The sequence below is a fragment of the Nyctibius grandis genome, chromosome 5 (genome assembly GCF_013368605.1).
Source record: "Nyctibius grandis isolate bNycGra1 chromosome 5, bNycGra1.pri, whole genome shotgun sequence".
NCBI lineage: Eukaryota > Metazoa > Chordata > Aves > Nyctibiiformes > Nyctibiidae > Nyctibius > Nyctibius grandis.
The window spans coordinates 38946368-39018456 of NC_090662.1; positions in this window are offsets into that span (position 1 = coordinate 38946368).

The following is a 72089-nucleotide window of genomic DNA, read 5'->3' on the forward strand; positions in this document are numbered from 1 at the left end:
CTCTTCCCCAAGCCTGTAGCATTGCATGGGGTTGTTGTGCCCCAAGTGCAGGACCCAACACTTAGCCTTGTTGAATTTCATACTGTTGGCCTCAGCCCATTGATCCAGCCTGTCAAGATCCCTCTGCAGAGCCTTCCTACCCTCAAGCAGATCAACACTCCCACCCAACTTAGTGTCATCCGCAAACTTACTGTGGGTGCTCTCGATCCCCTCATCCAGATCATTCATAAATATATTAAAGAGAATTGGCCCCATGGCCCATGTGGCACTGCTTTCAGCTTTTCATGAGTGTTTTGTAAAAGTCAATTGGTGGACAAGTGAAGATTGCTCTTAAGCAGTAGCCTTTCGTTCCAGGCCTATCGCTGAACTAGTTCAGGAAAGTAGTTTAGGATTCACTAACAAAACCAAACACAGAGCAGAGGAGAACATGTCAGGATCAGAACAATGTCCAGCTGCCATTCAAGTGGAACATACACTGCCCAGGACTCTGAGCTGCCCCAGTTTGTGCACTGTGGTGCATTCATAGACATCACCTGTAGAAAGCACATTTGCTTTTCCAAACAGAAATCATAGGCATATAGCAAAACAGTGCTGAGAATACATACAAAAAATATACAAAAACTTGATAAGGATGGCTAGAGCTCCACTACAAAAAAGCTTCTTCTTACCAGCCATAGCTCTTACTAATTACTGTGGTAAAAGATGGCAGACCTATATGCATGTTTTGTCTAGATTTTCTTAGTGATTACTACCATTTTCTCTTGCACATCCCGTAAGTCCATTATTGCCAAATTTTAGCAAGTCACACATATTTCATTTAAAATTCTACAGGTATATGGATTGGGAGGGTTGAGTTTTTACTGCACTACAGTAAGTAACCAGTGACTTCTAAGTTGTAGACCAAAAAAAAAACATAACCTCTAAGAACCTGTAAATAAGACCTCTTGAAACTCAGTAACATAACCCTCTTCTCATTTATACATGGAGCTGAGGCTGTATCTCCACTTAGCACACACCCAGGGCTAAACAATAAGCAGTTGCTCTATCACCCAAGACCCTTCCCCAGCTGAGAAAGGGAATTGGGAAAAGGAGGGAGACTCATGGGTTGAAACTTAAACACATTTAATAAACTAAAAAACCCAATACTAATACAAAAGACAAAGTTATACTTAGGCCATAGAGTGGTGGCAAGTTCCTACAGGTATTACAAGCATTGAGAACGGGGGAGGAAAAGAGGCCCTGCCTCCCCACCAAGCTTTCCCATTTATAGTGAAACTGACATTAATGTTATAGAATACTCCTGTGGGCCAGCCTGGGTCAGCTGCCTTGGCTTACTGCTAATGGCCTTGATCACTATACCACGGCTGGCCAAAAACTGAAACAAAATGTAACAGAAAATTGATTCTATAATTTTATCCCCATGAAACCAGGACAGGCTGCCAACTCTACAGTTTTCCAGTAAGCTCTAGGAAAGGTGGTATCATGTAGGAGTTCCTGCAAACCCCACTGCTGGTGCTTACCTGCATGGTACATTTCAAATGGCAGACAGATGAACTTGCAGCAAATTAACCTTACAAAAACATGAATGAAAGGAGAAAAAGGCTGGAGAAGGGGAGGTGGCAGCTGGTTTGGCTTTTTCTTGAAACCACAGCCTTAAGAAGCAGCAGATTTTGAAATCTGGGGTCAAAAGAGGGAGGACATGGGTTTTGTATTAAATCATTTAAACATGAGCACCTAAGGACTGAAACTCTGGATACTGACCCCAGAGTTGCAACACAATATAATGTATTTATATCCACCTTTCTCCCTCATAAGTTCAGTAGCAAGTGTGTGCCTTAGTTAAGTATAATAGCACCAGTTTCGAGTGGTAACTTTCCTCCCTTGCTAGATAAGGTGTTCCCCTCCCTCTGTAAGGCATTGTTTGAAAGTGGTTTCTAGTAGAACTGAGAGTGTATGTAAGTGACAGAAGGGGAATTGGTTGAAATTACAATTTCACAGAAAAGGTTTAAAAAGACTTTTGAAATGAATCCTGTGCTCTAGGACACCACATTGCTTACATTATTTACATAAAATGTCAGGATGTTTGTAATAGAATCTAATGCTACTGAGCTGAGCGTAGCCAGTGACTTTTGCAGACTGCAACAGGCAAAGACGAGCAAAGCTGACATTAAGATAAAGCGAGTGAAAAGTCCACTGCTGGGAAGAACAAAGGAAAAATGTGAAGAGACAGGGAGACAGAGAACATAGATTACAATTGTTATGAAGACAGTGTTCAGAGTCCTAAAGAACATAAAGGTGAGTTTTTCACATAAAACCTGTAGAATAAGCAAATGACTCTATAGATGCATAACCTTAAATAGACTGAGCTTGAATATACCTATTGAACAAGCAGGAAAAGGACTAAAAGGTCAGGACTGGGTCCTGAGAGAGTGGCAGAAAGGATGAGAGCAGTTTAGAAACAGATTAAGGCCACATGTTTGTCTGAAAGGGCCTGGAGAGGCAGCAGGAGGGAAGGCAGGAGGGACTGCAAGTTTCCCACGAAGAAGAGAGCCACAAGGCATTCTGCAGCAGAGCAAGGAAGCTTGCTCTGGGCACCCTTTAGGAGTGGACTGTGGGTTGTGGAAGCTGGTGACAACAGAGACCTTAAATTTGCACTTTGGTCCCAGAAGCAGCATAGGCACGGGATGACGGGGAAAGAAACAAATTCCAAAACCTATTGAAGGGACTAGTAGATACAGACGCAGGACCACACCAGGACTTTGGGAAGAGCAGTGGCATTATAATGAACAGCTGAATGTGTTAATGAGGGAAGTCAAGTACAGGTAGCTGGAAACAGAACTTTATATTCTACCTTCCTCTCCCAGTGCTTTCCAACTTCTATTCATAACTGGACAAAAAAAAAAAAAAAAAGAAAATATGATTTTTGGGTGCCCACTGAATGGGCAAATTTCCAGTTTATTTCTTTTTGATTATGATGGTTTTATGCCAACATTTATCCTCAGTTTGCTTTACATAAAATGAATAATCAATACTCCAAAAGCCTCAGAGGATTTACTATTATAAACCACTGTGATCCTTATTAGAAAAAATAATATATGAACATTTTGATAGAGCCAAAACTCATAACTGAACAGTTTAATATTTTTAAAAGTAGAAAAATTATTATCTGGATAAAGTGGAAAAATAACGAGAAAGCTACACAATAATTCTGATATTAACTGGCAATGAAAAACTGAAGAGTAAGGAAATTTCCACAGTATGTCAGCAAGTGGACATAAAGTTGCATGATTTGACAAATTAAAAAATGACTGTGCTTATTTTGACTGACAGTGGGTTCATTATTCAAGATATCAAGGAACTCAACCACTTCAAAGACAAAAACAAGCTGGCGCACAATGAAAGCTGACAACTAAACATGAAAATAGAAATGCCTTCACACACAGGAAAGAAAAACAAACCTATTTTTCTTGCCAATTTGAGACTGGAAAAAATATGTTGTTTTGTGTTTTCTAAGCTTAATATTATTTTATTCAATCCCTTGGCCTTGAGTCTCTTAAAGGACTCATTTGGGTGAAGCTTTGAAAGATGTGGGAGAGAGAGAACTCTGGAGAAATTCTCAAGAGTAAATATAAACCTGAAAAGCTGGCAGTTTTGAAAGTTCTTGCTTTAGGCGAACAAGCAGCTCAGAAGGCCAACCATAGCCTGGGCTGCATCAAAAGCAGCGTGGCCAGCAGGTCAAGGGACGTGATTCTGCCCCTTTACTCCACTCTCATGAGACACCACCTGGAGTACTGCGTCTAGCTCTGGGGCCCCCAACATAAGAAGGACATGGAGCTGTCGGAGAGAGTCCAGAGGAGGGCCACGAAGACGGTCAGAGGGATGGAGCACCTCTCCTATGAAGACAAGCTGAGAGAGCTGGGGCTCTTCAGCCTGGAGAAGAGAAGGCTCCAGGGAGACCTTATAGCAGCCTTCCAGTACCTGAAGGGGGCCTACAAGAAAGCTGTAGAGGGACTTTTTACAAAGGCATATAGTGACAGGAAAAGGGGTAATGGTTTTAAACTGAAAGAGGGGAGATTTAGATTAGATATTAGGAAGAAATTCTTTACTGTGAGGGTAGTGAGACACTGAAACAGGTTGCCCAGAGAGGTTGTGGATGCCCCCTGCATGGCAGTGTTCAAGGCCAGGTTGGATGGGGCTTTGAGAAACCTGATCTAGTGGAAGGTGTCCCCGACTGTGTCAAGGCAGTTGGAACTAGATGATCTTTAAGGTCTCTTCCAATCCAAACCATTCTGCGATTCTATGATTCTAAGCCTTGCAAAACATACTGGACATTAACTTCCAGAGCAAATCATCTCATATCAATATGAAGTGGATCTGAATTCTTCTAATATTCCGAAGGGAAAAAAGTTCAGAAACACAGAAGGATGGAGATTAGGTCAGTTAAAAGAACAGAGCATACTGTACAAGAAATTAATTGTCTAAACTCCCAGTTTTACATTCCTTAATGCACTAAGAATTTAAAAGCTATTTTTCAAAATCATTTGTATGTTTAAAAGTGAAACTACAGGTTGCTGAAAAAATGGCAAGACAAATTGGAAGGGAATATTATCATAGTGTTAACCTGATGAAGATATAATACTATCCCCCTAGCCTATAAAATTACACTGGCAGCAAATATTACTAGAACAGAGTCATTTTGACAGAATTTTCACTTTTCTCCAAAAGTTCATGTAAACAATTTCTTTAATCTAAAGGTTGTTACAATATATGATCTGCGCCTGAAAATCTAATTTTGCCAATGATTTTTTCATTCTTATAACAAAATAATAAAAAATTTACCAAAACTGAAATAAAGCAAACAATATTCAAGTATATATTTTTTATTGCTTTTAAGTATGTCTGCCCATTGAGTTCTATTTAGAAGCAACAAAAAAAAAGTGGTATGTTTTTCTATTTTTGACATCTCTGTGAATGAACCAGTTATGCAATATGCAAAGAAAAAGAGAAGACAGAAAAATGTCAGTAAATTAACTAGTCCTATATTAAAAATATTGCAATGTTTTCTTGACATGGAAGATTGGCTTCTATCTTTATTCTTGGGAATTCTGTCCACTTGAAGAACAAACACAGAAAGTTATTTACAAACAAACAAAAAAGAAAATTAGGATATCTAAGCCCTTCTCCTTTACCGGATCGTATCCTTGAAAGAGGAGTAGAATGGCAGAGAAATGTCTTGTTAAGAAAATGTTGCAATTTATACATATTAAATAAACTTTCAGTTTTCATCACCTAGACAGTATACAGGCAGTGAAATAGAAAGTGTTGCATTTTATTTCCTCAGTATTTCCCAGTATAACAAAACCTAGGAAAATCTTGATTTTATTAGGTCTTAGGTTATACAGTTTTTAGAATAATATTTTACAGTCATCCAGCCCTAAGGTTCCTTACCCTTTATTCAGAAGTCTGCCTCGGCTAGCACAGTAACCAACATTATTGTGCTCAGGAATCTCTTCCTGATACACGTGAACTAGTTGCTTTTACCATTTTCCAACTAGAATTTAATCTGTATTTTATGAAATTAGCATCAAAAACAGTAATTACAGGGCTACCAGCACTTTTCTTTCTTTTATGGTTAAGCTTTACTTTTCAATTACTATGTGAGGTAAATTAACTCAATCATCTTTTCAAATGAGTGAAGAAACTTTGCCCTACTTCTCATTCCTCTGTCTAAGGGAGAAGGGAAGGTAGAAGGGAATGGAAGATGAGAAACTTTCTCATGTTCTCAGAGAGTCTAGTGGCTCTTCCAGGACTGGGACATGTCCCTCCTGCTACCTGCATCTTCAACCCCAGGTGCCAGCAGAGAAGCTGGAAGCTAGAAAATAATTTCTCAACAAGACAGTCAGACCCTGGTGAACTTCAAGAATATTCAGTTCAGAGTCAGATTATGTCTGGAAATGATCCACAGTCTCTTATTTCAACTACTTTATTTAGTACTCTTCATGCAGTGCTTTCTTTGTCTTCACCAGATATGTTTTGAAATCTGTACTGCCTCCATGCATGCAGAAGTTCCTAAGGTAAATACTTGCTCAGACAGTCTCTCTTAGCCTAAATGTAAATAAACTGTCTACTGATTTCATGAGTAGGAGTTATACTTACAACATAAAAAAAAAAAAAGCTATTTAAAATAGAAGAATGATGTACGTCATAAAAAAAAATATTGATACCTAATATAATCAGTCATTTTTAATTAGGAAGGAGGACAATGATATTTTTAAGTTTTAGTGCAGGCTACATAGTATATTTTAAAAGAAAAACTATCAGGTTTTAACTAAGTGAAAGTATTAGTAGTATTTCCCACCAAATACATTTACTATTTATAAGATTATCTACATCACTGCAGTTAGTGCAACTCTCTTTCCCTAATAAAATATAAACCTAAACATAAAAGAGGTTTGTGAGATTGATTGTGGAGATTGACTATTTTGCATTTAGTGCTTTTTTTAGATCTATATCAGTCACATGGCCAAACATGACTGAGCCTGGCGTATCTGTATTAACATCATGGAAGACAACAGCCCTTCATTTTTTGCGGAACAAAACATTCGGTGATAGAAAATAAGTTTTTTCAACTGGTGAAGCCTTTATTGGCACTTAAGGTATCTTCTCTAAGCAACACAGAAGTCCAGAGGCTAAATGTCAGTCTCTGGCATGGTAACCGAGCGTGTATCCAGTAAAGCAAGACCCATCACAAAAAAAAAGAAAAGATAAAGGGATCCTACTCCAACCTCAAACCTACAGACCCTATTCAAAGTGTCCCAACAAGATTCAGGATCCTTTTTAGTGGATGCCTGATCCATGACATTGGATTGAAATGGAAGCAAGTGATAGACACTGTAACCACATTCTTATTTTAGGAGCCTGACCTTATCCCTTTCTTCAAGGCTAAATCCGTAGCATGTGCAAACATCTTTTATTTCTTATTTTTTCTTGCAATAGAATAATTTGTGTAGAATAGCTGATCTTCAAACAGTTACTATGTTTCCTATTCACTAAACAGATGTCTCAGATGGACAACTTGGGATTTTCGCATGCACCTATCCCCTTTGATTGAGTACTGAAAACATAGATCCTTGATCTAAGAAGAATAAGATCGTCTTTCCTTCCCTTTGAGAGTTGGATGATTAAAATGCAGGTACAATAAAGCCTACATCAGGGGCATGAGATCCCAAACATCTTTGTATTCTAATTGTTCAGAAGGTAGAGAGGATGCAGACTTCAAAGCTCCACAAGGTTGCCTTTGGAGTATGGACAAATAATCTGTCCCTTCAGTTGTTTAAGAATTACTAGGAAATTCTTCCGAAAACACTGAAGAATGAACACAGAACCTTGTCTTGAAACCTTTCTCACATGAGCAACCCCAGTTGAAAGCAATGAGATCATTCACCTGAGCAATGAAAGAGACCACCTGATGCTGAATTGGACAGCACAAATTAAATGCTGTGTTTAAGGCAGATGTTCTCTTCAATACATTTTCACTAACAGGGCAACATTGTTCCCCTTACCTAAGAGATATGTGAAAATAAATCAATGTGTTTCATCAAATGCTCTTCATATAATAACAAGTTTTTTGTTTGTTTGCATGTTTTTAGTTTTGTTAGACTTGCAAATCTCACTCCAGTGTTTTGGACCATAAGCAGCTTTTGTCAAAGTAAACTGGTCTTAACATCTATTCTCTTACTCATGGGTTGATGTTCAAAAGAAATTTACAAAGCTGAAAAAGAGCAAGACTTTTTGGCTGCTTATTGATAGCTGTAATGAGATGACGACTGTCAGAAGTTGGGCTTTATGTACTTGTGATTTGTAATATGTAAAGTGTGTTTTAAAGGATGTCTCAGCATGAATAATGCATATTTTAATAGACAAAAAGTAGTCTCAGTTGGTTTTGATAGGGAGTTTTGAGAATATTGTAAGATAGATTTTCTTAAAACAGATTTGGTAGCAGTAGTTAGGAAGGTTTTTTGGTTTTGGTTTTGTTTTTGTTTTTTTTTACTAGAGTTCTCTGTCCTTAGGGAGAAAAACATGCACAGACAAAGACTTATTACAGCAGACATTATCATTTCCAAATCTAACAGAAACTGTTTGCTCAGACACAGAATTCAGAGTAAAAATGTTTCATTCTCAAAAGCACTGACATTCTGTTGATAGGGATTTCAATAAACAAACATTGCTTTTTGATAACCCTCTTTCTATACAGTAGTATTTTATTGCAGAGGCAGAGCTCTTTACAAGCTCACTGCTGTGAATGAAAAGAGATGACAGTCAGATCAAAGGCTTCCAAGGAAAACTTGCATTTTATGTCAAGATAAAAGATGGTGAGTTTTTATTTTATTTACAGTTACATGTCCTCATTCATGGCATTCATATTAATCTGGACATATGATTAGAAATGCCAAAGAATTGAAATAGTTGCTGCTTTTCAGACCTCAACATAACTCTAAATTATATGTGTCTTTGAAGATATTCTTAATGTTACAGAACACCACAGAATTAAGTCTACTGAAATAAATTTTTTTCCTTGAAGCAGTGTTCAAGGTTTCAGCTGTTAAAAAAGCCCTAAAACCTTAACTCTGTACACTGTCTCTCCTTTTGCTTTAATTTATAAATGCTTTCACAAATCCAGCTTGTCCACAAGAAACATCAATTCTAAATGAATCACATTTTGAACAAACACATCCAATTTTCACCAGAGCATTCTTGGAAGTTTGACGTGCCTTCCTTGTCCACAATTTTTTCCATATATTCCTAATCTTTTTGTTCTATTTATTCACAGGTAGCCTCAGATTCATACCATCCTTTATGGTATGAGCAGAAATGGACCAATATGCCTTGCTGGTAATTCTCCGAGCACAACAGGTATATATCATCACTTTTTCTCCTAAGGAGACAACAGCTAATGGGTTGCAGGAGGGGTTCTCTGCCAAGACCTCTCAATTTCCATTTCAAACACTGCTTAGAAGCTCTTTTATAATGTGTGGTACCAAAGACCCCAGCAGGATCAACACCCCATTATTATAGTTAAATAGGGGTAAATCACTACTGCAGTATAAGGCTGTAAAAAATTCCACAGTTAAACAAACATAAAAATAGTTGGGTGAGAGAAAAGAAAAGTAAATATATAGCATCACAGAAAGCTTGCAGTCCCTTATAACTTGTTGCTGTTGCTACTACAGGACCATGTAGAAATATGCATATATGCTATAAATGTATGTGAGAGATCCAGTAATGGGAAAATACTTTCAGTTATGTAAGAAGTGAAATAATTTTTTAAAAGAGATAATTGAAACATCTGCTTAAATAATTACTCCTCCTGTACTTGTTATTATGACTTTTATATGCCCCAGAAGCCAAAAAACCCTTGTCAATATTTAGGGAAATGCTGCTAAGTACTGTATAACACTTAAGTGGCATGAGAAGACTGGAGCTAGTACTGTGTATTAATCATATTTTGTCAACCATTGGTAACATATGGTATTATAATTATATCAAATATGTTTACAAAAGATGTGAACAGGTGCTAATGCTTGTGTTCCAAATGTTGACAGGCCTTAACAAGATATTCTCTTTTTACCAAACTGTGTCCCACAGACAAGGCAAGAAAAAGCCTGTAAACTAGGGTAAAGTTTTCCGTGTAAATTAAAATTATTCTCAAACTTTTCCGAAACTTCTCATTTTAAATCTAGTTTGATATAGATAGCAGTCAGGGTTCCACATTATGCATGAAATATCAAAGAAATTTGCAGAGTGTGTTGTCCTTTCCAGTTCATAAAGTGAATGTAGTATATATTTACTGCTAACACTGTTATCACTAATACTAATCATTACTGACATTGTGCTAGATTCTAGAGGCCCTGCCAGAGGTGACAGTCACGAGGCACCTATCATATGTTCACAGACATAAAAGACAGTCTGTCTGCAAAGTTTAAAATCTCAGAAAGAAGCATAACAAAGGAATATAATGAACTGGGCAGATAAGGAAATGATGAGACATCATTTGAAGAAGAAGAGCCATTTGGAACAAATTTATCCAAGAACAATGATTACTTCCTTTTATACTTTCCTTTATCTTTAATAGTGTAGATGCATAAAATACCCATTGAACCAAAACAGACATGACTTTCCAGTAAGACTGGAAATATTACTGTACAAAAACATATGGACAGTTATTACAGAATGAGTGTGCTCTTATTTGCACCTGGGACATGGCAACCCTACATGTACATACAGACTGGGGAATGAGAGGCTGGAGAGCAGCCCTGCAGAAAGGGATCTGGGAGTTCTGGTCGACAGCAAGTTGAACATGAGCCAATAGTGTGCCCTGGCAGCCAAGAGGGCCATCTGTGTCCTGGGGTGCATCAAGCATGGCATTGCTAGTCAGTCGAGGGAGGTGATTGTCCCGCCCTACTCTGCACTGGTGAATACTCACCTTGAGTACTGTGTGCAGTTTTGGGTGTCACAGTATAAAAAGGATATGAAGATACTAGAGAGAGTCCAGAGGAGAGCCACAAAGATGGTGAAGGGTTTAGAGGGGAAGCTGTACGAGGAGCTGCTGAAGTCACTAGGTCTGTTCAGCTTGGAGAAGAGAGGACTGAGGGGAGACCTCATTGCGGTCTACAACTTCCTCACAAGGGGAAGTAGAGGAGTAGGCGCTGACCTCTTCACCCTGGTGATCAGTGACAGAACTCGAGAGAATGGCAGGAAGATATGCCAGGGGAGGTTTAGGTTGGATATCAGGAAAGGTTCTTCACCCAGAGGGTGGTGGAGCACTGGAACAGGCTCCCCAGGGAAGCAGTCATGGCACCAAGCCTGACAGCATTCAAGAAGCATTTGGACAATGCCCTCAGACACAGGGTGTGAATTCTGAAGCTGTCCTATGCTGGGACAGGAGTTGGACTCGATGATCCTTGTGGGTCCCTTCCAACTCAGGACATTCTATGATTCTATGATTGTATGATTCTATTTGATCTAGAACAGTATCAGATACGGCTCAGTAACAAATAACTTTTAGTTGTAAGTAACAAAATGTATAACTATTCTTAAGAAGAGGATAGAGTGTGCAACACTATTTCAGGCTGTTGGGTGTTTTAATTGTAAGCCATTTAAATACTGTGTTGATAAATACAATGACAAAGGCAAAGTAATGGAATAGCTTCAATCCCTTTAAATAATGGCTTTAAGTAAACTGCCATTGACTTTAAATCATTTCCGTTATTTCCTTCTGCAGCCACTGCATTGCTTAGGATCATTACCTCTTAGAAATTGTATGTGATTTTCCTGTATTAAAGGTTGCAGGACAGTTAACAGGAAGTGTAAGATCTTAATTTACATCCACATAGGTCAAAATAAGAATTTTCTAATATGCTGTTCATTTCAAGGGGCACTTTCCACTGCTTTAAAAAATATTTTGAAATGTAGTTAACAGAAACAGCTCCTCTCTGTGAAAACCTCTCCAGTGTGACATTAAAACATATCTTCTGCTCAATATTTACATGAAGTTGCTGTAAGACTTTGTGAGACGGGACTGACACCAGGCTATGGATATCTGGTTTTGCATGATTTAGGTGACGTAATTCATTATTTCCACTAGTGTCTAGTGATGTTTGGGGTATGGAGAAAATCTGCAGCTCAGTTCAAACATGGCCTGAGGTAAAACAGACAGAGAATACCTGTAGAACATACAGGTAGTGCCAAGACGTCTGGCTGAGGAAGATCATTTGTCATTGTTTCATGGTGTACATAACTTACAGCTGATTTTAGTCCCTTGCTGAGAAAGGTGATGTAGTATTCTTTGTTATATCACTCTGGCTATGACATTGTCACATTTCTTTTTAAATTTGGATAGTAGCATAAATTTCTATAGTCTGCAAATTGGTCTTCTCAGATTTAAGCTACTACAAAATACTCAGAACAAAGCATCTTAAAACTACTCACTAATTGAAGCTTGTGTAATTTACTCATCTAGCACTGAATTCACAGCACCAGGAACACATGAAACTATATTTTAAATCAACAAATGCAGTCAGTGCTTACCAGCCCAAACAGCTGGACTGATTTACCACATTTTTACGCAATTTCTTTCATTGTAATAAAAAATCTTTAGCTTATATACCATTCTCTATGAATATGTCTTCACTGCAGTGCTAATCTAAACTTTTCCCTAGGTGTTCTCCAGCTGTCCATATCCATGAGATCTGACTCATATTTCATGGTGATTTAAACTGCAATAGCAAATATAACTTTCAACCTTAATTATAACTTAAGTAAACTGGCTAAAAGCTGTGCAATATTTGACAATCTGTATCCTGCTTCTCCTGATCCAAAATGCATTTATTAACATCAAGGCAATGGACTTTCTGTCAAGACAGCAGAAGGCACAAACTTTAATTCAATTCCACTTTCCCCACCTATAACTATATTACGTAAAAATAGCCACAGCAAAGGTGCATCTCTTCCAGTAACCTGTCTCATAGGTCTTGCCTACTGCTGCCATCTTCGTGAGGTCAAGCAGCCACCTCATCTGTCTCCGTTTGGCACCAGCACTGACCCTGCTTGTGGGGACCAAGCAGAGTCCAACACCAATGGTCTGAGCTAAGTTCTGCCCTTCCTTTATCTGTGGTGACTTCGCAGCACTGCCTACAGCAACAGTCAAAAGTAGTATAATGCATAGAGCAACACTTTCATCCTGCCAATAAGAACCCAGAAAAGGCTGCTTAAGCTTCTACCCAGTGTTAAATTTGAAATTGGGAACTGGTTTTATCCAAATCTGGGGAACTAAAAATGAAGCATGTTGTAATATTCTATGACATGAAAGATTTCAAATACTTTGCTAAGTACAAAATGCTTCATCATGACTATATCCATTCTTAAGCTGCAAGGAAATTTTAATATCATGTATACATGGGAGATCATTCAGACATCATCAAAATGCATTTATTTTCTTCTGAATTTGGAAAAACTTTTCTGTTTTTTGAATGCAGTCATGCAGTCAAGAATATGGGAAACAATCTACTGTCAACTAGAAGTCACAAAGGAAATAAAAAAATAGAATGGAGCATGAAAAATTTACTTGTCTATATAAATATATTTCCATATTTTTTCCCTTTAAGCTCTTCTCCTTTTAAACCAGTATATTTAATATTGGGATCAAACTAGAGACCAAACTCTGAAATTATTTTGCAGTAAGTTTAATATATGTATTTAAAATATTGTTCATTACGAAAAACTCATATGATGCAAAATATCATTCCAGTCTTCCTACTAAGGTTCCTTCTTTAAGACCTGAGTAGATTACAGATATATTCGCAGATCAGTTCCTAACAATTAGTTAAATATTACCTAAATTACTTTAAAAAACATTTAATTAAAAAAAAAATCCTAAAAGATTTGGAGGAAATGAGGAAGAAAAAAACTGCCCAACATTAAGAAGATAGAACATTACCTGTCTTTCTCTCAACAGCATTAAACATTTTTAACAGGTGACAGTATTGTAAAGGGGAAACTAAGAGTGTGAAAAAAGAAAATAGGGAAAACTGAAGAGATGAAATTGTAGGGTAGATGGAGGAGCAGATAATAACTCTTTGGAATACTAGAGTGGAGTTATGAATGCATATAAACAACTAGTCAATAATATTTTGTGGGCAGACATGGCTCGTTATTTTTAGCTTGAGTAACTTTTTGGTCAGAGTCTTGGGGATTCTGATAAACAACAAAATGCAAATATTGCGTGCTGCATTACCATATGCTATAGAAGTTCTCTCTACAGCAGAAGATTACAGCTGAGGTGTACAGAGCTTTATGTAAACCCTAGATGTATTCAGAACTAGTCCTGGTTCAAGCCTGAGTTTTATCCAAGAAGTAGCATAAGTGTTTCTCTCTGATTTTTTTTTCTCATAGAAATTGCCTTTAGCTTTTTACACCTCAGCCTTCACACAGACAAGTGCTCTTCCTCTCTTTCTCTCTCTCTCTGTCTCTCCCTCCCTCTCTTTTTCATTCTACGTGCGTTGCAAAACAACTTTTTCAGGCTGATGTTCTTAGCATATTCTTCCTCTGAGACTGGTACATTAGTAGATGTGAAATGAGCCAAGTCACAAAGCATTTCTCATATTCTTAATTGTCTGAGTCTAACCTAAACGATCAGCCCACCTCTGCAGAAGTCATTTTTAGAGATGATTTCTCAGACAAGCAGCCTGCATTTAAACTGATCCCTCTGGTCAACTAGGGGAAAAAAAAACAGGGAAAAATAAACACTGTGACTGGCTCTGGCAGGCTAGTTGCCTACCACACTTATTACTTTCTATAATTCCTTTGAGAACTGTCTTATTTTATTTTCCATTTAGCTCAAGATCAGAATTTCCCATTTTTAGAGATTTTTTTTTCCACTGATATCAAAGCTTCCCTGTGCCAACAGACTATTTTTACACCATATTATTCCTGTAAAGAAGCTTGCACATACTCTTCCCATATGTCTCCAATAATAAGTTATTATTGTGATTTAATACCTGACATTATGTAATTGTAGCCTGCTTTTCAAGAGAAAAAGGTGTTGTTTCACTGCTGTCTGAAACCTGTTGTACTCTCAGACCATAACATGAGTTGCTGATCTTAAATGCTATGCACATAGTACATTAGCAGTCTACTAGCACATAGTACATTAGCAGTCTACTATTCCCGCCTCCCCACCAGCTGGCAGAAGGTTGCTGTAATATTAGGAATTAGCACCTTGCAACAAATAATTGTCTCCTGCTTTCACAGAGGAAATTTCTCTTATTAGATCAATTCAATTCCACCATCAGACTAAGACATATGAAAATGAGCAAAAAAGGAGTAGAGGACAATCAGGGCATGGTGGTAAATACAAGCAGCTTTGCCAATTAGTTTTATTTATATGCCCCTTTCAGTCTTTTGGGAATGGCCAAATATTCCATGATTCCTTGCTTGCATATGGAGAAATAATGACTATTTTCCTCTGCTTTCTCTTACATAGAAATAATTTTCAGGTTGAGTTGGTGGAAGTCAAAGGGTGACAGCAAATGTAGAAACTGTACTTGTGCAAACACAGAGTTTTTCATCTGCATGAACATAAGCCATTTATACATTTACAGCTCACAAACCAAATGAGAACCAGGCAGATGGGAAACTTTCCAAAATCAAGAGTGAGCCAAATTTGGGAGGATAGCACTTCTGCAGAATATAGATATTAACAATGCATCTGGCGTCTTCCTTCTTCAGGCACTAAGTTTCGACGAAATGTCCCCAGAAAAAGTTCAGTAATAGTGGTTCGAAACCAAGAAAATGTCTTGTTTTCCTGAACTACTGGACATACATTGAATAAAAATTTTTAAAAAGTGCTTTTTTCTGATTATTAAAAAAAAAGAAAACACATTTTAAATTATAAGTAAATTATACTTAGACCTATTGACATAATTTTATGGTCAAATAAAAATGCTCTTAATACAAATTAAAATATTTAGTATTTATGGCTGTATGGATTTAAAATTTGTAATCACTTTATTAGTCCAATAAAAAAAAAATTTAAAGTTCTATTCAGAAAATTTTGAAGTGAAATATTTAGACTTCTCCAACTATTTTCCTTTCTTTATTTGATACAGTTTTCTGGATCTATTTTCATGTGTGTTTTCATAAAAATGTAAGAACAATCCTAATCCTGTCAGATCAAAATTCTCTCTGGTTCATCCTGTTTCCACTCATAGACAATGCTGCAACTTAAAGGAAGTTTATTAAAAATGTGGACAATAGTAGAGTAACTCTACTTTGCAGGTTCTGGCAATTAGAAGTTTGGGATTCTGAACTGGAGGTTTAATCTGAGCTATCAAACTTAGGAGCCACTGATTGACCCACCCTCCATGAAATTTTTCATTGCTCTTGTAGTCCCTTTGTAGTTTTGGCCTGTAGATAATGCCATGAAAAGGAGTTCCACAATGTAAATGAAAAATATTTCCTTTTACTTATATTAAATCAGATAACTGATAATTTAGTTGTGTGCGGGCACCCCTTCCTTTCTGCCAATATTCCCTATTCACTTTCTGCATATCACTTATGGTTTCAATCATAGTTCTTTTCACTATTTTTCCAGTTCTAGAGTATGTGAACTCTTTTTGCATAAAAGCCATTTTCTCTAACTTTTCTACTTCTACTGGATCAATTTTGAGATGGATTGACCAACACATCTCTCAATATTCTACGTTTGAGTGCATCATTGTCTTATAAATCTACTTTCAGAACTATGTTTTCCTCTTAATTCTTTTCCTAATGATTCCTGACACTGTATTAAATTTTTGGGGCACAGCTGAGTCTTGACCTCATGTTTTCAGAGAAGAATCTACAATAATTCTGTTAAGGCTGATTTAAACAGTAGGATGTACATAACATTAGTAGTTCAGCACTTTCATAATTGGTTCTCTTTAGCTTGCCTGTCATCCACTCTTAGTGATTTCCTACCAATCATTGTATTGATTTTTTCTAAAATCTCTTATATGAGCTTAATTTGATACTATTCTTGATATCCATTCCCTGTAAAGAATGGCTCTAGTGCAGGAGCATCTTAATTTATAGACATAATCTCCCCATCATTTAAAATAATTTAAAATTATTTTTAAACTAACTTTTTGGCTTTTTAAGATGCAACTCAAAATATGTCTTGATTTGGCAAAATACTATTTTTTTTAAACCTGTCAAAATTTAAGCTCTTTTAAATTATTTGTCATTTAGACAAGATTTCCACTTTTCAAAAGAAGTAAAATCTTTTTTGCTTCTATGATTTCCTTTGCTCTGCTGTTAACCCCAGTAAACACTTTTTTCCTTAGAGAGTCTATTGATTATTTTATATTTCACCATGTCTATAAAGTAGATTTTTTTAAACAAACTTTATGCTGCCTCTGAATACTTTACCCTCTCAGCTCCCTCTTTAACTTGTTCACTTACATTTCTATGCAATTCATACAAACATTTTCCTGTGGTTCTCCTTTTTCATGTTAAATTTGCTGCCTTGGGTTTATGTGCTTTTCCATTCCTACACGGATGTTGAATTGGATGTGTTACAACCGCGATTCCTCAACAGCTGCTTGAAGCAATTCTAGAAACAGGTCCTGTGCACAATAAAAAAGTAAATCAAGACTCATGTCTCCTTTTGCTTGCTAACTGACCAGTTTTTCCAATAAGTAAGCATTCAGGGAATCTAAAATGTAGAGTCTGCATCATGCATTTTTGTTACTGATTCAGCATAGGAACAATCAAAGTCTCCCAGTACAATTAATTTTCTGCTTTAACCACCCTCTAAATCTCCCTTAGCATGTCGTGGTTACTGTTACTGTCAGCCTAATACAGCCTAATAACATATTCTTATTGCTTTGGTACAGCATTTCAACACACTGAAATTGTGTTAAATTTTGAAAAAGTTATCTTATTTTTCACTTTCTATATGACATAATTGCTCTACATGCTCCCATTACTTTATTGGAACATGTTATCATCTTGCTTGGGGTCCATAAATATATACGGCAGTCTGGCCAAACAAATACAATATCAACTTCTGCAGCAGAACGTTTTGCCCTCTTGTTGCTTCAAAGCCTACTGTAAACAATACCCACCCCTCCTCCCACCACTCTGAAAATGTCTCTAATCTTCTCACATTGTTTTAGAGTTCTGAACTGTATGCTTCATCAAGAAAGTATTACCAAAGTGGCCTACTTCTTTTCTGTAATTCTCAATAAATCAATTGCTGCAAACCATTAAAAGCAAAATAAAACTGGATTTATGGAGCAACAGCAGACTGGATGGAATAATATGCACAGATTTAAAATAATTAGAAAGTAAAGAAAAAAAAATAGAATGTAAAGTAATTAGAAAGATTTTGCTTGGTCACACTCAAACTGAAGAGAATTTAATAGTTGTCTCCTGGTTCCTGCATAGAGTCTTTATGATTGCTTATGATGAAAAAAAAAAAAAAGAAAAAAAGAACCACATTCATTTTGTGTGATGAGCCAATCTTATTAACAGATTCCATAGTCAGAGTTACCTCTTAGGTAGGATTTCTGCGGAGGTAGGTACAGATTTGTTGATTTTCCAGGTACAGAGAGGCATTAGGTATTGGCTTGGACATTTGGTGACCCAAGCCATTCCATGCTGTAGAAGTCTAAGAGGCAACTAAACTTGGTGTTTAAAGTCCCCTAAATCTTAGATCCATTTTTTCCCCACCTAACTCTACAGCTCTGCTCAGGTAAGTTTCTACCTTTTCCGATAAAGTTAGCTCAAATTTCTTAATGCCTGTATCTATGACATCTAAGAAAGGTTCTAGACTAAACCTTTCAGTTTTTATAAAGGAAAATTTTTATATTAAAGTATGATTCAAAATGGGATGACCTAGTAAGGCTACTACACAAAATATTTTTTTCTGTCCCATAGCAGCAGTGCATTATAGAACCAGATATTTGGTCTTCTATTGAATAGCAGTTTCTTTCTTATGTTATTTAAAAGGTAAACACCGATTAAAAAATAACAATTTCCCATGCTCCACAGCAGTTCCTACACTTAAGAAAAAAGACACCAGACATTGCAATTTCAAACATATAGAAGAGATATTTCAGTAGTTATAATTTAACAATGTATCTCAATCCTGAGACAAACTATTAATTCTCAGTAGGATTAATAATCTTTTTATTTTTTACTATTAACAAAAAATGCCATATGTTTTAAAGGCATAATATAAAACAAGTTTTACAGAAAAGGTCAGGTTCCAGCAGATGTCTTCCATATGTATGCAACATTCAAAATAATTAGCATACAAACACCCTTATTTCTCTAAGTAGCTGTTTCAACTTCTGCTTTCATATTATGTAAATTTTTGCTCAATTCTTAAGAATTTATGGCTGTTTTAAAAAACCCTTATTAAAAGCAAGAACCAAATAGATACACTGTATGAGTTCAGAAAAAACATAACAAAAATTAATTTAAGAAATGATGCTTTGTGCAGCCCTTCTTTCTACTGCAGTTTCTGGTTGAACTTTAAAATGTTACCAAAAAAATAGGTATTCCAAGATTTGTCTTTCTATTTGACATTAAAAAAAGATTATTATATTTTCAAATTGATTTGCTTTTAATCAGAAAAGGACCTTTCCACACAAAGGTTACAATAAGACTTATATTAGTCAAGCATGTACATATTTCATGCCCAGTTCTTATTCTGCCAAGGACATAAAAAAGGAAAAAAAAAAGATCATTGCGAGCAATATTTGACACTCATTCCTTTTATGATTTTTTCCAAACAACAAAAAATAAATAATAAAAGAGAAAATAAAAAACTGCCAGTTTCAACTTGTTATTGAAATGATGACAAGTGAATATAAATAACTGAGTATTTTTAATAAAGATAGTCAGGGGAAAAAAAAACAAAGTTCTCTGCAAAAGACACACTGAACTAATTGTTAAAAAAGTACCTACAAATTATGGCTGCATCTGCTGTCTACTTTACTGTGATGTGTCTGTAAATCCAAGCAGGTGCATCATCTGCAACCTTCAATAAGGAATGTGGACTAGCGATGGCCAGCAACATGTAGGTGGTTTTCAAGAGTCTTAATTCGGAACAAGAATTTGCAACGATTTTATTTGCCAGAGACTTTTGAGCACACAATGTTGAATTACTAACAGCTCTCAGAGCAGAGTTCACACTTAGGGGTACTTACATTCATTCACAGGACTTTTGAATGTCATAATGAACCAAACATGTTTTCTGTTTCCTGTCTGGTCTATGTTCAATGCAATTACTCCAGATTCGAAAAGGCTACGCTGTATTCTAACCTGACCATGGTCAGAAATTCCCATAGCACTTTTCATGAGTTACAATAAAATGAATGTATGTTACATTAAATAAGAAAATTTCTTCATTTCTGCAACTTATTTTAACTGGGTACAATATTTTCCATCTTAAAGCATTTAATATCTCTTTATGTTACATGATGCCTAATATCACAATTTATTTTACTTCATACTCATTTCTGTTGCTACTAAGAAATTATATTTCTCTGGTGGATAAATTATTTTGTGTAATCTGTAGGCCTAGAACTAATTTTATTTGTCTTTGTTAAGAGCATAAAAATATTTGTGAGTCCATGGAAGATTTCTATCCATGTAATGGTATGATCTGGCCAGTATTTTATACAGTGTTTGAGGATCTGTCAGGATGAAATTAAGTACATCAGTATAGGATTTATTTGTTTAGATGTTTAAGCATTTGAAGTCGTTTAACCTTTCTATCAGCTTCACAGTTTAAAGAGGTATTATCCAGCTTCATGGGCTCAGTTGATCGAATAGTAAAAAGTTAAATATCCTGAATAATTCCAATAGTCTGGCTAAAGATCAAATGTTCTTTATTGGGATGAGAGATGACTGCTGTGCTTTAAGTATTACTATTAATTATAATGTTAGCTGAATATTTGTAATCACTTCAAAATTAACCTTTGTATCCTCAAGAGATTTTTCTTTATAAGAGTCACTCAGAACCTGAGAGAGAAACTAATTAGTCAATGAATGATAAGTGTAGAAAGAACACAAATTATTTCTTTGTTTACTGCTTTATGGCTGTACTCTTTAATTTGCATTGTAATTAACATTTGTTTTATATTGTAAAAAGAAAAGTGTATAATGCAGGGATAATAGTATTTTAGAGTGATGCTGACATTTCATTAGCGCTGTCTATTCCCTGGCCATACACTATGAGAGGGAGCCTTCAGGTAGGTCTTTGACAAGTAAAGAACTTTTCTGCATCTCTTGACAGAGTCTAGATTTTAAACTCACACATCATGAAGCATGGAGGGAAACATTTAAGATGGAGTAGCTGAGTTCCAGCATGACTGCCTTCTTTACTCAACTCCATTTGCCAAATGTTTGTGTGCTTGACACTCACTTGCTGCATCTTTGTGAACAAGGCATTGATTAATGATGTCATCCTCTCAAAAAGATGCCCAGGGCCATCCCATTAATCTAATAATATTGTTATGTAATAAATTCAATTAAAATCTATGAAATTGTTACCATGTGTTATGCATTAAACATATACTTATTATCCATTATACTGTAGACAGGTTTTATTTAAATATGATTTTAGTATAAGGGATTATGAATCTCCAAATATATAAAAAATAAAAATAGACTTATACTATTCAGATTTAAACCTCTAGGAAAAAAATCATAAGTTTCTGCCAGCCAACATGACCCACAGTCCAGCGCAACATGAATTAAGCCTGCAGTGAAGGTCATTATATGGGTCCAAATCTAAATGCAGGACTATCTTTGCAGAGCTTAAAAGATCTCAGCTGAAAGATTATTTCACACTTCAAGTCTCTTAATATGTATCCTGTCATTTTCATGTAATGCATTTGTATCTTAACTATTTCAAAATTTCTCAATATATGATAATTTATTTCAAAAGCTAACAGCTTTCTAGATCTTTTAGATCAGCTTACAAAAAGATATGAGTATCTGAGTGACTCTCCAAAATCTTTGTTTATACTGCCCTTATTCTTCCTTTCTACACTAGACAACACAGATACTTATAATTTGATTCTAATTTTCTAACAGATAAACTAGATAAACAGCTACAAGGTAGGAGGTGTAAGATTGTACATCTGCTGCGTGGACAGAATATTTTACTATGCTCTTTTCCAAACAGATATTAACATATTGAGAAGTCTTTACTGCAATCAAGTGGGTGGCATGGATTTCTGTTAACTGTTCACAGGAAAACTCAGATATTTTTTGTCTGATGGTCTCTAATAGAGTTATACTGTCTTCTTCTCTCCCCTCAGAAGCTTCCAACCCAACACCTGTGCCTCAAAAGAAATGTGCACACCCTGTAGTGGCTCACTTGGGACCAGCAGCTGTTAGTTTGTCATAAGACAAAACAAAACTCATAGTTGCTAACTGTTAAAAGCTAACTTTCACAAGTTCTACCGGAAAGGACTTGCTGCAGCTCTGAAGGAGTTAATAAACAATTAATAAGCGCATTGCTGATCTTTTTTTCCAAGTGCTGAGCCTGCTCTGTTCCTTTCAGCCTCTTAGCTCAGCCCTTGGCCACTGCACAGGCTTTCAAATTTCATGACCCAACTTCAAACAATATTTCTGTTTTGCTTTTGCATGTCTACCTTCATATGTCTTTTTTTTTCAATTCCTGACTCTGTCCTGGATGCCAGAATTTATTCACAGGCCAGTGCCAGCCAGGGTGCTGTGAGGGCCAGCTGCTCCCTCAGTGCAGGAGAGCCAGGAGCCAGGAGATGGCTCAACCCTGGCGCCAGCCATGCTCTCACTGACCATTTCAATCCCATGGGGACTGACCATGGCAGCCAGAGCCGGAAAATACTAACAGGGTCCATCAACAGTCCAGGACAGGGAGACTGATGAACCAGGGCCGAGGTTCAGCCAGGAGCAGAAGACGGGCAAAGAGGGGGCTGGAGACAGCATCCCTCTGGGGGTTCCTCCCAGAGGGGAGAGTCCGGCCCATCTGCTGTGAGATGGGGCTGGGGCAGGGCTGGGAACCAGGGCTGAGCCGAAACAGGGTCCCAGGGCCGTGGGCCCAGGGAGGAGTGGAGGTCTCCAGGGGACTGCTCAGGGCCAGACTGGACTGTGGGTGCCCCTTTTACTTTCCACACCAGTAACACACAAAGTTCTTACTTCCTCATGTCTTATTTCCCTGATTATATTTCCTTAAAACTAATACCTTTTAATAGCACTATGAAGTTTCAGCATGTGGGGACCATATTTTCTTAAAAGAAAACCAAAATTTTTTACAGTTGGCCAGGACTGAGTTTGTCAGAACTAAACTCAGAAACCTTTATATTTCTAGTGAAACAAAAATGACAAAAATAATCAAATTCTGTTACATAGGCTCCCTTTACATTAATTGAAAAGTTACAGGGTTTTACAGGGAAACATTATGTCACTCTGAAAAACATATCTCAGAGAAGTGAGATTTTTCATGTTCTACCCCCATATCTTCACTGTCTATTAAGGGATCTTAGGGAACTAGCAAGGTAGACAAATGAATTTTAGATAGCTATAGTTACATGTGATCACTCCCACGCAAATTATTTAAATGTTATCAAACATCTTGATATTTTCTGAAGGAGAAAGCAGAATATTGTTTTATTTTGCTACAAATGTTTTTGAAATCTCCCTGACTTCATAAAATATTTATTTTCTAATGAAATTTCATTTCTCAGTCCTTTTGAGACAGAATTAATCAGATCTAACATTAACAAAACTTCCAGAACATAAAAATATAGCGTAAAATTATTAATCTCAGAATAGGTCATCTTCCTACTTCTATTTTCATCCCTGCTTTCTTTGGCCTGTATGTGACGGACAGAGTTTGTATGCCTTAAACAACTTGTTTGACAACTCTGGCTGGAGGAGGGTATGTGTAACATACATTGGGAACAGAACAATACCCCTGATGTACCTTAATTGTTGTGATTTACAACTCTGGCTGGAGGAAGAAATAAGTCCTGCGGAGGCGGGATGGTATCTTTTCCTTGGGACCAGCCTACATGTGCAACAACTTTGCAAGACCTCAACTACACTTGTGCAGAAGCGGGGTCATACAGCGGACACCACAACTAGGGGGGATCACGACCACCAGACACCCCTTGGGGGACCACCGACTCATTTCGAGAACAATCTAAGACTACAAAGTGCAGGCATCCCAATTAGCATGAGAAGCGAGCAGAGGGGGGCAGACAAGAGGGATGTTACCACCCACTCCTATCTCGCATGCAAATGACCTAAAGTATTTAGACCTTCTCACTTGGGATGCTGGTGCGTGCTCCCGCCCGCCACATGAGGACCAATCCTGCAAGAGGTTTACCGAAGGAGCAACTCTGCAAGCAACTTATACTACGAACAACTTACATCGCTGGATCCCAGGGTGGTGATATCTCTTTCCTTCTCTCTCATAACCTCTATCTTCTTTCTCTTTTCCCTTTTCCCTCTCTCTCTTTTGGCAGCATCTTTAGAAACCCAAGACACTTACAACCATGCCACTTTCCCTGTATTAATAAATTGTTCTTAATTTCATACCAGTTATTTGGTGTCGTTTCACCTTAATTTACTCCAAGGGATTTATGAACTAGTTGCGACCAGGTCGTAACACCGTAGTTCCTGAAACTTTACTATTTATTATCCCTTTTCTAGCATGAAGGAATCCAGTCTACAAATTAATTGTAAAAACTACAACCTTAAGTCAAGCTTCTAGATACAAATAAGGCACATAATAGTAATACGATTTTCAATAGTTTTGGGTACCCGGAAGACTTGCAAACATTTCGCATCCAGTCCCAAATAATTTTTTTTTCTTTTACTTTATTTTAGCTAATTACTTCACTGTAAGGATGCTAGCCTGGCTATATCATTTATGCGGTAGATTTTGCTTAGGAACTGCATAGGCTGTTGGGACCATGAGTCTAGTTCCCCATGGCTGAAGCCTATTTTGAAAAAACATTTAATGCAGAAGGTTTTGCTGAATCTTTACTCTCAGAGCTTCAAATGACTGCATACCAAAAAGACATTTTTCTAACCTCATATAATAAAGTCACAATAAATTTAATTACCAAAAGCTACAATCATCCCACAGGAAAGAACTGGGAGAGATCAAGGACTTTTAAGAAGCAAGCATATCAGGCTACATGACACCTGGAGTTAGAAGTGTTCACTTTCCCAAGAGTACTTCCAAAATAAATCCACTGGAGTTATTTCAGTTTTCAGCAGCGAACGGAATAGAGTTTGGTCACAAGGCCAGAGTTCAGAAACATTGTTAGATGAGAGTCTTGTTCTTTGAGAAACCAAGGTTTGAAATTGTGTGGTAGCTGCAAAATATTAACATCTTCTACTCAGCATGGGAATAGGTATCACGCTGATTTAATTCCAAATTTAGTGGAATTTACTATTATTCACTTTTAAGTACCTTCCTAAAATAATCTCTTTCTAGGAGTCTTCAAAGTGTCTCTATCCAGCTGGAGCAACTTGTGTATATTTTCTTCTAGTCAAAGCTGTTTTCACAATATTTTGATTATTCTTTCTTCCCCTACATATTTGATGTTTCGCATTTAACTTGTTAAACCAGGAATGAAACTAATTAGTTGCTGGAATCAACTGATGTGTAATTTAAAGTAATTTGTGGGTTTATTTTAAGGATATGTTCTGATATATTTCCTGAACCTTAATTGGGCCACTGGAGAGTTTAAGAGATTAATTAAGCAAATTCCATCCACTTTTCTCTAATTTAGTAATTCTCAGTTAGTTTCATTCTATCAGTTGCACTAATGTGTCTATAATGTTTCTTTAAAAAAAAGTACTCAAAAACAAGTTGATATTAGAAAAATGTTCTTTTACTCTGAAAACTAAAAAGATGAAAAGCTTGTTTTAGTTTAAATTTCATCATGGTAAATGCTGTTGAACTTTTATTTTTCCTCTCTGCCTTTTTCTCATGTCAGATACATACATACTTCCTGAATGATTCGCAAGCTTATAATGAACATGGAAAGTACTTTAATAAGTATGAGTGCATTGCTGGACTGCCAAAGTGAGAGAGACAGATAAATGCTTCTGACCATCTATTTGAAACATGCTTTAGGGAGTTGTAGAAAATAGCTTCTCTGTCCTGCCCCTGGGATGAAAGGCAAGTATGTACAAACAGATTTTCATTTAATGATGAAGCTCCACCTTAAAACTTTTTGAAATGTGAAAATTGTGGCCAGCATTAAATGCAATATTATTAATGCAATGTATAAACTCATTTATGTTCCTATACTTCTCTTTCTATTGGAAAAAACGTGTAATATATCATACTTAGAATCACATTTATGTTTTTATACCAAGTTAGTGGCTCAATAGCATATTTACTGATCAAGAATATCCAGATCTTCTTCCCTGCCATTTTCCACTCCTGTTCATATTACAGATAATCCTCTATGAGGACTAGACACATCAAAAGTCTTAAGCATCTGAAAACACTCTGCAATGAGTCAAAACTCTTAGCTAAAAGGTCAGACTCCTTATTTAACACGAGGGAGTGATAAAAAGATCAAAATGAGATCCAAAATGAGATCCAAAGACCAACACATGAGTAAGAACTGCTGAGAACAGAGATGGGTTTTTTAAAATCTGAAAGCCTTCATGCAAGGTTGCTGGCAGGTGTTAGTACCCAGCTGCAAACCATTGATTTGGACTCTCCTTCTAAGGATGGTGCTTATAACATTTTTCTAAAGACCTAAGTAGTATTCAGTCTTTCTTTTCTGACGCACAGCTTTGGAGAAAGGTATGACGGTGCTCACCATTCCCAAAGTAACACTCAGCCAGGAAAGGAGGGGCCAAGGCACATTGTCCTGCTCCTGCTGAGTGAAATCTGATGCTCATTGCTCCTCTCCCAGGAGAATGCCATTGCCACCAAGGCCATAACAGGGCTTAACTCAGTCTCCAACAGTTCTGCAGAGCTGTGCAGCAAAGTGTTCGCAGTTCTCTGAGTCAGAGAGGTAAAACAGGTGCATAAGGAAAAGCAGGAACATGACACCATACAATATGGTATTCCCCCAGGGAATGAATCTAGGTCCTGCTCCCTGTGTGGATTCTATATATTATATTTACAAAAATAAATAAATAAATGAGCCATTTTACTATTTATGTAAATTGCTTTTCTTGGTGAGTGTTAGCATGTATGAGGTGGAAGTATTTCAGTAAAGGAGCTACTACATATTTACTTAATAGTGCTTCTTTCACAAAGTGGGCAAAAGCTGCTCAGCATAACCAAAATGAAGGCGTTCTAAGGAATGTTAAGATCCCACAACAAAATAATGAGGTAGTTACGGTACTTCTGGGGTTAGGTACCAAGATTACACCCATTTCCAAGGTTACAGTTATGTTTAGATATTACCTTTCACTTAACTCCCACAGTTTGTGCTTAAACCCCTGTGTAAGCATCAGGTCCTTGGTAATTTTTTTTCACCTTTTGTTAGCATTATTCTTTTTATTTCTACTTAGAATTTCTTTTCTATCAACAATGAGCAAAATGGTTTTAAATCAGGCAATTTAATAACACTTTTAATTTTAGTACAATTGTGAAAATATTAATCAAGATTGATCCCAAGACCAATCCTTAAAGTAGTCCACTGGTAACTTCTTTCCAGACTGTCACCTTTCATCACAGCATGTGCTGCATTTTCTTCTCCACAACATAATATTATACTGAGTTCTTATTCTAATTTGACTAACATCTTCCAGTGAAGACACAGATCAAACATTTTAGTGACAAGCACATAAATTAGATTTACTACCTCCCTTTATCTAGGAAACTATTTATTTTAATCAAAGAAATATATCCTATTATTCAAATATGGTCTGTCTTTGATGAACTATGCGCAGTTTTACTATACTTTCTTTTCACTTCCATGTCTTCAATTTACTTTCCTCAAAAAGTGTTCTTAAAAAATGCACTCTCTTTTGAAAATAAACTACTGAGTCTCTGCAGCTGCCCCAGGAACTGCTTCCTTCTCCAGCAGATGCAGTGTTATTAGAGATTTTTCATTAACAAAAGCTATTCCCAAGCTCACAGATTTGTTCAAAATTCTGACTGACCTACAATTTGATTCACTGTGAGCCACAACCTCAGTTCTTCTTGTGTCAAGTTCTCAGAGCTTTGCTTTTCAGATGTGCTACTCGCCTTTTTCTGTTTTCTGTTCTAATTAGCTCTGCTTTCATTCCTACACTGAAAGTCAGCAACTGTACTGAAAACAGAAGAAAATTAGTAATTTTACACTGTGGCTCTACCTTTCCTCCAGCTTTAACCTCTGGCCTGTCATCTGTATATTTTCCTTCACCCTCATGCTTTACATGCTCTATATTATTAGTTTCACTAAGAAAATTTTACTTTAATTTCTTTTAGGAAATAGAAAGTCAAACTTTCCTGATTTTTTTAATTTTCATTTTATCTCCACACTCCTAAAAAAGAAAAGGGAAAGATAGATTGTCATTCAGTTGTGTTTCTCATCCATATGGGATTTCTTTCTCAATTCTTTTTAAGACAATGAATTCTCTAGAAAAACTGGAAGATTTTCTTTATGATAGACAATTTTCAAATATTTTTGTCCTTTTAAGTTGTATATGGAAGAATGGAATTTCTTCAACTGTCTGAAATCAGTGGGTAATAAGTATTTCTCTTCACAGAATCACAGAATCACAGAATCACAGAATCACAGAATCAATCAGGTTGGAAGAGACCTCAGGGATCATCGAGTCCAACCGTTGCCCTTACACCACCCTGTCAACTAGACCATGGCACTAAGTGCCATGTCCAGTCTTTTCTTAAACCCTTCCAGAGATGGTGACTCCACCACCTCCCTGGGCAGCCCATTCCAATGTCTAATAACCCTTTCTGAAAAGAAATTCTTCCTGATGTCCAACCTGAACCTCCCCTGGCGAAGCTTGAGGCTGTGCCCTCTTGTCTTATCGCTAGTTGCCCGGGAGAAGAGGCCAACTCCCACTTCACTACAACCTCCCTTCAGGTAGTTGTAGACTGCAATAAGGTCACCTTGGAGCCTCCTCTTCTCCAGGCTAAACAACCCCAGCTCCCTCAGCCGTTCCTCGTAGGTCAGACCCTCCAGACCCTTTACCAGCCTGGTCGCCCTCCTCTGGACTCGCTCCAACACCTCAACATCTTTCTTGAAGTGCGGGGCCCAGAACTGAGCACAGTACTCAAGATGCGGCCTCACCAGTGCCGAGTACAGAGGGACGATCACTTCCCTAGACCGGCTGGCTACACTCTTCCTAATAGACGCCAGGATGCCATTGGCCTTCTTGGCCACCTGGGCACACTGTTGGCTCATGTTTAGCCGGTTGTCGATCAGCACCCCCAGGTCTCTTTCCACCGGGCCGCTTTCTAACCACTCTTCCCCCAGCCTGTAGAGCTGCATGGGGTTGTTGTGGCCGAAGTGTAAGACCCGGCACTTGTTCTTGTTGAACCTCATGCCGTTGGTCTCGGCCCATCTATCTAACCTGTCCAAATCCCTCTGTAGGGCCTTCCTACCCTCCAGCAGATCGACACTGCCACCCAGCTTGGTGTCATCTGCAAATTTACTGAGGGTGCACTCAATCCCTACGTCTAGATCATCTATAAAGATATTGAACAGCACCGGTCCCAGAACTGAGCCCTGGGGAACACCGCTAGTGACCGGCCGCCAGCTGGACTTTGCCCCATTCACCACCACTCTCTGGGCTCAGCCATCCAGCCAGTTTTTAACCCATTGAAGAGTCCACCCATCCAAGCCCCGGGCAGCCAGTTTGTCCACGAGGATGCTGTGGGAGACAGTGTCAAATGCCTTACTGAAGTCTAGATAGACTACATCCACAGCCCTGCCCTCATCTACTAAGCGGGTCGCTTTGTCATAGAAGGAGACCAGGTTGGTCGAGCAGGACCTGCCTTTCATGAATCCATGTTGGCTGGCCCCGATGCCCCGATTGTCCTGCATGTGCCGTGTAATGGCACTCAGGATGATCTGTTCCATCTTAGTCAGAGTTTAAACTTAAAGGCGTTATTTTACTTTTGGAGATGTTTCTTGAAACTCAAAACATTGAGGTTTTTCAAGAAGTCCTGATCTATCAAAAGTCTGCATCAGAATTGGTTTTGAATTTCCTGAACAGGTTTAGCAGACAAAAAGAATACCTTGACAAATGCAAGGTCTTCTTTTCATTATGTCTAATCCTGCAGATTTCAGTACTTGATGAAATAAATCTTCCATTAGTGACAACAAATTTTTTATGTAAGTGTCCAGTATGATTACCTGTCCTCTTAAGGAGAGCTATGATTTTGGTACTAGGTCAGTAACTAAAGCATCATAAATTCAGTCTTTCATAGGTTAAGCCACCAGCCCTCTGGAGATATGTAACCATGTCTTGCTGTACATAACATCAGCCAAGGGGAACGTGCTAGTAATAATGCATTTTGTTTTCCATTTCACAGCTTCAACATGGTATCATTTGGCCCTGCATTGAGCCGCAAATCTACAAGCTGAAGATGGCTCTGGACCCATCATAACCAATGCCCCAGGTCCGTCTATACTGGAACTAAAAGAAAGTTTCATTAAGTGCAAAATGTAAAGACAAAGTTGTTATTTCACACAAGCACATTTCAGTGAAGCCTTTAAGAAATTATTTTATTTCATTTCTGGATTCATAAGTACTACTACTTCAAATAGGCAATAACCATGTACCAGCAAAAAAGGAAATATGATTTTTAGACCTATGCATTTGTTTAATCATCAATTTTTATGTTTATTTTTCAGCTCTATTCTTGCAGTGCATGTTTGCAGTGAGAAGATATACCTCTTCACAGAGGATGACAGAAGTGCCTGGTTCTTTTAATGCTGCAAAATGAAAGGTGAAAAGATGTGCGAATATATCAGAAATGGAAAAAGAAATGTTTTTCAGCTGAGACAAAAAAATATAAGCCATCCATGATTCAAGATAGAAATTAGAAGAAAGATCTTAATAGTCCAAACAGTGAGAATTTGAAAAAAAATTCAAATAGAAGGAGCAAGGGCAACAAAATTTTAAGACTTTTAAGAGCCTAGTAAGTTTATAAGCAGCTCAGGGACCATCACAAGAGCAGCTGTCATCTTTGTCTCAGTGCAGTTCTTCTGACTCAGAGTGGCCAAAGCCCTTACATGCCCAGCTGTTCATTCTGCCACCCAGGCAGATGTTACTGCTCCTACCTTAACAGGTGCTGCTCTTGTCTTGGTGGGGACAGGGGACCCAGACCCACCAGAAACTGAAAAACCTCATTAAAATCTTTCCTTTGTGTTCCAGACTTGCTGCAGCAGCGTAGCTCAAAAGAGATTTATATCCATGTGGAACAAGTGGCAACTGCAAGTCTTGTGCCAGCTTGTTAGAAGGTATTATTTAAAGTTACAACATGGAGCCATTTTGCTTTGGGATTGGGGGACAGGGTTTGGTTTGCTTTTTACCTGTACCTTAAAATACAAGAATTCTCACACATTTGAGTGCCTGTGTAGCAGCCCTCAGAAGGGATTTTCCTGGCTTTCCCGTAGCTTACAAAGACAAGCATGTGGCACCTTCTGTTCAGCACGATAAGGGGCATATCAGAGAAAGCTGTAAGGTTTCTGACAAAAGAATGACATTTTTTTTCCATTTTCCACTATTTTACAACTAAGTATTCTCATCTTGTTAGTATTATCTTGATTACACAAGACAGTGTCTTGAATATAACCATATCTTGTAAAGACATTTCTTGTTTGTACGATATTATTCTCTTAGTCACCTGTAGTGCTACATATGTACACACACAAATGTGATCAAAGTCTACTAGCTGTTGAGATCCCTACTGCCTAAAAAGCGTTAGAGCTGCTACTGAGAGCAGGGCATGGCCAGGCAGAGCATGAGAGCTACAGAACTCCTGAGCCTCTGTGGTTTGGGGTTCAGCACACCAAGGAAGTGAAATCAGAGGACATTGTTTATTCAGCAGCAAAAAGCATGCACAAAGAAAGGTTTAAACCCCAAACCCACATTCTGGGGGCTTGCCTACTGCTCATTATGGCTCTTGCAAAGGTAGTTATTAGAGGCTAGTATCCAAACTCTTCAGGTCAGTGCTACACTTGCATGTTTCTACTATCAATGTGCCTCCTCAAGAAGCTGCTGCCTGCCCTTCTGCTTCTTCATTCTACAGCAGAAAATTTAGTCACCTTGGGTTTAGTCTACTGGGGTTTTTTGAGGGGGATGCCCAATGGAAGAGGTTTGAGCTTATTCTCTGGCCAGAGGAAAAACAAAAAAAAAAAACCACAACCTGGAGATTTAAAAGGGGTCTTTTTCATGGTTAATTCACTCCCTGATTTTTCTAAGGACTAAATACTGAATCTCAGTCTCTCTGTTTCATTTCCTACTGTCCCTTCCTCAAACAGCCATTTTTAATGTAGGTGTCTGAATTCAGATGGTGTAATAGCAAGCAGGTAAGCTGAGTTAAACCAAATATACATACAAACTAATACAGTTCTCACACTTATCTTGTACTATGATATGATGTAATTGAGAAAAAATCTTAAAAACTTGCATTTCAACTCTATTAGTATGTTACATAAGGAAATAATACAAACCAATTGCAACTTTGAGGGGTATAAAGAAAAAAGAGCTGAGGTGGTAATTGAGCTCCAAAGCATAATTTTGAAGCCACCATAAAAAGTGAAGATACATTAAGATGCGACATGTATACAAATGGACTTTTAGAAGATATTCTTCATGACTGCATGATCCTGTTTTGGCTGACTTGTTAGTATTTGTTACTTAAAAGATCTTTGCAGTTCTTTCAAGAAATGCACTGTCAGAAGTATGTGAAACCTCAGTATTAAAAATCAATATGAAAGAAAGGAAAGAGTTGACTGGTAAATTCTCATTTATAAACTATACACTTGTTCCATGGAGAAACTCAGCACAGCCTCTCAGCACAAGATCTCTTCAATATGCATTATTCTGAACAGGACTTTTCCTATTTTAAAATATTTCAATATATTATTTGACTTTTGATATTCAGCATAAGTCTGCCACCATGGGAATTCAGATTTTGCTGAAATAGACAATGATGCAAAGATCAAATCTACACAGGATAGTAATTTATCTTGTGTATTTATAGCCTTCTAAAGCACAGTATGAATAAAGGAGATGTTTCTTGGACTAACCTTTGTGTACAGTCCAGTATTTCTTAATCATGAAAAAATCCCAGGGCTAGCAACACACCTTTTGCCTGAGAAATTGCCTCTACATAAATAGGTCAGTTTATGGAATTGCTTGTTTATTTTCTTCAAGAAATCAGACAGTGCCCCATATTTCAATTCTTGAAATTTCTCTTGTGTTCAGATGTGTGTCAGCTCTGCTCACATTTTATTTTTTTTAAGCAAATGGGTGATTCATCCTCAATACATATTCCTCTGTATGACTCATTTATCTCTGCATGCAGTCCTAATCATGTAAATGTTTCAGCTATCATAGCATCAGCTACAACAAAGAGCAAGAACTATCATCTGTGCATGGACAGTTTGAACATGTGAAACCAACAGGTGTTGTTTTTTCTTTATTTTCTATTAGCTCTGGGGCAATTTCATCTTTTATTTGTTTTAAAATTAAATTATTGTCAATATCAGTGTACACATAGACATACAGACACAAAGATTTTTCTATGCTGATAAGACTTTGGATTTACTATTACTCCTAAGAACTAATGCCCCCTACCTCTTCAGGTTTTGATGGCACTGGTTTTTGATAATACTCTGTGAGTGTAATATCTAGAAATGTCAACATTTTGAGTTGTTGCATTCCATGTTTAGAATATGTAATCCAGCATATTCAGTCCCTTACAAAATTCATTACAATGAAATGAGAAAAGCTCTGAATATCCACTACCTTTCAATCATATAATTACTTGGATTAATAGCTTTTTGAATTCACTCAAGTTAGGCAACATTTTCAAAAAGAAAGAGAGCCCAACAGGTAGCATTAAGATGACAGGAATGTATTGGGAAAATCAGATACAGTTTTGTAACTTCGATCTCTCTTATCACAGAATCACAGGATGGTTGAAGTTGGAAGGGACCTCTGGAGGTCATCTTGTTCAACCTCCCTGCTCAAGCATGGTCAGCAGGAGCAGGTTGACCAGGACCACTTCCAGACAGTTTTTTAATATCTCCAAGGATGGAGACTCCATAGTCTCTCTTTGGGAAATCTGTGCCAATATTTCTACCTTAAATATGCACACATTTTTCAATGGTAATAAATCAAAATCAGTACTGCTAACTATTGTGAGACATTGTGCTGCTCAAAATCTCCTGTAGAACTTGCATGCAAAGGATAAAATTTAATTTTTCTGAAAGCTCAGATAGATAGCTTTTACTTAATGAGTTTTTAAAATAATAATTATTGACTCAGTTAACAACCCTGGCTTCCGAGGTGCTTTGTCCAGCTGTGTAGATATGCAGTAAAAGGTTTTTAAGTGCCATAAGGGAACCAAAGGAATCATTTTGGTCAATTGCGTAAATGTTTTGCGTACCTAATACTGACGTGGGACATGTCACCTCCCTGGAGACTTATGTCCCATATGGTATTGCATCTGTGAAGCCATTTCAGTGTAGAAATCAACAAAAAGTTACTGAAAGTGAAAACCTTTCAGAAACATATGGGTGTGTTGAAAAAAGTACTTATAAATTATACGATATGCAGAGGAAATTTGAAACAGCACTGTTTAATTATACATAAAAATATTTCTAAGTATTTAACATTAATTGCATACTGGAAAAATTAACACAAACATTTAAAACTTTGTAGGGTAAAAAATTACAAAGGTTATTGTTATGAAATTTTTGTTCATTTTAGACAAATACTTTTAGAAAAATAGCAAAAAAATAGTTCTGTTTTTCTTTGTGTCATACAGTTAGTTCACTGCAGGTTCTATTCCTCCTCCTGATCCTTCCCCTCTTATTATTCTTTTTTTATGTAGCCCTCGTATATTATCCTTAGCATCAGAGCTGTACCTGAATAGGTAATATCTTACAATACCACAGACTTTGAAGTCTAAAGAAACTGGCAAGCAGAGCACGGTAAATACCTCACATGAGAACCGAAGGAGATGATGTGTTTTTACACTTAAAACTCTTCACAAAATAGCACCGGTTTTTAGGAGGAAAGGAAAATGTTTTGTGTATTTTCCACTTTGTGGTCCACTAACCATACTTTATGAAAAGATGCATGTTCCTCTGAGATCAGAAAAGAAATTAAATGTATTAAATAAAATTTTGCATCATCCAAAGGAGGGGAAACTGTAGCTTGTCTTGGTGAAGTGCGAATTTCAGAGAACGAGCTGAAAGGTTCAGTTCCCTAGCATAGCTAAGCATACCTAGCTTTGAAACCAGATGCTTGAAATTTGTCAACTGAATTTCCCAATTGCTGGAAGTGATCCAAGACTCCAGTGTCCAGCAGTATTGCAAATCCCAGCTAACATCAACACAGATGTCCTTTGAGAACACAGGTACTGTAATGGTGTTGCTACAAATACCCAGAATCCCAAGTCCTTTTGAGGGAAACAGCCATAACACAAGACTGTTGTGATCTACAAAAACTTGGATGAAGTTCCTGATTATTTCTTCAAGGAGGCATGATCCTCTATGCAACCAGCCTCCTGTCAGATTTAAATTATGAATAGTGACTTCCTCACTCAAAAATAGTGGATTTTGCATTGCTCTCTTTTTGGCCTTCAAAGCCTTCTTTTTGGGAAATCTCAGTACCCTCAGTGTCCAAGTGTTCACTGATCATTTGCTATGACAGCTGCCCGTAACAAGAAAAATCAACTAGAAAAAAAACAAGAACTACAGAGGGATTCTGCTCTCATCTAGGTCTCTCTGTATATAACCCTGAATAGAACAAGTCTAATACTATACCTTATAACTATCACTCTGATGAACAATCTGCAACTGAAAATATCTATTAAAAAATAGGTGTTACGGTCTTTTTCATATTTAGATTGCAATGCAGTTTTTAAACTGAGTAGCATTTGGGAGGCAGTCCTGAAGGGCAAAGGAGTCCAGGAAGGCTGGACAGTCTTCAAGAAAGAAATCTTAAAAGTGCAGGAGCAGGCTGTCCCCATATGCCCAAAGACAAGTCGGTGGTGAAGAAGACCAGCCTGGCTGAACAGAGAGCTTTGGCTGGAACTCGGGAAAAAAAGGAGAGTTTATGACCTTTGGAAGAAGGGGCAGGTGACTCAGAAAGACTACACAGATGTTGTAAGGCTATGCAGGGAGAAAATTAGAAGGGCCAAAGCCCAACTAGAAATTAATCTGGCCACTGCTGTGAAAGGCAATAAAAACTGTTTCCGTAAATACATTAGCAAGAGGATGAGGGACAAGAAGAATCTTCTTCCTTTATTGGATGAGAGGGGAAACATAGTAACAAAGGCTGAGGAAAAGGCTGAGGTGCTTAATACCTTCTTTGCATCAGTCTTCCGTAGTAAGAGCAGGTGTTCTCTGGATTCCCAGCCCTTGAGCTGGAAGACAGGGATGGGGAGCAGAATGAAGTCCCCATAATGCCAGGAGAAACAGTTAGCGACCTGCTACACCTGTGACCTGCTAGTTGCAATTTTGGACAAAATGCTTGCTGAAACTAGAAGGAAGACCATGAAGGGTGAAATTTGTCAACACAGTTTTCTGAAATGGTGCCCAGCAACCCAGTTATACCTCTTTCATGAGGGGCTGGTACCACTGGGTTCTCCATAGCCTGTGGCTTAGTCTGTGCCAATAGAAGTTTTTACTCAAGTAAATATCCTGAGGGCTACAGTGAAGGAGGCCACCCTTTTGCTGCTCACAAACTGTAGCAATAGTTATTTCAAGGCAATGATCTAGTACTGATTACAAAATCTGGACAGGTCACAGAAATATCATATATTTGAGGGCCACATTACTGGTGCTTTTCAGGGGATAAGAAAGATCATATCCAAAAATTTAACAAAATTTTTAAAAACTTTAATTTTATTTTTACACTTGACCAAATTCTTTCGATTTTTACCCATGTTTCAGAGAAATGTTGCTTTGTTTTGGGCAGTGTTATTCTCTGGGAATATTTATCACAACTTTAACAATCCCACTGCATGAGAATGTTTTTCCCCACTCGTTTGCAAGTATTATTAGTAAATTTTGTATGGCTTCAGGAGCAAAAGGGAGATTTAAGGAAAATTGGAAATTTTTTCTGCTGAAAGGATTGATTATCTTTAAGAACCAAAATAAATAATTTTTCAAAGTCTAGTTTTCCTACAACACAGAAATTAAATTTCACCCTCTCCACACCATCTAATTGGTAATTTCAAGCCAATGGCACAGGTGTCTGTCTCATTCTTCACAGTAGCAGCTCCGTATGCGCTTATCTACATCACACACACCTACCAAAGACTAATGAATTCTTAAGAAATTATCTGAGATCTTCAAGACACTCTTCACAGAGAGTGTAAGGACAGAACATGTCTAGCTTGAAAGGAACATGAGGAAACTGTGAAGTTTCACCTTTTTTCTATGTAAATTAAAAGCTGCAGAGTAGGAGAAAAGGGAAGCAACAACTCATGGGAGAATTAAGTTCATAGAAGAAATAATATATTAGCTGCTATTTTAAGCCCAGTAAAGAACGTTTGACAATGTATTAAATAGGAATGATGTTTTTCAACATTATTTCCTGCTGACAAAAAAAAAAAAGTTTGTCAGTAGATCAAGGGTTCCCTAGATGAATTCATTTATTAAAATAATATTTCATATAACTAAGTTCTGCCCTGTGGACTGATTACCAGCATTACATTTTGAGTATCTCATATCTCCACAGAGAAGGCTTAATTGGATATATCAGTCATTTGGTGCATTCTTCTTCCCTGTCCAGATTATTTAACTTTTCAGTTGACAGGTTTATGGTGAGTGTGAATAAATTCAGAGAAGAGCCAAAATCATAGTCAATGTTGAGAATGAATGAGAACAGAAAGTAATGGGTCTATACAGAGAGCGAGAGATGCACATACATTGATAATAATGACATTTTATGCACACAGTCCCAGCTCCATGATGTTTCCTTCCTGTTGGCATATTCTGCCTCTTATTGTGCGTCGAGACTCCTAAAGTACTCATGGATTTTCTAAAGTCAGCTGCACAGAGTCAACCTCCGCCCCCAGCTGCCAGTAGCCACAAACCATAAGTTTGATTCAAGACTAGACCAGTCTCAATTCAATTATTCAGGCAGGATGGCTAGTAACAAATGTAACGATGTGCAGACTAATTAGACAGTGCATAGGACCATGAAGCCTGAGCTAGGAACACAACCAGACAGAAACTAACTATTTTTTATTTTCAACTATTTAATGACTGAAGTAAATGTTATACTGAAAAGGATTATCCAACAAAAGTAATAAACTTCCAGTTGAGGAAAACATCTGTATTCCAGGCTTAAATGTGTACTTAACTTAAACTAAAGCAAAAGCTGATGTGCTCCACAGTCTTTCACGCTTTCTCAATGGCCAGATCATTCCTCATTGCACTTGAAGAGCAGCATTCCTTCTGCTCCCCTAGTACATGTCTGCCTTATAAAGAGGATCCTCTCACAGTATAGGAAGAAATAACACTCATTTCTAGCCTTTTTTGTAAATACTTTTTTACTCATCCGGATGGTATTATAGCACTTTAGTGGAATGGAAATCAACAGTTAATTAAGTTTCTGGTGCCAGCATCCCAATTAATATTTAGTTTGTAATTGGAGTTTTAAGGTACAGTTATAAGAATGATGTAAGAGAGCTATGCCAAATCAAGTTGTTCAGACCTAAAAATACACTTAATGGAACTTGTTACTCCAAGCCTTATACAACTGAACTTTGATATTCAGATACTTTATGAGCGGGCTTCCTAAGGGACTTGTGTGCCACCTTGAAAGAACTCAGGCAATGTTTTGCATGATGCATAAAAGAATCACTGTTAATAATGGCCACAATGCAATAAATCATAATTATATTAGACACTACTAAGGAGGTCACTGTGGATTATAAACCACTATGGTAAACCCAAATGGCAGATTAAATCAAATCTCAGCAGTTAAGTGTCATGATCAAGCCTTTCACACAGGTCAGTTCTTGGCTCTGCTGGTGGCAGTGCCCCGTAATTTCACCCACAGTCCTTAGATTTTCTGTTAAGATTGACATTGATCTTATTTCTTTAGAACAGCTCTCCTGCAAAGTAAGTAACTTCTCTTTTGAGGTGTTCCGGCCATAAAAACTTTGATGATTCATTCATGTTTTCCTAATTTACTAAGCACCCCAGAGGCTTTCATCCCCTCAGAATCAATACCTCATTCACACCTCGGATAGCAGAGGTCTACTGGTCTTCCAGGAAGATAGGACAGCTGCAGTGAAAAGCGTTAAAAGACCTCAGCCTAACCCTGTGTGAGGTATTTGCATGGACTGAGACAAGTACACATAACCATAGAAAAGCATATAAGCCTACAATTCAAATTTTGTTCGAAATGAAAACTAGCTTCATACACAAAATTTACAGTGTGATCTGCTACAGGGTGAACATAAAGATGAAGATAAACTACTTTGTGTTAGGGTGTTTATTTTCTAATAAGAGAAGTGGAAATATTTAAGGTCCCCTTCAGTATCTGTCAGCTGAACCCACCCTGCCTGTGCAAAACTAAAATGAGGACACAGTGTTCAAGTTCTCTGCTTGCCTGAAAACCAATTTTCAAGACATGAAGTCTTAGCAGAGCCTTAGCAGAGTCATTCCAGCATTGCTACTATTGACAGTGAAGTGGATTAAGTTTTCTTGGCAACTAACAGTCTCTGTACTGAAGGATATTTTGCTTTCCCCACTAATCAGCAACTCCCCCTTTCATTGGGAAGCTATCCCAAATCTGCAGGGTGATTTGGCACTCAGCTCCGTGCTACTAAGGGAGTTAAGAGCACAGGTCCAATCCCCCACTTAAAAGCTGCTGGAGGGTTTACATAGGCTCAAGAGTGATCCTAAGCCAAGGACTGAATTTCATTAAAGGCTGTTGACAACCACCAGGTTCCCATTTGTAGCAGATTGGGAAGAAAATGCTATTCATTCTGATGAATATATGTACTAAAACTTAATACAAGTAAAATCAAGCACACACTCCCAATATAGTTCTCTTTTATTAGAATGTTTTATGTATATATTGATTTAAGATATGTTTATATATATAAAAAATATTGCAAAAAAATACAGGTTTGTTGCACTGTATAAAATTGTTATAGTCTCTGTTCAGTTTCAGATCCACAAAGGGTATTTAACCTCTTAACTCCCTTATGAAGATATTTAGGCCCCTAAATGACATTTGAATATGATTATTCTCCATGAAACAAAACCCATAGAATAGAACTTTTCATCATTGATTAATTGTTAATCTTTTTGGAAATCTTAGCTAAAGACTTAGGCATTTGAACTGCTTAGATACATACTTTGAGAACAAGTCCCTACAGATGGAGTCTGGGATATATTGTTAGAAGAACACTGGGAAATTATGGGTGTTAAACCCTCATCAATGAATAAGTAGAGAATTTCAAAGATGCTAATCTGTCTTCTTTATCTCATAAACAGGATTCCTGCACATGCAAAGCAGAGTGACTGAATCTAAACTCATGGGTTAACCAGTCTGTCAACAAAGCAACCTTTTGATTGCTCTCCTTATACAAGATATAAGATACATCTCTACATCAGTAAACGTGATGTTAGGTGTAATAGAGACACAGAGATAGGGTTTAAATGAGTTCTTTACCAGCAAACCCATATGGACCAAGTCAGAGGCTCCCTTCCAAAGAAATAACAAGGTTTTTCTAAGTGGCTACTACTTGACTACATAACAGACAAATAGAAAGAAATTAAAATCCTCACAAAACTGAGTTAGGATCAGTGTGTAACTTTTATCACACTGAACAAAATACAGAGCTAATGAAAAAGAGTTTTTCACTGAAATGCCTGATTTAAAAAAAATGAAACTGTAATCACTCTTTTTAGTATTCTAGCCTGTATTGTGTGCACTCACACACACTGATGATGCAAAGCAGCTAAAAAGTTACAGACTGGCTACCTGAGGACACCTTTTTGTTAGGGGAAACCTCCAAGTAGTAAAGATCTGGGACCATAGTCACTGCATTTGGTAAGGAAGACACCAGGCCGAAGTTCAGCAGCTATATAGCCTATGAGAGCCAGTGAAATTGGGCTGAAGTCAGAACAGATTGCTTTAAAAATACCTCCCCTCTCCTGGTGGGGATCACCCACCAGACCAAGGTCCTTAGCAGAGGTCTAGTACTGGTTTTAAGTCATACTTTGACTTTTTACTTCCTCAGCAAATGAAGATTGTGTTAGTGCAGCTGAGTATCTGGAATGGAGTGCTTGAGTATCTCAAATATTCAGTATGTTTTTGTTGGGTTCATTAGTTTGGACTCTTAAATGGGTTAAAAACTGGCTGGATGGCTGAGCCTAGAGAGTGGTGGTGATCAGGGCAAAGTCCAACTGGCGGCCGGTCACTAGCAGTGTTCCCCAGGGCTCAGTTCTGGGACCGGTGCTGTTCAATATCTTTATAGATGATCTAGACGTAGGGATTGAGTGCACCCTCAGTAAATTTGCAGATGACACCAAGCTGGGTGGCAGTGTCGATCTGCTGGAGGGTAGGAAGGCCCTACAGAGGGATTTGGACAGGTTAGATAGATGGGCCGAGACCAATGGCATGAGGTTCAACAAGAACAAGTGCCGGGTCTTAGACTTCGGCCACAACAACCCCATGCAGCACTACAGGCTGGAGGAAAAGTTGTTAGAAAGCGGCCCGGTGGAAAGAGACCTGGGGGTGCTGATCGACAACCGGCTAAACATGAGCCAGCAGTGTGCCCAGGTGGCCAAGAAGGCCAATGGCATCCTGGCGTCTATTAGGAAGAGTGTAGCCAGCCGGTCTAGGGAAGTGATCGTCCCTCTGTACTCGGCACTGGTGAGGCCGCATCTTGAGTACTGTGCTCAGTTCTGGGCCCCGCACTTCAAGAAAGATGTTGAAGTGTTGGAGCGAGTCCAGAGGAGGGCGACCAAGCTGGTGAAGGGTCTGGAGGGTCTGACCTACGAGGAACGGCTGAGGGAGCTGGGGTTGTTTAGCCTGGAGAAGAGGAGGCTCCAAGGTGACCTTATTGCAGTCTACAACTACCTGAAGGGAGGTTGTAGTGAAGTGCGAGTTGGCCTCTTCTCCCGGGCAACTAGCGATAAGACAAGAGGGCACAGCCTCAAGCTTCGCCAGGGGAGGTTCAGGTTGAACATTAGGAAGAATTTCTTTTCAGAAAGGGTTATTAGACATTGGAATGGGCTGCCCAGGGAGGTGGTGGAGTCACCACCTCTGGATGTGTTTAAGAAAAGACTGGACATGGCACTTAGTGCCATGGTCTAGTTGACAGGGTGGTGTAAGGGCAACGGTTGGACTCGATGATCCCTGAGGTCTCTTCCAACCTGATTGATTCTGTGATTCTGTGATTCTTTCTCTCTCCTACCCCCCACCTCCCTTCTTTCTTTTTTTCTTTCTTCCCTTCCACTTCTCTCTCATATTACCATTAAAAGGAGCAGCATAAAAACGTTCAATTGTCAGTTTGGCTTATTATATCTTCTTCAACCTTTAAGCCAGCTCAATGAAGCTCATTACATTATGAACTCGATTTCTGCCACACTGTTTAATACATGCACCCACATTACCTCTCTTAACAGCTTGTTTAAAATGGCATCCTGCTAAAGGGTACCTTTTAGACTGCAGATATTCTCTTCATCATGCCCTTTTCCGTATTGCACTGATACCTGTTTTCATAAGTGATTAATAATACCTGATTTGCCACTGCATACATCTAACCATAATTGAAGAAAGTTATAATTTATCAAAAAACTAAGCATATAATAAGGGTAAAATGTCAAAGTTGACAACATACAGCTTTTGTCTAGAGTTATTATTCCATAGCTAGACAGGGGGCTCTGGGGGAAAGCGGTGTTTATTTGCATGCTAATAGAAAGACAATCCTTTTTTGAAACCTGCCACTATTTCATTGTAACGTAAGGCATGTCTGAATAGACCCTTTTCTGCATTTCTCAGACATTTAAGTTTCCTGTTAAATTAGCATATCCATTTAATTTTCTCAACCGAAACTCCAGTAGGATACCTACACATATCATGGGGTTCATGCACTGGGTTGTTCAGCAAAGAAGATAATAGCACTGTGGCAATACAGTTCCATTGCAGTACTCAGAGAGGTATCGGCAGACAAGATAGACTCTTATTCTCCTAAATGGTCAGACCCCAGTGAGCTATGATCAGGCTGACTACAGCACATTGCTCCTCTTTGGAAAGGGAGGAGAGGAAGAGGGAGACGAGGAATGTTGATTACATCTGCATCCTTCTAACTGGCACATCTGAACTAAAATGAAATGATTCTGTTAAATACTTTATTTTTCAAAAAGGCTGAGTAAAGAATATTCAAATGCAAAAGTATGCAAACAGTGTAAGCAGGTATTATCTATATAGCACCAGTATTAGAGAGTTCATAACGTTATTCATTCCTGTGAGAAAGAAACCGGAATACTGAAATTTAGTATCAGTCTTGGAAACATCACATCATTAAGAGTCTAAGGATGCTCACTCCAGATGGTTTTTAGTGCTATTTTATTTTCTGTCTAAATAAACTGATAGATCTTTTATGGATATTTTTTTCCTCAGGAATCATGCTAATGGTAATTGAATAACCAAATTATGCTTCTTCATAAGACCTAAGGGAGGGATTCTATTCATTTCCTGTGATTCTTCAGGTGTAATTGCAACAAATACATGCAGGTCAATAGGAGACCCTCTAGTTACTGACCTACTCCATGTCACATGTCAAATGCAGTTTTTCTTTATGCTGATAGGTAAGGCAATCTTACAATAAGATGCTACGTCTCAGTAGGATGAGTCCTAGGAATTATTTAAAATCTAATATTTATTCCCAGTGCATATCTTTCAGCTTAGCAGAGTCTAATTCCAAGGAAAATTCAGAGGACAATTCAGAGACACAATTTGATGTCTGTCCCTTGCACACGGAGCACCAAGCTGAGTACTCACCAGGTCATCACTCACAGGATGTTACTAACCTAAAGGGATAACCCAGTGACGTGTGCAGGAACAAAATATTCAGAGGACACTTCACAATTTAACAACTCACTGGAGTATATCTATCTGAAGTAACGTGTGACCTCCAGCATGATATTAGTAATACATAGTTAAGTTCATGTGCTGGCTGAAACTAGCATAATTTTCTCATTAAAGAAAAACACAAGAACAATGACAGGAATTAAAAAAAAACTGTATGAATACACTTTATCAGAAAACACAGGGAGAAAAAGATGATGGTTTAAATTGAAAAACCCTTTCTGTCCCAAATGTTTCATAATCCATTATAAATCATCTGACTATCTCACCACTAAAAAGCTATCCCCTAGTTCTTAATAATTGTGATTTATTTTACCATAATTCAGGGTACTCTTACCCTTGAACCAGGATCATACTCTGGTGCACACTGTGAAAAAGGGACCAGCGAGACCATTACTGTCCTTGCATCAATCTAAATATAAGAGAAAAAAATTAATGTAGACAGGAAGGCATATTACATGAAACAATGAGATAGTATTGGTCAGGAGTTTAGGGGGTGATTTCAGTAATTGCCATACTTCTGAAGGTATCTTTAGGTATTTTTGGCAAGAGCATTTTTAGGGTTAGTGGCCAGTCTGAAAAACATCAAGGGTGAAAACTTCAGAGAGCAATAAATACACAAGCTTACAGAATTTAGGAGCTGATGACTGAGAATATTTCTTGGTGTTCAGTAGAACCCAGTACTGGAATTCAGTATTCAAACTGTACAATTGGTCACCAAAATCTCATGCTATTGCCTCCTTTTTAATTAGAGCTTTCTAACCAGAAGCCATGATGAACTCACTAGGACTTTTGATTTTTTTGATAAGTGTAAATAGGTAGAATAGCAGATCTAGTGAATGTAACGAGACACTGTCAACCTTTCATATTTTTTTTTTTTAATCAGAGAGATATTTTGGGGAGGTATATGGTCATCAGATCTAAAGTCAACCTCTCATTCCAGCATGAGCAAAATAAAGTATAAGCTCACTAGAAACTATTTATATTGACTTCGTGTAGCACACAGTATTCGACTTTCTCTTGCCACATTCATGGAAAGTAATTGCATTTTCATAAACATGCACAATCCTTTTCAGCACATTTGGGTTCCATCTATTCTGCCTACACACCATACCTTTCTGAAAAATAGTACGCTCACAGAGCAGTTTACTAAGTAAGGATACAGGACCTTCTGTAGCTGAACAGACCTGCCTATACAGCATTATACAATTCAGCCAATGTTATCTCATCCCGCTGCTTCAGCTCTTTCATCCATTTTATCCTCTACCTAAAATTATCATCAGAGGGGAAAAAAACAGAGTTTACGCATGGTAGTTTTTCAAAGAACAGAGTGCAGGTTTGGGGAGTACTGTTCACCATGATCTTCTAGGCACTTTAACCGATGTAAGCACTAATGGCATCAGGAGTCTAAATAACAGCTTTTTAACTGGCCTAGGAAGTCTTAATGGACAATCTCTCTCCTACAATAAATAACACAGAGGAAAAAAGGTTCACAAACATCAGAGGAAGTACATATACAGCACAGAGAGGAAGTGTTCACTCATATCAAGAAATAGAAAGATTGATTTTACATGTGGCTTTTTGTACATAATATGTACTCAGAAACATTAAAAAAAAACTTTAATATGTAAGAGCACATTGAAAGTACATGAGGGTATACAAGCTCTTTCAGATCTGAAATCTTCTCTTACCTGATTCAAAAAATTAGCAAACAGGCTTTTGATATAAGATAGGACCTGACTCATCACTAAACTCATCCAGCTAAAGTCCATATTTTCCTCAACTTCTTTGCATCTTCTCTCAATTTCTGGAGACATCTTCCCCACCCCAAGCCAGCGCACTCATGCAGGGTATGGTCAGAGCAGGATATTTATGATGAGAAGAGAGTTCAATGGGCACCATGTAGAGATAAGTGGTGCGAGTGAATGGAAATAAAGACACCATTGCAATTCAATTCGTGCTTAATTAAGTCTGAAGGACTGTACGGAGAACTAGACCATGTCAGTTTATGGAAGCTGGTTGGTACTTGTATTGATTTCTAAGGCTCTGACTCAGCACGTGAGGAGTTGCTAGGTTTTAACTCAATGTACTCAAGCGTATGTACTGCTGCAGCAGGGCCTTTTTCCTTAGGCTTTATTCCTGCACATCAGCATCACACTGAAGTTCTACATAGATCTGTGTTTTGTTGATGTTCATGAAAAAGCTGATACCATGACTGAGCAATTTTGGTGAATGAAAATATTAGCTTAATGATAGTTCTCCATTACACATTTTCATTATGTAGGTGGACTAAGTTTTTAAAGGGTATAGGTTCCCATTGATTTCAGTGTAGAAACAGAGTTAGGTTTTAGTGCATCTAAGATTCTACAAGATTTGACCAAATTAATCACAATCTCTGTTTATATCCTTTCATTTTAAGAGCAATTACAGGAATAGCAAGCTGTCATCCAAGTCTCCTGGTATCTGTAATATCAGATGTATTTGACGGTAGACCATTCACATTAATATTCGGTTTTGAGAAACCAAGTACATTTAGATATTTGCATTATGAATGTAATATAGTAAATATCAAGGAAGGACACACACAGGAAATACACAGTGCTAAAAAATTCCTTCCTTTCATATGAATGCACAATATCAGGGCTCAGGTCTTGTACCTGAATAGATTATCATGTATTACGCTGTTCACATGTACACTCCTAGTTTATGGCAAATGCAATGTAAATCAGCTCAGCCTTCTTTCATTGCAGATTCTTGCATTGATTGTGTTTTAAGACATGTGCAGACACTCAGTCCTACTAAGTTCGGTAGGCTAGTTTGTTCTTTTACTTTTAAAAGTGAGAAAACCTGGCACCAGAAAGTACTATTTTTGGAGTAGCCAAGGAAGAAATCCTGCCTGTGAAAGATGCCTATTTTCCTCTACCACCTACTGTGACCACATTACTACAAATAACATCCTCAGAAGGCAGTATTCTCCTTTGGGGCCTCACTAATACAGGTTTTATAGAAGTGTATTTAGAATTACTCTACTCCATATATGAAATTACTTACAGAATGTTATATAAGTCTAAGAAAGGAGGTAACATGACTCATCAACAAGAACAGAGGTCAGTCATGATAGCCTTTTGCAATACCGGAGGTTAGAGATAAACTTCAGTTTGAAAAAACTAGATCTTTAATAAAATCGCTGAGTGGAATTCTTTAAGAAGGATTAGTATCACTCTTGGTATTAACCATTTTCAAAAAAATTATCACAGAATAGAGCAATATAAAAGAGAGAAGGTGAAAGGAAGGAAGAGAAAAGAGAGAAAATGGAAGGGGATGGTTTGAATCACATCATACAAAATTAATGGAAATTTTCAGTGATTTTGTTTGGTATTAAAACAGAAAACCCAAACCATTTCAGATTCTATTGCCATGCAGCCTTTAAGAGGCTTAAGGTTCCTAAACACCAGTTCTTCAGATGGAGTTCCAAGGGATTTGAAATGTCAGTAGAAATTTTCTGGGACTGAAAAAACAACACTCCAAAAATCCCAGATCAACACTTGCAAATTCAAATATTTATTTTGTTTTTAAAATACCAAAGACATGATGACAGAGACAGAATAACATAGCATCATTTTTCATTCAGGTGCTTTATTTTTATGCATCCTAGAGAGGGCTTAAGGGAAGAAAGCCTTATCAGCACTTTAAGGATTAAGTGCTAAGTGTCACTCACTAGGGGAACTGGTTTGAACTTCCGCCTCCCCGCCTCCTTCAATTCAAGATTTATTTAACGTGATCGGACTGAGATTGATCAGGGCAGAAAACAAGAGAATTGCTTGCAGGCACACATAGTCCAAAGTTCAATGGCTCAAAAGAGAGTCTCACTCACAGTAAAATGAAAATAATTAAATATGCCCACATATACACTGCCTTGATGACCAGTCTTTATCCCACAGTACTGGCACCTTGTAATACTAAGCAAGAAGGATGCAAGCAGGGTGCAATGAAAATCCATCTCTGCAGCTGTTCGGCTACTTTCTATAGCCAGTCACTGAAGAGCTATCATGGAAACTAATTATGAACAGTATAAATACTCCACAAGAGAGCACGCCTCTTGGTGGGACCCTATAGGGCACTTCATATAGAACTCTGCCATCAACATGCTTTTTGAGGTACAATCCCCAAGTGAGAGCAATTGCCTCATATAGTCTCTTCTGTCAAAGCTCTGGTTTAATTTAAGCTAAGGTCTTCCTTATGTTGAGTTCTCCTTTCAAGGCCTCTTTCAGAACCTCATTAAACTTTTGATTAGAAGTTCTCTCACTTTCAGCCTAAAAGTTGAATGCCTTTGAACCTGGGGCAAATCTTGTAGATTAGTTCAGTACTCAAAGGAAGAACTGTTGAAGTCCCTTGCTGTTTTGTATTTATATCCCTTTCAAGTCTCTCTTGCTATGTTAAGAAATGGAAGAGGGAAAAACGTTCCCTCATTCTCTCTTCACATGATATCTGTCGCCTCTTCTCTTGTCATCCTAGCTGTCCTTCTTCCCTGTCCCAAATCCAGACAGAATTCCTCTTTTGTGAGAAAAGTGATCAGAAGTAGTCATGACGACCCAAATCCCAGCCACTGTATAACAGATTTAATACTTTGTACCTTTCAGGGTGAAATCCTTTGCAATACACACCCTAGAGTGACATTTGAAGGAATGCTTTTGCAGAAGACCTGAGAAATCAGTAAAGCAAAATGTAGGCCTTTGTCTCTGAAAGTTAATAGAGAGATTCAGGATAGTTTCTTATCTTCTTCCCTCATGATTACGAACAATATGCAGAATGTCTAGTTACAGACAGTTTGATCGCTCATATTTTAGGAAAGAACAACTACAAAAAAATCACTACTGAGTACAGTTACAGGGCTGAAGAACAAACATCTACTGTCAGTATTCTTGATCTTTGTGGAATTAAGAACTAAAAGCTGATTTTTGAATGAATAAATAAAGAACAGATGCTCAAAGGGGTGAATACATTATGTAGATGAAAAATTACATTACAGCTGAAAAGATTTTTCAATATAGCATATTTATTAATCCAAGAGCAAGTATGCTTTGATGACTGTATTGACTTGATCACAACGTAATTTCACAAGCTACCAATCACCTAGTTATAGAATGAATTCAAACTCCTTTTCTAAATTATGGGAAAAATTAAGCACTGTATCATCGTAGTCTTGCCAAGCAGATAAAGACATTTTGCGACTGCTGAAACAGCAGGGTCATTAAAAAATCCAAAACTATGGCAAAGTTAAAGAACGTAACTGAAAATTCAGGAGTAATTAACTGAATTTCTTCCTCATAAGCTAACTTTGGTGTCTTAATTGTCTCATATTTGCATTCATGCCATGTATTCACAGCAGGCTCATTCTGCAATCAATAGAAATATAAGTGCCAATGTCACTAGAAAGAATCTCCACTCCTTAGTCACACTCCATTGTATGTTTGATGTGTGGGAAAATCCCCAGTAGCATCTATTCTCTTCCATAACTGTAGAAATACTTTTTCCTTCTATTTTGATTTTTTGACACTTCGTATGCTATATTATGATGGGAAAGAACATATATAATCACCTTTGAGTACTAATTCAAAGTAACCCTCTAATTAAAATTCATTTGTAAAGAGTTTTTACTGTGGTTACATTTTACAGTTTAGGCTATGCAAACTGAAATTATGGAGGAAAAAAATTGTTTCTACAGTTTAGTTACTTTGCAGAATAAGAAGTTATGGGCCACTTCCAGTTTGTGATCTGTGCACTAGCATAGACCTGTCATTGGTTTTAGACTTTTATCCCTTGGAAGATGAATCTTTTCATATAAAATAAACCAGTGGAGACCAATGACGAGTGGCGTTCCTCAGGGGTCGACACTGGGACCAGCACTGTTTAGCATCTTTGTCAGCAACACAGACAGCAAGATTGAGTGCGCCCTCAGCAAGTTTGCCAATGACACCAAGCTGTGTGTTGCGGTCAACACGCTGAAGGGAAAGGATGCCATCCAGAGGGACTTTGACAGGCTTGAGAAGTGGGCCCTTGCAAACCACACGTAATTCAACAAGACCAAGTGTAAGGTCCTGCACGTGGGTCAGGCCAATCCCAAGGACAAATACAGGCTGGGCAGAGAATGGACTGAGAGCAGACCTGAGGAGAAGGACTTGGGGGTGATGGTTGATGAGAAGCTCAACATGAGTTGACAATGTGTGCTTGCAGCCCAGAAGGCCAACCATATCCTGGGCTGCATCAAGTGTGGCCAGCAGGTCGAGGGAGGTGATTCTGCCCCTCTACTCTGCTCTCGTGAGACCCCACCTGGAATACTGCATTCAGCTCTGGGGGCCTCAACATAAGAAGGACATGGAGCTGTTGGAGCAAGTCCAGAGGAGGGCCACAAAGATCAGAGGGCTGGAGCACCTCTCCTATGAAGACAGGCTGAGAGAGTTGGGGCAGTTCAGCCTGGAGAGGGACTTTTTGCAAGGGCATGTAGTGATAGGATGAGAGGTAACAGTTTTAAACTGAAAGAGGGGAGAATTAGATTAGATCTTAGGAAGAAATTCTTTACTGTGAGGGTGGTGAGACACTGGAAAATGTTGCCCAGAGAAGTTGTGGATGGCCCCTCCGTGGCAGTGTTCAAGGCCAGGTTGGATGGGGCTTTGAGCAACCTGGTCTAGTGGAAGGTGTCCCTGCCCATGGCAGGGGGGGTTGGAACTAGATGATCTTTAAGATCCCTTCCAACTCAAACCATTCTATGATTCTGTGATTCTATGAACTCATTTTTGCAGAACTAAAGAAAATGGTGTTCTGTTTTCAGTCACTATATATTTTCCCTTTTGAGTTTTTTTTCCCAGATTACTAAAACATTATCAAAATAAGCCTGACTTATTAGAGGGATTAATCAGAAATTCAGCTAGGTTTTTAAGTTTTGGAAAATTCTTTAAATTAGAATAACAAAGATGAATTTTGAATGTTACTATTATATTATACTAGTAAGTTTCTAAAAAGGCTAAAATTAAAATGATACAGTAATGTGCTTTTAAGATTTAAAAGTATGTCAACAGACATACTGTTTAACTCAACACTCTTTTCTAAACCCATGTCTAAACATAATAAATCGCAAGTTAATTTTAATATTATTCCAGAGTCCCAAGCTTTTAGCCAGATATTAAGTTTGAGGTAATATTCTACATGCTTGCAATTGTAATTGCATATAAACAGATGTTAGGAGGTTTTTTTGAGAAAAGGAAATTAGTTACAGATGGTTGGAGAGTTAAAAGTAGCTATATAATATTAAAATGCTAATTTGAAAAAAACATAACATCAAAAATAATAATCTTCAAAATCTGACTAAAGAGACTAAAGGCCATATTTTCTGATATCAATTTCCTTCTTTCTGTTCTATAACCAAATTTGCATCACCAGGCTCTTCATCCCACCGTCACATAAACCTATCTCAAAAATGAGAGGAAGATGTTTTTAACCTTTCTCTTGAAAAATGCATGTTTATAATCATTTTCTGGAAGATTCTTTACCAGAGTGTTCCAAAATGAGACGAATACACCACTCAGACAGCATCTGACATGAGGAGTTGAAAGATCGCATTAGGTTCAAGTAAAGCTTTGTCCCAAGGAAGTTATAAATATTCCCTCTATTCAATTAAGTTACCTGCCCCATCAGAAATGAGTGGTATTGCTGATAGCTTAATACTATTGCTACTAATGTAAAGAAACATATTACTAACCTGTGACTGGTTTAACAATTTATTTCAAATGTCTTCATGACAGAAACTTGCCCAAAGAAAAAAAGTTCGAAGTGTTGGTCAAAGAAAAGAAACAAAAAGTTAATGAATATATAATGTGATTTGGAAGGCACCTCATCAAAACGATAAAATCCACACTAAAACTAAAAATGGACATTTCCTAATCATGAAGGGCTACTTGAGAGTTATTACTGACCTCCCTGTGCAGAAAGAAAAAAACATTTCGGTTCATCTTCTTTGTTCCTCACAAAAGAGGAACAGGAGGATCAGAGAACAGGGGAAGAAATGACAGGAGTAATTAAACTTTTCACATTCCCAAATGATAAGCAAGAGACAAAAGCCACTGTACATACATATTACACCTCCTTACCAAGTCTTGCATCTCTGTTGGTTCCTACTGGTGGCTTTAACTCCTTTGAGTCTAGGTACATCAATTTTACGGCTGATCAACCACTTGTATGTAAAAGGTACTTATCTGGAAAATAAGGAAAAATCTTACTTCATGCTTCTATTAGGCTTCTGCTACTCAAATAATCTTTTCTTTTTTTCTTTTTTTTTTTTCCCAGAAAGATGCATTAGCTCTCCAACACAAATCCCCATCTTTCCCTAGAGAACCTCATATGAAATACTGGTGTTACAAACACTTTTGCACGATGTTACCACCATAATGTTCTCAGTGCCTGAGTTCCAGGGAGAGAAAGTTAAAGTTACAGCCCCAACTAAATGATGAAAAAGACAATTCTAGTTGTTAAAAGTAAATAACAAAAAGGTTGTGTTTCAAAACACAGTGCTCCATCAAGCAAATTTACCTGTGTTTTGAAAGTCCTGTTTACAGGCAGTGCACTGTGGGAAGAGCTTGTACCATGGCTGCACTGGCATGATAGAACACAGGCTCATCTTCACTTGTGACTGTTTTACCTCCTCCCTCTCCCCCAAGCAGCTCAGGGGGATGGGGAATTGGGATTGTAGTCAGTTCATAATGCTTTGTCTCTGCCACACCTTCCTCCTCATACTTTTCCCCTGCTCCAGCATGGGGTCTCTTCCACGGGATATAGTTCTTCATGAACTTCTCCAACATGGGTCCTTTCCATGGGGTGTAGTCCTTCAGGAACAGACTGCTCCAGCATGCACACCCCCGCCACAGGCCACAGCTCCTGCCAGGAGTCTGCTCCTATGTGGAGTCTCCATGGGGTGCAGCTTCCTTCAGGACATATCTACTTGCTCTGGCATGGGATCCTCCACAGGCTGCAAGGTGGATATCTGCACCACTGTGGTCCTCCACGCGCTGTACAGGGACAAACTTCTTCACCATGATCTTCTCCATCATCTGCAGGAGAATCTCTGCTGTGGTGCCTGGAACACCTCCTCCCTCTCCTTTTTCCTCTGACCTTGGTGTCTGCAGGGTTGTTTCTTTCACATTTTCTCATTCCTGTCTCACAGCTGCTGTGCAGTGTTTTTTACCCTTTCTTTTCTTAAATACGTTATCACAGAGGTGCCACCAGCATCACTGATGGGCTCAGCCTTGGCCAGCAACGGACCCATTTTGGAGACAGCTGCAACTGGCTCTGTCCAACATAGGGGCTGCTCCTGCTGTCTTCTCACAGAAGCCAGCCCTGCAGCCTCCCTGCTACCAAAACATTGCTGTGTAAACTTAATACACTCAGATTAATAGTGATGCAGTTTGAAAATTATTTAAATTAGATGGTGATCTGTCCCCCTACAACTCCAAAAGGGAGAAACTGTACTTGGGATAAGTAGCACATCATAGATGCACTTCTATATAAAACTTACATTGAAAAATAAAAGTAATCATAATGCATTGTCTCTTTACACTCAAGATTGTATATACCTCACTGCCCAGCAGAGTTCTGTTAGTTTCCCATCTCTGTAGAGTGAGACTGCCTTAATAGTGTTTTCTTTGCAAAGTTGTTACAGAAACTTTAAGTTTGTACTAACTTTTCAGAATAGTGTTGGAGTCTTGCTGTAGGCTGGATCATCCTCATCTTCTTAGAAAAACCTGCTAAAGCTGTGTTTCAAGTACTGCACATTTATGTGACGAAAGTACTATCAGGTGCTATACAGTATTTGCTCAATATCAAGAAAGTCTCTATTGTCCTAACTAGTGCATTCTTTTGTATAAAGGGTAACACTTTTATCTTCTTACTGCTTATGTAAATATATTTCGTTCTTTCATTTCCATTACTTTGACTTCACTTAAGACTCCTAAAAGACATATGACACATTTTTCTGTGTTCTTCCTGAAATTATTCTTCCCAGATTTTAGGTTTTGAGAGAAGTAAAAATAAAAATAAAATCAGTTCATATGGAACTAGACTTTTTTGCATTTGATTATTTTTATTACAGTTGTCATTCATAGAGTTATATTTGTGAAAAACTTCCACATTTGGAAGTCTTTGCAGCCCTGAAAAGCAACCCTTTTAACATTCCAGCAAAAAAAAAAGCCAAAAACTACCCTCTCTGCTCACAAATGATTTATAACCTAAGATACTGTCAACAGCAACACAAAAGATACAAAAGCACTGCAGAAGAAAAGAGGGGACAGCGAGCTACTAACAAGGGAAGTAAATGATGTAGGATGGATTCTAACAAGGACAGGGTCTTAATTAGGGAGGGATTTGGAGAGAGAGAGAAAAAAATCTTTCTTGTAATAAGATAATTAGTGGCAGTGGTTTACATCAGCACAAAACTAGGACAGGCAGTTGGCAATTAAAAAGTACTGCTTCCTTGGCAGTGTCAGTCAAACGACACAGAGTGGCAAACATTTCTAAACACAATAAAGTGCCAGATATCAGCTGGAACCACAGCCCTTTCCTCTCTTCTGGTCACTATAGTTTTGAAACCCTGTAATAGTCCTTTTCTTTTTCTCTAAGTGCTTTGAAGGTGAAATGGATTATTCAAAAACCAAATATCAGATACTCCTTAAAAAGGAGACAAAAGCATGAATAGGCAGGGGGGAGGATAAAGAGAAGCTGTCAGATTTTCAGTTTGGATATGTGTCATACGTAGTGCACAGGAGGCTCTTTCGGATAACAGCTATAGGTTTGATCAGTAAGGGGTTAAGTCAGAAACTACAAAGTTGAAAACAGATTAGTTAGATTATGCATAAAAGGCTTACTATCTTTCATCTTAGAACTTAGGCAGCTCCTGCATGTCTGCCCTATTGAGACTTACATACCAACATATTTGCCAAGGAAATGAAAAGGTAATTTATGACCAGTTAAGCATGCCCTGTCTGTCCTCTGGCTCCCTTCTGAAATGGCTTTATAGTCTTGGAAGTTACAGCAAAACATCCTCTTGTCTAACCTGTCAGTGACTGCAGAAATATTCACTATGACTGCACTGTTTACTCTCCCTACTTGGTACTGGGTAAATACTAGATGGTTTTTTTACAACTTTTATTTGTGGTTCTCTATAACTTCTCTGACGCAGGGACTACCTTGGGTCACAGTGGGTCTGTTTTGGATGGGTGCTCTGAGGTGTGTGGTGACTGAAATACAGCACTTTGTCAGATCTTTTCAGAGAGCAGTGCCCTTGAGCATCTTGTGGTGCATCCTACATCAGCCCTGAAAGGGTTGTTACCAGCATTGCATTTAGCTGATAAAAGACATTGCAAAAGAAGCATTTAAAATTTCTTACTCTTGAGGCATACCTTTCTTCCCCTTCCTCACTGTGCCAAGCTCTCCTCACAGAAAAACTAAAGTGACCTTTTTCACTACCACGTGTTCATTCCTCCCACCTTCAGCCATATAGTCCTGCAGCCCTTGAATCTTATCTGAGCAGAAAGGTCTTGAGCAGGGGCCATGTAGAACTACGTGGCTGAACCAAGCCTACCAGTGAGGACCCTCTTCTGGACAGCACCAGTTACAGCCCTTAGACCCAAGGAATGACTGGGATAAACACTGTCAATACTAATTTCATGCTCCTAGTCAGGCATCTGCACAGAGTTCGCTTTCGAGGTTGGCACTACATATTTTGGGGGCTTTTCAAATGCTGGGATGTTCCAGCTGTTAGGGATGAACAAGGACAAAAATGACATAGAAATCATGCCCACATGTACAGTAATGGGCTGGGATGGAAAAGAAACCACTGATGGCACAGCTTGTGTTTGTGAGTGGGTGAATGGGACAGTTCAAAGGGGAAGAGAAGATCAACAATTATAAGCATAAGGGGATTTCTTGAACGTCATGTTATTTCTGTCCAGCAGAGATTTTGTGTGCTCCATTGTCTGGTTTTGTTGTATAGGGATCCTGAGATAGAAAACATACTAAAAAAAGGGCATCTAAAATTCCTGCTCCCAGAAGCTTTAAGCTTAAAAGAAACTACATGTTAGTGAAAGCCAGTGTCACACATTACAAAAAGGCAGATACCCTCCCAGAAATTCAGCCTGTTTTGCGTTGCAGTGCTTGGGCCCCCTGTAAGTAAACCACCAAGTTCCTAATCACTTCTGAAATTTAGGCCACTGCCTTTAATTTACTCTTCTGGGAGCAGTCAAAGATTATGGAAGCAGCAAAAAGGATAACAAAAATATTCATTTTAATCTGAAAGTAACACAAGGGTTTTGACTTAATACAATTTCCATTTTCAGTTGCTGTTCACAAGGGTATCTGCTGTATGTTTAGCATATTTGATAACCAATGGCACCGATAATTCCAGGAGCTGAGTCAACTAATGTAGTGAACTGCCACCGCAGCACTTTGCTAGAATGAAGAAATCATCTGGGACTCAAATATCTGATGGGCTTTTCTTATGGCAACAGTAAGACTTTACTATGCATTAACGTTTCATATAGTCTATTAAGCTTTTGAAATATATCAGCACACAGAAAAACATTTATTCTGGTATGGCAAGACAATCTTTGAGACAAATAAATCCTCACATGGTCTTTTCCTCCCTGTCTCCTACCTTTCTCTTGGACTATGCTAGGGTTATGCCAGGGAAAAAAAGTCTAAAATTTATTTACAGTTACTATTTGTAGCAGCACTCACCTGCAGGATGCAGCACTCACCTGCAAAGCTTGCCTAGGAACAAGAAAATCATTTAAAACAAATGTGATGCTGTTTCTGTTAAAATTTCCTTCCACTGTAATGACTGTTTTCCACTATAATAACTGAGTCAGATCCTTTCTTCCATTACAGTCAATGTCGAATTAGAGTGGAGAAAACTTGTATTGTTGTAGGAATAGAGGTGCCTGGAAATTTTAAAGGAGAAAACGTTTAATTAAAAAAATGGGTTCAACAAACCCAAAATATGCTTTTCGAAATGTCTTGGTGACAAGTAATTTTCACTGCACTGAAGGGAAGGTTTTAAGGCAACGTTGTCTTCATTTAACACATCAGTGCTACAAAGCTAAGTAATGCAGAAGTGGTGGCTTTCTGACCCTGAGGTCTGCCATAAAGACAATACTAATTTAGAAATAGGTTCAAAACTTTAGCTTAGTGAAGACATGCTCTGTTCAATATGACCCAAGCCAGAAGGCTCTAATAACTCCTGTCTGTTCTGGCTTTGCCAAAAAATCAAAAATTTGCAGAATGCATAGAGACCTTCAGAAGATCCTCAGATCACAGAGCTTCCCTTGGAAAATGGCATGATGTTGGCCTTGACACTAAAAAAACTCAGCAGTTTCCCAGCTGTGGGAGCAGAGAACTTCAAAGGTTTGAAGGAGTTCAAAATTTTTTTTATTTGCTCTTATTCAGAGTGAACACAAAACAAACAGAAAATCGCTTTGAAAAGTAAATATTCCTTGCTGGCCAGCTCTGTAGGGAAAGAGACATACAAGGTAGTGTAGCAGGCAGCAGACATGGGGAAATTTGCAGAGAAACTTCTAGCCTCCTCCCTCTCTGTCTCTCTCTCTGATTTCTGTTGCCTACAGCAGAAAGTGGTAATGCACCCAACTCCATGTATTTCTCTGCACAACATGCTATAGACCAATGCTGGTAATATGGCAACCAATACTATTACAGTCCCAAATAAGCAAAACTTAAAAATGGAAAACCACTCACAACACTTTCCATTCAGTCATGACACCTATCTAGAATATCCTGCCCTATTACCCAGTCAAGGGTCACCCTCAAAACCATGCTCAGCTCTGAGATTTATTATTCATACCCTTCACGGATTGATTTTCTCCAGGCAGAGGAACATATTGCCTCCACATAGTAGGGTAGGATAGGATAGGATAGGATAGGATAGGATAGGATAGGATAGGATAGGATAGGATAGGATAGGTAGAATAGAATAGAATATATTTCAGTTGGAAGGCACCTACAATGATCATCTAGTCCAAATGCCTGACCAGTTCAGGGCTGACCGAGTTAAAGCATGTTCATAAGGACATTGTCCAAATGCCTCTTAAACACTGACAGGCTGGGGCTATCGACCACCTCTCTAGGAAGCCTGTTCCAGTGTTTGACCACCCTCTCGGTAAAGAAACGCTTCCTAATGTCCAGTCTAAACCTCTCCTGGTGCAGATTTGAACCGTTCCCATGCATCCTATGACTGGATACCAGGGAGAAGAGATCAGCACCTCCCTCTCCACTTCCCCTCCTCAGGAAGCTTTAGAGAGCAATGAGGTCGCTCTCAGACAACTTTTCTCCAAAGCAGACAAACCCAAAGTCCATAGCCACTCCTCACAGGACATTCCTTCCAGCCCTTTCACTAGATTTGTTGCCCTCCTCTGGATGCATTCAAGGACCTGAACATGCTTCTTAAATTGAGGGGCCCAGAACTGTACACAGTATTCAAGGTGAGGCTGCACCAATGCTAGATACATCATATAATCACCTCTTTTGACTGGCTGGTTATGCTGTGTTTGATGCACCAAAGGATGCAGTTTGCCCTCTTGGCTGCCAGGGCCCACCACTGACTCGTATTGAGCCTGCTGTCGACCAGCAGGCCCAGGTCCCTTTTTTCAGGGCTGCTCTCCAGCCACTCCTCTCCAGCCACCCCTCTCCCAATTTATACTCATGCCTGGTGTTACTCTGTCCTAGGTGCAGAATCTGGCATTTTGTCTTCTTAAATTTCATCCCATTAACCACAGCCCAATGCTCCACTCTATCTAGATCCCTCTGCAAGGCATCGTGTTCCTCAAGAGAGTCAACAGCACCACTCAGTTTGGTATCCTCAGCAAACTTGCTAGTGGTGCGTTCAACTCCTGCATCCAGATCGTTAATAAATATATTGAACAGAGCTGGCCCTAAGATCACAGAGAACTACTCTGTACTGAAAACAATGCACACCCCAGTTCTTTGCAGTGTAAGCTGGCACCAGGAAGACTTGCCATTTCCGCCACTTGGGTCTTCATATGTAGTCATGAAGAGTAGGATTCATTTGCCTAAACACAGATGTCTGGTGGCATTTCCAATGCCCTGATGTGCACTGGCAAGCCTCCATCTGCTGCTCCAGAGGACAAGAGGCTTCTGTAGATGCTACATCCTATACAACAGACCTGTGTGAAAGCCTTGGTTAACATAGGGCCATCTCTAATGGCACTAGGACACCTATATTTAGGCAATTGGAACATATCCAAATGCTGAGATAACTCTAAATTAAGAGTTCCCTCCTACTTTTTTAATTAAGAGGTCTCTCTTACTACTTTCAAAGTTTTATGTAGTTGGTATAACATCAGTCCAATTAAGAGCATGTTGATTGGACATCCTCAAGTTATTACAGCTGCAATTAGAAAAGAGAAATCTACAGGAAATGAAAAATAATCAGAGTCAGCTACTAAATATTCTGCATGAAACAGAAATAAACAGGTAGAGGTTCAGGCAGCATCTCAGAAACCACAGTGCAATTTGGAGAATTAACTCAGGAGCAAGGGCTCAAGCAATCTGCATATTTCAAGCATTTGGTGTTCCCAGAAAGATATGTCTACATCATGGTGACAAAGAGTCATGGTGAAGGGCACACTAGTCCTGTGTTACAGCTGGAGTATTGCATATTAAAGGTGAGCACTTTCAAATGTTCCCCTGCTCAACTGAGTTACACAAAGCCTCATTCTGAGAAAGCAGAGAAATACTATTTTTAGCACTTTTCATATATGTACAGTATGTTATGCCATTTTAAAAAAAGGAAAAATCTAAAAAAATCTCTTCCAATTGCACATGTACTGCAACACAGAGAAATCATAGCTCACAATGAAGGCCTGTGTCTTGATCAGGCCAATAAATATCAAGTAGAGACCCAACCACTGTTCAAGGTGAGCAAAAAATCAGAATCTGAACCAAAGAGTGCAGAAGAGAGCAGAAGGAGAGGGAGGGACAGACAGAAACAGAAATCACATATTTGAAAGCACTTTACCTGCTTCTGCTGCAGATTCTAATGCACCTGCATGACTCTTCTCAGCTCAAACAAATCCTCCCACAGGAAGTGTCTGAAAATAACAAACACACATTTTAATGGGACATATGAGTGACTCTGCTAACGAAAACCAGTGCTAAATTTGAAAAAAAATTACTTTCTTATATGCACCACTTGACATGAAAAATCCATTTTCAGAAGTCTGAATATGAATCCCCAAAAGGCTGCAAAATAAACAGGCAAAGCCCTCATGTATCTTGTCTATAAATAACTCTTCAAACAGTCTCTGGACATGGTAACATCACACTGGGGCATGTGTTTTATGATCAGATCAAAAAAATGTTACCCACAAGAATAATCTACAACTGATTTATCTTTTCTTCTTCTGAAGTCCCTTTAACACCAGGCAATAACATATGCAATTGGTTAGGTAATATAGTATTTTTTTCTTAGGTAGGAGATTGTGCCTTAGTGCAGAAAGAATTCCATGACTAGAATCCCCCTCTGAAAGAACGGTACTTTCTTCTTATCTTTGTCACTTTTAACAGACAGTATTTTTACCACTCTGGAGAGATTATCTTCAATTTTGTCCATGACATATAGAACGAATAGATAAAGAATAGGAATTGTACCACTTGCAACTTAAATTCTTGTATTGCAATGTTATTTCAGTGCTGTATATGTCAAAAAATGTACCTCAATTTCTTCAAGCTAATAGGGATAAAATAAGTGGTTCCATTTTGGGTGAGCTGGATATGCATGGTTGTGCCTGTCATGATGGCAAGTTGCTACCCAGTTTGTTCTCGGTTTTCATCAGCAGTCACATGTGGAACTCATTATAGTGATCTACCCCAGTCTGAACTTGCTGGCATTAGGATTTGCTGTTTATTTTTTGTTTCTTAGAGCTGTTGGTCTGCTAAGTTTGCAAAGACATCACAGAGCTATCTAAGGCTAATCTACACTTAGCAGAATTTTGCTGATATGGTTACATTTTAAGTGTTGCTGCAGTTTATATGGGCGTAGAATCAGTATTTCGCCATCTGGGAGCCATGGAAACTGCCCAGAAACTAGTCTATAAACTACTTTAAATAGTGATGTTGGAAAATGCACCAGGTAAATATGCTATAATTGTAGGATTGCCAAGAGGAAGTAGTACTGGTGGACTTATCCACCGGCCAAAAATCTCAGTCGCTCACTAAACTCTTCTTCCAAAAAAGTAAGCAATCCTGGAGCAACAGTGTTTGCCTATGACACTGGGTCTATCTAGGGCACTTCTAGCACAGTTATACATCAGCTAAAGACAATGCCAGAAGAACTTTGAAACACAGAGAAACCTGCAAGGTGGCTACAACCTACTCATTAGTGCACATTCTCAGGCTGCTCCTGAGATTGATCCAGCCCCAGGGCAAGCAGGTTTCACTCAGTTTAGCTCCTGCAGCCTGAATGCCCCATTGCACCTTGTGGCAGATGCAGGCAGATGCATCAGCATTGTCCTCCACAGCCTGCACAGCAGCTGCTGGGACCATCCCCATAGCAGACATGATTGCAGCACACTGGACGCACCTAGCATTTCATTTCAGAAGACAAGAGGGAAGAGTCCACACAGATCTCAAGACAGACGCTGTCAGCATACGATTTGCTGTTTTGCCTTGAGGACAAATTGAGGATGCTCTAAACAGGAGTGTAAATGCAGACAATCAATCCAAAGAGACCTGACCAAGTGTGAAAGTGATTTGCTGGTAATGTAGACTGAATACAGTGTTACACTACACAGCTTCCCCGAGGGTTACTGTAGCAGAGAAAAGTAGCATGGCTGGAATAAAAAGGGCTTTTTAAAGAAGACACAGGAGACTTTTGGGGTTAAATAACCGTATTGCTAACTAGATACAAGGCTTAGCTACTGCTGCTCTGGTAGAGATTAGATTACTTCTGAAACATAGAATGTTCTAGATGATCTTTGATGTCCATTACAATCCAAACTATTCTATGATTCTATTATATGATTCTACTATAAAAGAAAGCTGAGATTTTTTTTTTTCCTTTCTTACTTATTAGATCGTAAAATGCACTGATGGCACACCAAAGGTGACCTGTGCCTTCTATGGAGAATTAACTGAGTTCACAAAGATATTGCCTGCATGCTTTAAGAAACAAAGCACTTAAATCTTTCAGTTCTTACATATCTTTGAACTTATGGTATCTGAAGCTAGAGATCCCTATACCATTACTCTTATCCAATGACCCTTATCAGCTCTTCTCAATTCTCTCTGTGTTACCACCCCCACTCCTTGTCTTTTCTTCCCCCGTAAAATACAATGCAGAGGCTTCAGCCTGCACACAGAAACATAGAATCTCAGAATGGTTTGGGTTGGAAGGGACCTTAAAGATCATCTAGTTCCAACCCCCTGCCACGGGCACGGACACCTTTCCCCTAGACCGGGTCACTCAAAGCCCCATCCAACCTGGCCTTAAACACTGCCAGGGAGAGGGCATCCATTTCTCTGGGCAACCTGTGCCAGTGTCTTGTTACCCTCACAGTAAAGAATTTCTTCCTAATATCTAATCTAAATCTACCCTCTTTCAGTTTAAAACCGTTACCCCTCATCCTATCACTACACGCCATTGTAAAAAGTCCCTCTCCAGCTTTCCTGTAAGCCCCCTTCAGGTACTGGAAGGCTGCTATAAGGTCTCCCTGGAGCCTTCTCTTCTCCAGGCTGAACAGCTCCAACTCTCTCAGCCTGTCTTCATAGGAGAGGTGCTCCAGCCCTCTGATCATTTTTGTAGCCTTCCTCTGGACTCACTCTAACAGGTCCGTGTCCTTCTTATGTTGGGGGCCCCAGAGCTGAACGCATTACTCCAAGTGAGGTCTCACAAGAGCAGAGTAGAGGGGGAGAATCACCTCTCTCGACCTGCTATCCATGCTGCTTTTGATGCAGCCCTGGGTACAGTTGGCTTTCTGGGCTGCAAGTGCACATTGCCAGCTCATGTTGAGCTTCTTGTCAACCATCACCCCCAAGCCCTTCTCCTCAGGGCTGCTCTCAATCCATTCTCTGCCCAGCCTGTATTTGTGCTTGGGATTGCTCCGACCCGCATGCAGGACCTTGCACTTGGCCTTGTTGAACTTCATGCGGTTTGCACAGGCCCATCTCTCAAGCCTGTCAAGGTCCCTCTGGATGGCATCCCTTCCCTCCAGCATGTCGACCACACCACACAGCTTAGTGTCGTCAGCAAACTTGCTGAGGGCGCACTCAATCCCACTGTCCATGTCACCGACAAAGATGTTAAACAGGACCGGTCCCAATACCGACCCCTGAGGAATGCCACTCATCACTGGTGTCCACTTGGACATTGAGCCGTTGACCGTAACTCTTTGAGTGCCACCATCCAGCCAATTCTTTATCCACTGAGTGGTCCTTCCATCAAGTCCATGTCTCTCCAATTTAGAGGCAAGGATGTTGTGCGGGACAGTGTCAAATGCTTTGCACAAGTCTAGGTAGATGACATCAGTTGCTCTTCCCCTATCCACCAGCACTGTAACCCATCATAAAATGTCACCAAATTTGTCAGGTACGATTTGCCCCCAGTGAAGGCATGTTGGCTGTCATCAATCACCTCCTTGTTTTCCATATGGCTTAGCATAGTTTCCAGGAAGATCTGCTCCATGATCTTTCCAGGCACCGAGTTGAGAATGACTGGCCTGTAGTACTCTGGGTCTTCCTTTTTTCCCTTTTTAAAAATGGAGGTTATGTTTCCCCTTTTCCAGTCAGTGGAAACTTCACCAGACTGCCACGACTTCTCAAAGATGATGGACAGCAGCTTAGCAACTTCATCCGCCAGTTCCCTCAGGACTAGTGGATGCACTTCATCAGGTCACATGGACTTGTGCGCCATCAGGTTTCTTAGATGGTCTCAAAACTGATCTTCTCCTACAGTGGGCAGTTCTTCATTCTCCCAGTCCCTGCTTTTGGCTTCTACAACTTGGGTGGTGTGGCTAGAGCACTTGCAGGTGAAGACTGAGGCAAAAGACTCATTGAGTACTTCAGCCTTCTCCATATCCCAGGTAACCAGGTCTCCTGTTTTGTCTGGAGAGGGTCAACATTTTCTCTAGTCTTCCTTTTATCACTGACATACCTATAGAAGCATTTCTTGTTGTCCTTGACGTCCCTGGCCAGATTTAATTCTATCAGGGCTTTAGCTTTCCTAACCTGGTCCCTGGCTTCTTGGACAATTTCCCTGTATTCCTCCCAGGCTATCTGCCCTTGCTTCTACCCTCTGTAGGCTTCCTTCTTGTGCCTGAGTTTGTCCAGGAGTTCCTTGTTCATCCATGCAGGCCTCCCGGCATTTTTGCCTGATTTCCTCTTTGTTGGGATGCATTGCTCCTGAGCCTGGAGGAGGTGATCCTTGAATACTAACCAGCTTTCTTGGGCCCCTCTTCCCTCCAGGACTTTATCCCAAGGGACTCTACCAAGCAGGTCCTTGAAGAGGCCAAAGTCTGCTGTCCTGAAGTCCAGAGTGATGAGCTTGCTGTATGCCCTCCTTGCTGCCCTAAGGATCTTGAACTCCACCATTTCATGGTCACTGCAGCCAAGGCTGCCCTTGAGCTTCATGTCCCCCGTCGGCCCCTCCTTGTTGGTGAGAACAAGGTCCAGCTTGCACCTCTCCTCATCAGCTCCTCTATCACTTGGAGAAGGAAGTTATCATCAATGCATTCCAGGAACCTCCTGGATTGCTTATGCCCTGCTGTGTTGTCCCTCCAACAGACATTGGGGTATCGTAGAGGGCCTCATCCACTCGGTCTGCCTGGTCGGGTGGCCTGTATCAGACTCTCACTATAATGTCACCTATCCCTGCCCTCCTTTTAATCCTGACCCATAAGCTCTCAGCTGGCTCTTCCTCCAACCCCAGGCAGAGCTCCATGCACTCCAGCTGGTAACTGACGTAGAGGGCAACATCCCCTTCTTGTCTCCCCTGCCTGTCCTTCCTAAGGAGACTGTATCCTTCCCTTCCAACACTCCAGTCACAGGAGCCTTCCTACCACCTCTCCGTGATACCAGTAAGATAATAGCCTTGCAGGCATGCACATGTCTCTAACTCCTCTTGTTTATTCCCTGTGCTACACGCATTTGCATAGAGGGATTTAAGTTGTGCTCCCGTTGAATTTGGCTTACTGGCTGGAGTGACTGGAATTAGTTTAAAGTCCTTTTTACCAGCTTGGCAAGCCTATGACCAAAGATGCTCTTCCCCTTCTCTGACAGATGGACCCCATCAGCCCCCAGCACACCAGGTTTCTCAAAGCAAGTCCCATGCTCTGAGTAGCCAAACCCCTGGCTGTGGCACCAATCCTGTAACCGTTTGTTGATTTGCCAGATTCGACTGGCCCTTTCAAACCCCTTCCCTTTGACCAGGAGGATTGATGAAAAAACTGCCTGCGCTCCAGAGTCCCTTACTGCCACTTCCAGGGCTCTGTAACCCTTCTTAATACTCCTCAGACTGCTCTTGGCTGTGTCAGTGGTGCCCATGTGAAACAACAGCAGCAAATAGTAGGCAGTGGACTGTATAAGGCTTGGTAATCTGTCAGTGGCATCCCTCATATGAGCCCCCAGTAAGCAGCACACCTCTCTAGAGAGTGCATCAGGTCAGCAAATGGGCGCCTCCGTGCCTCTCAGAAGACAGTTGCCTACTACTATCACCTGTTGCTTTTTCTTAGTTGCGCTGGTTGTTATACGGGGAGCAGATTGGGCTGTCTTACTCATCTCCAGCATCTCTCCTGATGTGATGGGTCTTTCCTCTTCAGTCTGCAGAGTGGTGAACCAGTTCTGCAAGGGCATCTCAGGCTTCAGGGGAAGTCTCTTCCTCCTGCTGGTCCTTGCCATTGCAACCGTCCATCCTTCTGCATTATTGGCCCCCCTCCTTTCTGTGTGTGCTACTGATAATAGTTTCTCAGACCATGCCAAGCTATATGCTCTTCAGTCCTGCACCTGCCACCACGTTTGACATCCAGGCTGAAAATGAGTTACACTTGGTCAATGCAGACTAGTGACACCATGAATCTGAAAGCCAAATTTTTCAGTGCTGAGCCCAGTAGGGACCATTCACCCTCCTGGTTTTGTCTGCTTTCACCAAGGGCAAAGGAACTGCATGAAAATATCTGAATTCTAGACCAGTACTCTCACACAGATTGATTTTAACAGAGCTCAGACAACTGAAAGGAATCGATTGCAGTTTTCAGAACCAGACCTATGCTGTGCTGAAAAGATGGTAAAGGCAAAAAGCATGAGAAGATGGAATAGTTTGAGACCTGCTGGTGGGGCAGGAGGGACTTTAGCACATTTCTTTAGCCATTTCACATTTTAGTAGCAGCTTACTAGGAACTGGGTCAGGGAGTGGTATTTCCAGTATTATTGCAGCTTGCTCTCTGTTGTGGGTTGACCCCAGCTAGCAGCTAAGCATCCACACAGCTGCTCACCCACTCCCTGCCCCAGAAGGACAGGGAGAGAATAGGAAGTGCAAGAGCAATAAAACTCATGAGTCAAGATAAAGAAAGTTTAGTAAGTGAAGGAAGGGAAAAAAAAAAACAAGTGATGCAAAGGCAATCATTCTCCACATCCTACAAGCAGACCAATGCCCAGCTAGTCTCAGAGCAGCAACTACCTTAGAAGACAAAACCCACACTTTCTTCTCCTGCTGCCTGTTTTATTGCTGAGCATGACATCTTACAGTAGGGAATATCCTTTTTACCAGTTTGGGTCAGTTGTGCCAGCTGTGTCCCCTCCCAATTTCTTGCTGACCCCCAGCTACTCACTGAGGGCAAAGGGGCAGAGAGAAAAAAAAGAAAAAGCCTCAATGCTGTGCAAGTACTGTTCAGCAATAGCCAAAACACAGGTGTGTTGTGAAGACTGTTTTAATCACAAATCCAAAACAACATCATACAGGCTGCTATGAAGAAAATTGACTCCATCCCAGCCAGACCCAGTACACTATCTGTGGGGATTAGAGACAAAGGAGAGAAGTGCCTGTATCACCTCCCTTATCTGGAGGGGGGAATCCCACACTGGAATAGGAGTGATTTGCTCTTCACTCATTTATTTCACAGATCACCAGCTACACTGTATTTTTAGACTACGTTACACCAGGGCATCATTATCAATTAAACTGGCACCCCCTTTCCAAGGTTTCAGCTCAATGGAGGTCGTCTAGTCTTTATTTACTCTACTATGTTTGATTATTAAAGCACACTTTACTTCTGCTTCCATATTCACTTGCCATTCGTCCAGTTCACTTTATACTATCTATGTTCTATTGGGAGGGCTCTAGAAACATAAATTAAATTACTTTACATGAAGTGGCTAAAAGTCACTCTAAACAATCTTGCTGGAGTGCAAGGAACAGTAGGAAAAATATTTTTCTCCCTATTTTTTTGGATAAATAGTTTTACTCTACTTAGAGGATTTATGTTCTTTCCTTGCAGTATGAAATGACTAAACATAAGATTTGACAAGAGAATTGCATTCCAGGTTTCCATTTGAACCTGTGAGCAGAGAGGGGTAAATTATAGTTTTCATCTTCAGATAATTCTAAAACTTTTCAGAAATTGTAGTATTGCTCTAGTTCCCTATTGAAAGTAATAAATGTGGGATTAGGTATTGTGGTAGACAATACTATGGGGCAAACTACTTAGACAGTACTGAATATGTTTAACCATCTGGCCTCTTTTACTGTATCACACCTTTAGGATTCTATGAACTACACTGGACTTCAAATGCATTTGCAGTCAGTGAATCTCTGCAAGTTTACAGCATCTGAGGAACTGGACCATTACTTTGAGGACATTTTCTGTTGCTGAATACCAGAGTAACTGTTTCTATGGGAAGAAGTGTTCAGCAGCAGGAATTAATGTGAAATCACCTCTACCTCATATTATTTATTGCATTGCTTATCATCTGAAATAGGAACTAAACTACCACACTGTGTGATCCTTTATAGAAAAGCTTTGTGACAGATGCTCCCAAGCATGCCACTAAACCTTAGGAAAGCAATTTCAATGACTTGAATTGTGAATGTTTTAAAAGTGCTGACAAACACCTTTAAGCTGAAATGCTTATTGGCATATCCGAGTCTGTTCAAAAGGCACATCTTGTGAGCTGATTGAAGGGGAAGTTTTAACAGAACAGTGAGACATGTAGTTTCAGTGGTACTTCACAATTCCTCAAAATGACCTAATTTCTTTTAATTGACTACCAGATTGTGTTTTCAGTTCCACTTCACCATTTGCAAAAATCTGCTGTTAATCCTTACCTACTATTCCAAACAGAAGTGTAATTGACATTTCTCTAATATACGGGTAATCCCTGCTTTTCATATTCTATTAAATGCTTCTAAATCTTGCAAAAGCTGCTGTTGTGGCTGCTTTTGGAAAACGGACAATGCTTCTGTTAAGTCATCTAAATAGAAACATACATTTTGAAAATTAAAGCTGCCATAACATGACTTCCTAATCTCTGCAACATTGCAGGTGAATTAATGACTTTAAAATGATACAGCATCCTCCTGCTAGAGAATGGTGATTTTCAATTTATGTTCAGAAACACTTGCAGGACAGGTACCCTTGCATATGTCTTAGGTGCTAATGGACTTAGCTTCACTTCAAAAACTTAATGAGTCATCAACCTCAGACAGCAGATATTGATCTCTTTTGAGTGGCACCTTTTAATTTCCTACATTGCTCACCAAAGGAAATGTACTAATATGAGTGGTGGAGATGCCTATGAAAAACCAGCAGCAGAGACAATGCCCTCTTTTAACATTTTATTCCATTGATCTTTTATAACATTTTTTCCTCATAGATGAAGCTCTGTAAGGCATTTCGACAACAATCTTTATTGCCAGCATCAATGTGACATCTGATTAAACCAGCCTTTCTGGGTTTATCTTTAAAGTTACTGGATTTTTCTGTGTTAAGAATTTAATCCGTTTGTTTCTGATGTGATTCCATTTGTAGATGCAGCTAACATTTTCTGTTCTCTGGATTATTTTTAACTCAAGCCTTTCTCCCAGCTGGTGAATGCTTACACTTCTTCATAAGCTGAAGCTACTGATGACACTGCATCTGAGAGCTAATCTTATATTGTGTTTTTAAATCCCATTAATTCATTGTGAGTCTAAGAATAATGTAAAATATGAGGTTCGCTAGAGATGTAGCAGGTTATCTACACCATCTATTGTAGCGCTAGGCTCCATGTCCGTTATAAAACAAAATAGGCTTTTCCAAAGAGAACACCTAAGATAAGGTCCCGTTTTGAATAGTACTGTAAAAGAGCTGCTTTTTTTTTCTGCCCAAAGACTATAAAAATATCTAAGGTAGACAAACCAGCCTCGACAGCATATGTAATGACCTGCATCCCTCTGCAACAATGACAACAACAAAAGGCAAACAGCTCAGGAACCTTGGCTGCTAAGTGTCTGCTGAAAATGGACATCATCACAAATCTCAGCATGGGCTGGATGAATTCAGAAAAGCATTGCTTCAAAGCATTTTTCGGTAGCTTCTGTTATCTCTGTTTCTCACAACTAGGACAGAAAACTACTTGCATCTGTCCTTCCTCTTCTGCGTTCACTGTATGCAGCAGGCTGTTTAGGAACAGGGTCTTCTCATTTCTCATATCCTGGCCCAACAGAGAATTTAGGCTAGCCGTTTTTCAACTTACCTTGCACGTATAATTAGTGCATTGTAATTTCCTTGAGAAAGAGGTCTGCAAGGGGAAAGCTTCACAAGGGAGGGGATAAAACTGTGAAGGAAACATCCCAGAGCAGTGGTTTATTACTACAAGAGAAGACACGCTGCCATGAACTGACATCACCAAAACACTCTAGAGAGCACTGTCAGGGTGAGGGAATCAGACTACACTTCATAGTAGAAAGGCTGAACTACCCTCTAAGGATCCTTCTTGATTTACTTAGTAAGAGAAAACTGACAATTGAAAATAAGCATATCTACAAGTAAAGGGCAGGAACAGGGATATAGGAAAATAGGGAGGCAGTCAAATTAGCAAATCCACGAGACACAGAGTTAGTAAATGAATTCCCGTCCTACCAACAGGTGTTGGAGGACATGTAGAAATATACAGGTGATGAATAATCTGGGACACAACTAATATAGAACTAGTGATCAAAAATGAATACATGAGCCTGAGAGTTATTGCCTAGCAAACTTCACTTCAGGTCTAGAAAATGAAGTACGTAACCTAAAAAATGCTTGTATTCTAGACATTAACTGAACAATAAGGAAGAAATTCCCTGGCTTTATTAAAAGCTTATTATGCTGGATGAAATTAATATGTTATAGGATACAAGCATGTGGAGGCAATTCTGAATTTTACAAAAGTTTTGCTAGTATTTTTGGGCTATCGGTTGATGTTCAATCAGTCTGGCCTGGAAATAAAGAGATCATCACAGGAAAAACAGGTGAAGAAAACATAAGCAGAAGAGTAATAATATAACAATAAACATCAATGGAATGAGTTTGAGGGTGTTTTACAAGGTCTGTAAGTGTTGGATTTGTACTCTTTTAACATACAATTGATCATAAGCATTAAAGATGGACGGCTTGTAAGAGATTCATCTTCATTAACAATCAGGAAGAGGTTAAACAGCGCAATAATTAAATTAACAGATGATAATAAATTGGGAAGTGTAGTAAATGACCTTTCTACAACAAAGGCAAAGAAATACAGTATAACATTTCCTCAGGTTCAACTGCATAGGTAGAAGATGAAGAAACAAGATGAAGTTGCAAAACATGAGAAAAGAAACTAAAACACCAATATTATTTCAGGATAGTAAACTGTGAATTACACAACAACATGCTGCATAGAAAGGGCAATACAACTTTGAGCAGTACTTAAAGAAGGATCTTGACTTACAGCAAAGAAAAAATAATTTGTTTCTACAAAGCTAGTTGAATTTAGACTAATGTACTCAATTCTAAGAAGCATAACGCAATAGACATTAATAAACTGAGGGGACAAAAAGCATGAAAACAATGTGAGAGTGCGGAGAGAATAATTTAACAGACTTAGAGCATGAAATATCTATAGATTGATTAAGAGAAAATGCCTGAAGTAAGTTAAAGAGGTAGAGAAATGATATTAAGCTAAAATTAGGCAGAATAGGAGGTTGGGTTGTAAATTTTTAAAAGAAATGAGATCTTTCATGTTGTGTTTTCTCAGAAACCCTTTTTGAAGTTTAGAAAACAAATTGTTGGAGACCATCTTACCTTTGCCAAGAAAAAGATGTTGATTGCTTGTTACCTCATATCTAAATGCATCCGCACCGAGCAATTTCCCCATATCCTTCAATGACAAACCAAGGAAAGGCAGCCAGGCAGAAAACCCTCAGGGAAAAAAGTGGAAGAAACTGAACGTTTAGCAAAGTCACTAGATTTGCAAATATGCAGTAACTTCCATTGAGCTAAGTGGGCTTCAGCTTATGTGCTCTGAAAAATCATTTAAGTAGTCTATCTGCCTCTTTAGCCCCTTGTATGTATCTTGGAAATTATTATCCAAAAAAGTTCCATTGGTCTTCCCGAAACATGAAACTTCACCTCCTCTGTCTCTTTTTCCCACCACTACTTCACATCTAAGTGCAGAGACCCATGCTACAGACTGTCTCACCAAAAAGGTCACAAACTCATGCTGTTACTCATCATGCTGATCCAAGACATTCTGTTCTGGCTGAACAGAAACCTTTGGCTGGAACTCAGGAAAAAAGGAGAGTTTATGAGCTTTGGAGGAAGGGGCAGGCCACACAGAAGGGCTACAAAGATGTCGTGAGGCTATGCAGGGAGAAAATTAGAAGGGCCAAAGCCCAACTAGAACTTAATCTGGCCACTGCTGTGTTTCTATAAATACTTTAGCAACAAAAGCAGGGCTAAGGAGAAGCTCCCCCATTGGATGTGGGGGGAAACATAGTGACAAAGGATGAGGAAAAATTTGACGTGCTTAATGCCTTCTTTACCTCAGTCTTTAGTAGTAAGACCAGTTGTTATAGGGGTACCCAGCCTCCTAAGTTGGAAGACAGGGACGGGGAGCAGAATGAAGCCCTCATAATCCAAGAGGAAATGGTTAGTGATCTGCTACACCACTTAGACATACAC